This window comes from Hordeum vulgare, chromosome 2H (assembly GCF_904849725.1).
Source record: "Hordeum vulgare subsp. vulgare chromosome 2H, MorexV3_pseudomolecules_assembly, whole genome shotgun sequence".
NCBI classification, from domain to species: Eukaryota; Viridiplantae; Streptophyta; class Magnoliopsida; order Poales; family Poaceae; genus Hordeum; species Hordeum vulgare.
Genome location: NC_058519.1, coordinates 203,845,939 through 203,918,027, shown reverse-complemented (window position 1 = coordinate 203,918,027; position 72,089 = coordinate 203,845,939).

Genomic DNA, 72,089 nt, shown 5'->3' with positions numbered 1-72,089 from the left:
AATACAAGGAACAACACCAGAAGTCATGGCACAAATGATAACATCAAATCTCTCACAAGGTGGACCCACTTGCAATAGATTCCAAATAGGGAAGGTTTACATCTGGGGCACTACAGATGTGTATCTCCCCAACAAGCAAATCATACTTCATCTTGACACGAGGAATAGGGCATTCAAAGCTCCCAATAAGAATGGATGAAGTCTTTTCGATAGCATTGATGCAATGTACTCGATATTGTTTCTTGGGAAATTGCACCGTATGCTCATTACCGTTGACATGGAAAGTGACATTGCCTTTGTTGCAATCCATAACAGCCCCTGAGGTGTTTAAAAAGGGTCTTCCAAGGATGACAGCCATGGCATCGTCCTCGGGAATATCCAAGATAACAAAGTCTGTTAAGATAGTGGTGATAGCAACCACAACAGGCACATCCTCGCAAATGTCGATAGGGAAAGCAGTTGATTTGTCGGCCATTTGCAGAGAGATTTCAGTGGGTATCAACTTATCCAGTTCAAGTCTACGATAAATAGAGAGAGGCATAACACTAACACCGGCTCCAAGATCGCATAACGTAGTTCTAATGTAGTTGCCTTTAATGGAGCAAGGTATAGTGGGCACACCGGGATCACCTAGTTTCTTAGGAGTTCCACCCTTGAAGGTATAATTAGCGAGCATGGCGGAAATCTCAACCTCAGGTATCCTCCTCTTATTAGTCACAATATCCTTCATGTACTTAGCATACGGAGACATTTTGAGCATATATGTCAAACGCATTTGCAGAAAGACAGATCTGATCATTTCAACGAATCACTCAAAATCCTCATCATCCTTTTTCTTGGATGGTTTGGGAGGAAAGGGCATGGGTTTTTGAACCCATGGTTCCCTTTCTTTACCGTGCTTCCTAGCAGCAAAGTCATTCTTATCGTATATCTTAGTCTTAGGCTGTGGGTTATCAAGATCAACACTAGGTTCAATTTCCACATCCTTATCATTGCTAGGTTGAGCATCAACATGAACATCACTATTGATATTATCATTAGGTTCATGTTCATCACCAGATTGTGTTTCGGCATCAGAGATAAAGGCATCGTTTGGACTCTGAGGTGTAGCAGCAATAGGATTGCTAGCGTGCAGGTTCCTATCATCTTTCTTCTTCTTTCTAGGATGACTAGGTGCATCAGTACTAACTCCTTGAGAATCTTGTTCAATTCTCTTCGGATGACCCTCAGGATACAAGGGTTCCTGGGTCATTCTACCGCCTCTAGTGACGACTCTGGCGGAATTGTCATTCAACTCATTGAGCAAGTCTTTTTGAGCTTTAAGTACTTGTTCTACCTGAGTAGTGACCATAGAAGCACGTTTACTCAGAAGCTTGAGATCGTTGACGTTTCTATCCACACAAGCACTTAAATGACTAAGCATACGAGCATTATTTTCCAATTGTCTGCTAACATAATCATTGAAACTCTGTTGTTTGGCAACAAAGTTATCAAATTCATCCATGCATAAGCTAGCAGGTTTATCAAAAGGAATATCACTCTCATCAAACCTACGCATAGAATTTACTTCTACTACCTGTATCGGGTTATCGAGACCATGGATCTCTTTGATAGGTGGTAGATTTTTTACATCTTCAGATTTAATGCCTTTCTCTCGCATAGATTTCTTAGATTCTTGCATATCTTCGGCACTGAGGAATAGAATACCTCTTTTCTGCAAAGTTGGCTTAGGAGGTGGTTCGGGAATAGTCCAAGCATTCTCATTGCACAAGATATTATTCAATAGGATCTCAGCTTATTCTACAGTTCGTTCCCTAAAAACACAACTGGCACAACTATCTAGGTGGTCTTTGGAAGCATTGGTAAGTCCATTATAGAAGATATCAAGTATTTCATTCTTCTCAAGAGGGTGATCAGGCAAAGCATTCAGTAGCTGGATGAGCCTCCCCCAAGCTTGTGGGAGACTCTCTTCCTCAGCTTGAACAAAGTTGTATATTTCCTGCAAGGCAGCTTGCTTCTTATGGGTAGGGAAATATTACTCAGAGAAGTAGTAGACCATATCCTGGGAGCTACACACACAACCAGGAGCAAGAGAAGTGAACCAGATCTTAGCATCATCCTTTAGCGAGAAAGGAAACAGCTTGAGGATATAGTAGTGGCGGGTCTTTTCCTCACTAGTGAATAGGGTGGCTATATCGTGCAGTTTGGTAAGATGGGCTACAACCGTTTCAGACTCATAACCGTGAAAAGGATCAGATTCGACTAGAGTGATTAACTCAGGGTCAACAGACAATTCATAATCCTTATCGGTCACAAAGATAGGTGAAGTGGGAAACTTCGGGTTGTATTTCATCCTAGCGTTCAGAGATTTTTCTTTCCACTTGCGCAGTAATTTCTCAACATCATAGCTATCCTTACATGCAAGAAAATCCTCAGCTATCTCTCCCTCCATAACATAACGCGTATCAAGCATATCAGGCAATTCAGGCATAGGAGAGCTAGTTCTAGCAGGCAAAATAGCAGATCCTACTTCAATAGTATCAGCAGTTTCAGAAGTATCATCACATCTAGCAGCAACTCTAGCAATTTGTGCATCAAGGAATGCACCTAGTGGCAAAGGAGTATCAAGCATAGCATCACCAGGCATAGTATCAAGCATAGCATCATCAGGCATAGTATCAAGCATAGCATCATCAGGCATAGTATCAAGCATAGCATCATCAAGCATAGTATCAAGCATAGCATCATCAGGCATCATGGGCAGCAGAAGTAGCATCCTCAAGCACAGGCGACATATCAAGATTTCTAGCAGGAGGCGATGTCGCAAACTTACTCATAACTGAAGGTGAATCAAGTGCAAAACTAGATGGCAGTTCCTTACATGTCCTCGTAGTGGAAGGCAAGATTTCAGTTCTTGGATCTTTCAGATTCCTCATAGTGATCAGCGAACGTAAATCCCAAGTGACTCACAGAATATAGTTGTGCTTCCCCGGCAACGGCGCCAGAAAAAGCACGTTCACGGGAGAATATTCTTGACTTGGCTTCCTCGGCAACGGCGCTAGAAAAAGGTCTTGATAACCCACAAGTGTAGGGGATCGCAACAGTTTTCGAGGGTAGAGTATTCGACCCAAATTTGTTGATTCGCTCACAAGGGGAAGCTAACGAATATTCTCAAGTATTAGCAGCTGAGTTTATCAAATTCAACCACACCTGAAAGATTAGTGTCTACAACCAAAGTATCAGTAGCAAAGTAGTATGATAGCAATGGTGCCAGAAACAATCTGTTGACGGCAGACTATTCCTAACTGTTGTATCAATGGCGCCAGTAGGTTGCACGTAGGCGAGTAACTATTCTTCCCAGATGCTACTGCAACAAAAGACCTTCCAACGGCGCCAGAAACTCGTGCTCACGGGAGACTGTTCTTGATACTCCTCAGCAACGGCACCAGGAATCCTTCTGCTACAGCTACGCCTTTAGGGACCTCCTAGGCTAATATGAAAAGGATTTCCCCGCAGCCTTGGAGCCTTGCGTTGGTGTTCCCTCGAAGCGGAAAGGGTGATGTAGCACAGCAGCGGTAAGTATTTCCCTCAGTTTTGTGAACCAAGGTATCGATCCAGTGAAGGAGTATCACAAGTGCATGCACAAACACAAAGAGCTTGCTCCCAACGCTATGAAGGGGTTGTCAATCCCTTATAGATTGTTTGCCAAGTGAGAGCTAAACGCAACAAAGTAACAAAGCAAAGTAAAAGCAAAAGTGGAAATGATAGGTGTGAATAGACACGGGGGCCATAGTGTTCACTAGTGGCTTCTCTCATGAAAGCAAGTAGACGGTGGGTGAACGAATTACTATCGAGCAATTGATAGAACTGTGCAAAGTTGTGACGATATCTATGGCAATGATTATATATATAGGCATCACGTCCAAAACAAGTAGACCGATATTTTCTGCATCTACTACTATTACTCCACACGTTGACCGCTATCCAGCATGCATCTAGTGTATTAAGTCCAAAGGAACAGAGTAACACCTTAAGCAAGATGACATGATGTAGATGGACAATCTCATATCTACGACAAATCCCACCTTGTTACCCTTGATGGCAACTACACGATGTGTGCCTTGCTGCCCCTACTGTCACTGGGAAAGGTCACCACACGGTAAGAACCCAAAACCAAGCACTTCTCCCATTGCAAGAATCATAGATCTAGTTGGCCAAACAAAACCCAAGACTCGGAGAGACTTACAAGGATATCAAATCATGCATATAAGAAATCAGCAAAGACTCAAATATATATCATAGATAATCTGATCAAAAATCCACAATTCATCGAATCTCGACAAACACACCGCCAAAGAGGATTACATTAGATAGATCTCCATGAAGATCATGGAGAACTTTGTATTGAATATCCAAGAGAGAGAAGAAGCCATCTAGCTACTAACTACGGACCCGTAGGTCTGAAGTGAACTACTCATGAGTCATTGGAGGGGCGATGATGTTGATGAAGAAGCCCTCCAACTCCAAAGTCCCCTCTGACAGGGCACCGGGAAGGGTCTCCAGATGAGATCTCGCGGAAACGGAAGCTTGCGGCGACGGAAAGGTGTTTTCGTGGACGCCCTGATTTTTTATGGATTTTTAGGGGATTCATAGGCCAAAGGCCTAGGGCAGGGGGGCGCCAGGGAGTCCACAAGCTTGGTTGCCGAGGCCTCCCACTTGGCCACGGCAACAGGGCTTGTGGGCTCCCTGTGGGCCCACTTGCTTGGCCCTCAAGCCTCCCGATCTTCTTCCGTTCTGGAAAAAATCATTTTGGGGATTTTATTCCGTTTGGAATCCGTTCTAAAATCAGATCTGAAAAGAGTGAAAAACACAGAAAAAACAGGAACTGGTACTTGGCACTGAGTTAATAAGTTAGTCCCAGAAAAGATATAAAAGGTAAACAAAACATCCAAAGTTGAGAAGATAACAACATGAAACCATCAAAAATTATAGATACGTTTGAGACGTATCACCCGACAACAGTGTTGGAAAAGATCTTGCAACAAGTAATAGCGGAGTAGCAAGGAACAGCAGTAGCAGCAGTAGCAAAGTAACAGTAGTAGCAACAGTAGCAGCAAAGTGACAGCAGTAGCAACAGTAGCAGCAAAGTGGCCCAACCCCTGTTGTAGCAAGGGACAAGCCTAGACAAAGTAACGTAGCGAGGACCAGTAGTAAAAGACTCGTAGGGAGTGGATCGGTGATGGATGAGTATTACGGATATGATTCAACATGTAACAGCTATAACATGGAGAGATAAGTAACTAGCTCCCGTTCGTCAATCTAATATAGGCATGTATTCTGTATGTAGTCATACGTGCTTAGGGAAAAGAGCTTGCATGACATCTATTGTCCATCCCTCCCGTGGCAGCGGGGTCTTAATGGAAACTGTGGGATATTAAGGTTCTCCTTTTAATAAAGAATCGGACCAATGCATTAACACGCGGTGAATACATGAACTCCTCATACTATGGTCATCTCCGGGAGTGGTTCCGGATATTGTCACTCCGGGGTTGCCGGGTCATAACACATAGTAGGTGACTACAACTTGCAAGATAGGATCTAAAACACACATATATTGGCGACAACATAATAGATTCAGATCTGAAATCATGGCACTTGGGCCCTAGTGACAAGCATTAAGCCTAGCCAAGTATTAGCAACATCAATCTAGAACATAGTGGATACTAGGGATCAATCCCCGTCAAAACTAACTCGATTACATGGTAGATCTCATTCAACTCATCACCATCCAGCAAGCCTACGATGAGATTACTCACGAACGATGAAGAGCATCATGGAATTGTCGATGGAGAAAGGTTGATGATGACGATGGCGACGATTTCCCCTCTTCGGAGCCCGAAACGGACTCCAGATCTGCCCTCCAGATGAAGAACAGGATGTGGCGGCGCCTCCGTATCACAAAACGCGATGAAACCTTCTCTCTGATTTTTTTTCCGGGCGAGACGGCAGATATAGAGCTGAGTTTGGGGCGGTGGGGCCACGTGGGCCCCACAAGCCCTCAAGGCGCGCCCTAGGGGGTGGCCGCGGCCTCTAGGCTTGTGGCCCACCGACACGCCCCCTCCCGTGGATCTTTGCGCAGGTATTTTTCTTTTATTCCAGAAAAAAATCTCCGTAAATTTTCAGGACATTTCGAGAAATTTTATTTCTGCACAAAAACAACACCATGGCAATTCTGCAGAAAACAGCGTCAGTCCGGGTTAGTTCCATTCAAATCATGCAAATAAGAGTCCAAAACAAGGGCAAAAGAGTTGAGAAAAGTTGATACGACGGAGACGTATCAAACCGCCAGTAGGACCTCGAGCTCGTCGCCTCCGTTGTTTCGGTGGCCCCTGCCCAAGTTCCACCAAGACTCGAATGGACATTGGACTCAACAAGCTCTTCGCGAATAGTGTACGATTACCGTCGACAAGAATCGTGTACAACTACTTCCACTACGTCCACGATGACCTATGTTCACCTACACCGCGTCAACCCGAACCGCTCCGATATGCACGCGTCGAAGGTATACCATTGGAACGTTGTCGTGAACCGAGTGCATGTGATGTATGAGATGTAACCGTATGCTAGCGCCATATATGTTTGCCCGTTGCACGTTATCCCTCTTTCGTCGTGCCCTCGACACATGGGAACCCGGTAACCGGGGTCACCCCATCATTATGTGGCATGTCACGCACGCGCTCCCTATTCGTTGGCACCGGTATCTCCTCGAGTTTTCGAGATCGGAACGTTGCCGTGGCATCGTTTCCGTTTTGCCGCCATGGTTCCCTTTTGTTCTCCATGGCAACACATGCTTCATACTCTTCTTGCCAGTGTTGTTATGAACTTGCATGCATGTCACATTCATGGCATATTTTCCTGTGATGCATGTCTCTTGAAACGTAGCTCCGTTCTATGTTCCACGTGTTAACCGACTAGGATGACATGTAGAATCCCCGCTTCACCCCTTGTCATGTTAACAACATTTTAATATTGCCGTGTTCCTAAACGGGAGTGAACTAAACAATTAAATGTGGAGTTTCATCGATATGCAACTCGTTGCATATCGAGCTTCACTTAATGTGTAGTGTTTGTGGGAGGTGAATTGTCATGCCATGCCGTGCATATTTGATCTGATCATGCATCGTATTAGCTTGTGCTTCATGTCGTGCATTTGCCATGGTGATTATCTGTGTTGATGCTTGTTTCTGGTTTGCTCCGTCTCGATAGAGTTCCGCAAGCGTGCCGGAATGTGAGGACCCGTTCGACTACGTTGGTTCGCCGACTTCACGGAGTCATTCTTCTTCCAAGCGGGATCTCAGGCAAGATGACCTTTTCCCTAGATACCATTACTATCATTGCCATGCTAGTTTTTATTGATTCTATCGATTATGTCTTGTTGCCTACCACATGTTAAATATCAGCCTCTCAACAATGCCATGAAACCTTCACCTGTTCAGAACCTAGCAAACCATTGATTGGCTATGTTACCGCTTGCTTTTCCATGTGTTAGCGTTGCTAGTTGCAGGTGCAGTTGCTTCCATGTGATAACATGGGTTCCTTGTTATATCACCCTATTTAATGTTATTTAATTAAATGCACCTATATACTTGGTAAAATGTAGAAGGCTCGGCCTTTCTAGCTTGGTGTTTTGTTCCACCTTTGCCCCCTTAGTTTCGGCTATCGGTGTTAGGTTCCATAAATGAGCGCTCCTAACATGATCGGGGTTGTTATGGGGACCCCCTTGATAATTCATTTTAGATTAAAGCTGGTCTGGCAAGGCCCAACATTGGTTTTACATTTGTCTAATAACCTAATAAAATTGCATAGGACTCGCCGGCACCCGCGGATATTTAATCAACCCCCGGGCCAGTGCTCCTCATGAGTGTTGGCCCAAAACGGTCTGCCTGCGGGGCCATCGGGAGGAAACTCGAGGTTTGGCACCCGTAGCTAGTTCCATCCGTCGTGTCCTGAGAACGAGATACGCGGCTCCTATCGGGATCATCGACACGATGGGCGGCCTTGCTGGATTAGTTTTACCTTGGATGAAATATCTTGTGCATCGGGATTCCGGTGATGCTTTGGGTAATCTCAGAGTTGAGGTTTTCCAATAAGGAATCCGAAGAGATCGCGAGCTTCGTGATCGAGGATTTCTATGCGGCTTGTGGTAACTTGTGATGGACTAGTTGGAGCACCCCTGCAGGGTTAAATCTTTTCTGAAAGTCGTGCCCGCGGTTATGTAGTAACGTGGAAACTTTGTTTAACACTGGTTCTAGATAACTTGAAGTTAACTTAAATAAAACATGCCAACCGTGTGTGTAACCGTGACTATCTCTTTCATGAGTTCCTTCTCCGATCGAGGACACGGTGGGGTTATGTGTGACGTAAGTAGGTGTTCAGGATCATTCATTTGATCATCAGTAGTTCACGATCGTTATGCGTAGATCTTTCCCCTCTTATTTCTTGTACTCGTAAGTTTAGCCACCAAATATATGCTTAGCTGATGTTGCAACCTCACCACTTAACCATACCTCACCCATTAAGCTTTGCTAGTCTTGATACCTTTGGAAATGAGATTGCTGAGTCCCCTGTGGCTCACAGATTACTACAACACCAGTTGCAGGTACAGGTAAAGATTACTTGACGCGATCGCATTGATTGTTCATTTGGAGTTGCTTCTTCTTATTCTTCATCGATCTAGGATGGGTTCCACGCCGGCAGCCTAGGATAGCAAGGATGGACGTCGTTCTTATTTTCTCGTATGTTTTCGTCCGCAGTCCGACCCTGCTCTTAATCATGATGTTTATGTATTGTACTGATGTGACTCTGATGTAGCTTGTGGCGAGTGTAAGCCAATTCTATATATATATATATATATATATATATATATATCTTCTTTTCAGTACATGTACTTGTAACGATATCCTTTCTTGCGACACGACGAGATGCGCTTCTATCCCTGACAAGGCCCTTGTGCGAAATTGAGGACAGGGTTGCATCTTGGGCGTGACAACTTGGTAGTTGGTTGGTGCTATGAAAGTAGTCCCAAAGGTGATAGGTACCCAAAGAAGATACAAAAACTTCCATCTTCATGTGCGTTGAGTAGAAAGAGAAGTTTGATTCCTCTCACTTAGTTTTGAGACGTGGATTTGGTAATATTAAGAGTTATGTTAGTAGGGTGTTGTGAATCTAGAAATACTTGTGTTGAAGTTAGTGATTCCCATAACATGCACGTATGGTGAACCGCTATGTTAGGAAGTCGGGTCATAATTGATCTATTGATTGTCATCCTTTGTGTTGTGGTCAGGGTCGCGCGATGGTTAACACCTACCAACCCTTCCCCTAGGAGTATGCGTTTAGCACTTTGTTTTGATTACTAATAAAAACTTTCGCAACAAGTATGTGAGTTCTTCATGAATAATGTGAGTCCATGGTATAGATGCACTTTCACCTTCGACCATTGCTAGCTTCTCTAGTGCCGCGCAATTTTCGCCGGTGCACAAACCCACCATATGCCTTCCTCAAAACAGCCACCATACCTACCTACTATGGCGTTTTCATAGCCATTCCGAGATATATTGCCATGCAACTCCCACCGTTCCGTCTCATGACTTGTGTCGTCACTCTCATATTTCCATTGCATGATCGTAAGATAGCTAGCGAGATGTTTCAACGTCATACGCCAAGCTAGATCGTTGCACATACCGGTACACTGCCGAAGGCATTTCCTATAGAGTCATCATCGTTCTAAGCTTTGAGCTGTGAGTAAATAAAAGTGTGATGATCATCATTATTAGAGCATTGTCCCATGTGAGGAAATAAAAAAGAGGCCAAAGTTGCCCACACACAAAAAAGAGAAAAAAAGAGGCCCAAGAGCCCAAATAAAAAAAAGAGAAAAAGAGAGAAGGGACAATGCTACTATCTTTTTCCACACTTGTGCTTCATAATAGCACCATGTTCTTCATGATTGAGAGCCTCTTGCTTTGTCACCACCATATGCTAGTGGGAATTTTCATTATATAACTTGGCTTGTATATTCCAATGATGGGCTTCCTCAAATTGCCCTAGGTCTTCGTGAGCAAGCAAGTTGGATGCACACCCACTAGTTCTCCTTTTGAGCTTTCACATACTTATAGCTCTAGTGCATCCTTTGTATGGCAATCCCTACTCATTCACATTGATATATATTAATGGGCATCTCCATAGCTCTTTGATACACCGAGTCAATGTGACCATCTCCTCCTTTTTGTCTCACAACCACCACCACACTCTATTCCACCTATAGTGCTATATCCATGGCTCACGCTCATGTATTGCGTGATAGTTGTAAAAGGTTTGAGAAAGTAAGAGTGCGAAAACAATTACTTGGCCAATATCGGGGTTGTGCATGATTTAAATTAGTTGTGTGGGGATGATGGAGCATAGCCAGACTATATGATTTTGTAGGGATAACTTTCTTTGGCCTTGTTATTTCGAAATTTCATGATTACCTTGCTAGTTTGCTTGAAGTATTGTTTTCATGTCAATAGCAAACTATTGTTTTGAATCTTATGGATCTGAACATTCATGTCACATGAAAGAAGTTACAATGGACAATGATGACCCACAAGTATAGAGGATCAATCGTAGTCCTTTCGATAAGTAAGAGTGTCGAACCCAACGAGGAGCAGAAGGATCTAACAAGTGGTTTTCAGCAAGGTAAAATCTGCAGGCACTAAAATTGTCAGTAACAAGTGATTGTGTGGTGAGATGATTTTTAGCAAGCAACAAGTAACAAAAGTAGCAATGGTTCAGCAAAGTGGCCCAATCCCTTTTGTAGCAAGGGACAAGCCTGGACAAAGTCTTATAGGAGGAAAAACGCTCCCGAGGACACATGGGAATTTTTGTCATGCTAGTTTCATCATGTTCATATGATTCGCGTTCGTTACTTTGATAGTTTGATATGTGGGTGGACCGGCGCTTGGGTACTGCCCTTACTTGGACAAGCATCCCACTTATGATTAACCCCTCTCGCAAGCATCCGCAACTACGAAAGAAGAATTAAGACAAAGTCTAACCATAGCATTAAACTAGTGGATCCAAATCAGACCCTTACGAAGCAACGCATAAACTAGGGTTTAAGCTTCTGTCACTCTAGCAACCCATCATCTACTTACTACTTCCCAATGCCTTCCTCTAGTCCCAAATAATGGTGAAGTGTTATGTAATCGACATTCACATAACACCAGTAGAGGAAAAACAACATACAACATATCAAATGACCGAACGAATACCAAATTCACATGACTACTATTAACATGACTTATCCCATGTCCTCAGGAACAAAAGTAAATACTCACAAAGCATAAACATATTCATGACCAGAGAGGTAATGAGTAGCATCAAGGATCTGAACATAAACTCTTCCACCGAATAATCCAACTAGCATCAACTACAAAGAGTAATCAACACTACTAGCAACCTTACAAGTACCAATCGGAGTCGCGAGACGGAGATTGGTTACAAGTGATGAACTAGGGTTTGGAGATGAGATGGTGCTGATGAAGATGTTGATGGTGATGAGTCCCCTCCAATGAGAGGAGTGTTGGTGATGACGATGGCGACGATTTCCCCCTCCGGGAGGGAAGTTTCCTCGATAGGATCGTCTTGTTGGAGCTCTAGATTGGTTATGCTCAAGTTCTGCCTCGTGGTGGCGGCGAAACCACGAAAAAGCTCCTCCCTGATTTTCGTCCTAGACGAAACCCTTCATATAGCAAAAGAGGGGGCAGGTGGACTTGCAGGGTGCCCACAAGCCCTCATGGCGCGGCCTGGGGGGGTGGTCGCACCGTGCAAGCTTGTGGCAACGTGCACGCCCCCCTCTCGCACTTCTTCGGCCCAGTATTTTTGATAAATCGGAAAAAAAAATCCTCGTTGATTTTTACGCCGTTTGGAGTTGCGCAGAATAGGTATCTCAACTTTTCTCCACTTTCAGGCCAGAATTCCATTTGTCGGCATTCTCCCTCTTCATGTAAACCTTGCAAAATAAGAGAGAAAAGGCATAAGAATAGTACCATGAAGTGAAATAACAGCCAAAGAAGCGATAAATATCAACATGAAAACATGATGCAAAATGGACGTATCAACTCCCCCAAGCTTAGACCTCACTTGTCCTCAAGCAAAAGCCGAGCTCAATAAATATGTCCACATGTTTAGGAAAAGAGGTGTCGACAAAACAAGATACGAACATGCATGCATCATGATCAGAACAGCAATACCAACATATAATCTCTCATGCTAAAGTGATAATTCCTTCACAAAGTAAAGCATGGATCAAGAACCTTACCGATAAGTAACAACCGATAACCTTTAGTCATTGAAGCAAATGCAATTTATCACAACATCGGAAAGAGTCAAATAAGAGCTTGTAAAGCAAATCCACATACTCAATCATTCTTTCGTTCTCTACAATTCCTACAACTCACGTGGTACTCATGAGATCAAAGTTTCAGCTGGACACACAGAAAATAGGGGCTTACAGTTTTGCCTCCCAACTGCTTACCTCAAGGGTAATGTCAACAATAATAATTCATGAATACTTACCTCCAAGTTGACATATGAATATAGATCTTTCCCAAGCATATGACGGTAGCCAAGATAAAGGCGAAATAAGGAACTGATGAAGATCACCATGACTCTTTCAAGGGCAAAAAGTAAAGGACAAGATAGGCCCTTCGCAGAGGGAAGCAGAGGTTGTCATGCGCTTTTGAGGTTTGGATGTGTGTCCTTTAGTGCGGAGGAACTTCACTTTATATTGCCTCCTGTGATAAAGAACTTTATTATGCAGTCTGTCGCTTTTATGTCTTCCTCATCACAGGTTCGTATAAAGCTTATTTTCCACACACTAATAGATCATACATATTAGAGAGCAATTTTTATTGCTTGCACCAATGACAAGTTACTTGAGGGATCTTATTCAATCCATAGGTAGGTATGGTGGACACTCATGGCAAAACTGGTTTGAAGGTTTATGGATGCACAAGTAGTATCTCTACTTGGTGCGGGAGTTTTGGCTAATATGAAGTGGAAGCAATCGTCACATGCTAAGGGATCTCTAATCATATAACATTGTTCACAGCCAAGCAAACACAATTCATTATGTTGTCTTTCTTGTCCAACATCTACTTCTAGGCATGTAATAGTTTAGTGAGTGTTCACAATCATAGATGGTGTCAGAGATGATATTTTTATATGTGAACCTCTCCTTCTTTATTACTTCCTATTAATTGCAACCATGACCAAGGTCTACGTTTGCCTACCCTCAACAAGTTTCAATCCTCATTCTTTTCATATGTGAAGCCATCACTTCCCATAAGATCATTACATGATCATTCATGCTTTTGTTCTATTCTCACTCTTTTGATCATGGCAAGAGGCAAAGCCCTTCAACTAAGACACTCTTTATTATATGGCTCACGAGCAAGAATACATCGGGGGTGACACAAAGCAAAACTCAAGACTAAAACACTAAGACATTTAAACTACTAGAGAAAAAGAAAACTGAAAGGGAACAAACTAAAACAAAGGTAAAGGCAAAAGATGTGATGGTGATACGATACCGGGGCAACTCCCCCAAGCTTGGCACAAGCCAAGGGGATTGCCCATACCAATGCTCAGTTGTTTTCCTTTGGTGGTGATGATGGTGGAGTTGTTGCAATCTTTGACTCCAAGAGGGCCATTAATCTTTTATTTATACCTTGGAGATCTGCGATATGTTTTTCCAGCAAAATAACTTCACGAGTGAGACAAGTATTGCGAGCACGAGTTGTTTCACAAAACCTCAAGAGTTCAATCAAGGATGGAGATAGTAGGTGGAGGTAGGGTTGGAGGAAATCCACTTCTTCAACTTCTTCCTTATTGAGCACAGATTGCACCTCGTCCCATGTGTGATTCTTCTCCTCGGCTTTGCCCTTGGTTTCTTTAGGTAGCCTTTCCTTAGCCTCCATGACCTCCATCCTATTTAGATCAGCATGTACTTCTCCATAGACTTGACGGAGATTGTTCTGCCCCACAAATTCCTGGTATGACATCTTGCTCTAAATCTGTGGCAGAAAACAGGCTCGAAATGAAAAACAGAGGAAATCTGCGAGATGCAGGGGTCAGACCAAATGGAACTATATATAATGATTATTTTCCAGACCAGAAATAATACCCTGCACGAAAATGGAGTCCGGGAGGCACACGAGGTGGCCACAAGCCCTCACGGCGCGGCCAGGGGGTGGGCCCGTGCTGTGCAAGCTTGTTGCCTCCTCGCGCACTTTCCGGACTACTTGCATTTTTTGTATTTTTTTCAAATATTCCAAAACGGAGAAAATTTCCTACTGGCGAAGTTTTGGACTCTGTTTTCTTACCGAATCACATACTTCTTCGTTTTCGGAGTCTGAAACAGGCAGATAAATGTCCCTTAGGTATTCTTCCGGAGTTATGGTATTGATGATATTTCTTTCAGCATTTATGGGAGTACCTGAGATATAATGCTTGATTCTGTGCCCATTTACCACTCTCGGACAATTACCTTCCGTGTTGTTGATCTTGATAGCACCGGAACGATATACTTCCTCAACAACATAGGGACCTTCCCATTTAGAGAGAAGCTTGCTTGCAAAGAATCTTAAACGAGAGTTATATAGCAAGACATAATCACCTACATTGAACTCACGCTTTTGTATCCTCTTATCATGCCACCTCTTAACCTTCTCTTTGAACAGCTTGGCATTCTCATATGCCTGAGTTCTCCGCTCATCAAGCGAGCTAATATAAAATAACCTCTTCTCACCGGCAAGTTTGAAATCAAAGTTGAGCTCTTTGATTGCCCAATAAGCTTTATGCTCTAGCTCAAGAGGTAAGTGACATGCTTTCCCATACACCATTTTGTACGGAGACATGCCCATGGGATTCTTATAGGCAGTTCTATAAGCCCACAGTGCATCATCGAGCTTCTTAGACCAATTCTTTCTAGACCTGTTGACAGTCTTTTGCATAATCAGTTTAATCTCTCTATTACTTAGCTCTACTTGACCACTAGACTGAGGGTGATAGGGAGACGCAATTCTATGGTTGGCATCGTACTTAGCAAGCGTTTTACGGAAAGCACCATAAATGAAGTGTGAACCACCGTCGGTCATCAGATATCTAGGGACTCCAAATCTAGGGAAGATAACTTCTTTCAGCATCTTGATAGAGGTGTTGTGATCAGCACTACTAGTAGGGATAGCTTCTACCCACTTAGTGACGTAATCAACACCAACTAAGATGTGAGTATACCCGTTCGATTTTGGAAAAGGTCCCATATAATCAAATCCCTAGACATCAAATGGTTCAATGACAAGTGAATAGTTCATAGGCATTTCCTGACGTTTACCGATATTACCTATTCTTTGACATTCGTCACAAGACAAGACAAACTTACGGGCATCCTTGAAGAGACAGGGCCACTAGAAACCTGATTGCTATACCTTGTGTGCAGTTCTATCTCCCGCATGGTGTCCTCCGTAGGCCTCGGAGTGACACTTCTGTAGGATTTGTCCCTGTTCATGTTCAGGTACACAATGTCTAATAACACCATCTACTCCTTCCTTATAAATGTGAGGATCATCCCAAAAGTAATGTCTCAAGTCAAAGAAGAATTTCTTCTTTTGCTGGTATATGAAACTAGGTGGTATATATTTGGCAACAATATAGTTTGCATAATCAGCATACCACGATGCACTACGTGAAGCATTGATGACATTCAGTTGCTCATCGGGAAAGTAACATCAATAGGTTGTGGGTCATTAAGAACATTCTCCAACCTAGACAAGTTATCTGCTACGGGGTTATCAGCACCCTTCCTGTCGACAACATGCAAATCAAACTCTTGTAGCAGGAGAACCCATCTGATAAGTCTAGGTTTAGCGTCTTTCTTCTCCATGAGATACTTAATAGCAGCATGATCAGTGTAAATAGTGACTTTGGAATCAACTATGTAAGACCTGAACTTTTCACATGCAAACACGGCTGCTAAAAACTCCTTCTCCGTAGTAGCACAGTTTCTCTGGACACTGTCTAGAGTTTTACTAGCATAGTGAATGACATTCAACTTCTTATCTACTCTTTGCCCTAGAATAGCACCAACAGCATAATCAGTAGCATCACACATGATTTCCAAAGGCAAGTTCCAATGAGGTGGTTGAACAATAGGTGCAGTTATCAAAGCCCTCTTAAGTATTTCGAAGGCTTCCTCACAATCATCGTCAAAAACAAAAGGAATATCCTTTTGTAAGAGATTGGTAAGAGGTCTAGAAATCTTAGAGAAGTCTTTGATGAACCTTCTATAGAAACCAACATGACCAAGGAAACTTCTTATACCTTTGATATCTGTGGGGTATGGCATTTTCTCTATTGCATCAACCTTAGCCTTATCGACTTCAATACCTCTTTCAGAAATTTTATGTCCTAAGACGATGCCTTCATTAACCATAAAGTGGCACGTCTCCCAATTCAAGACAAGATTGATGTATTTACATCTCTGCAAGACTCGATCAAGGTTGCTGAGGCAATCATCAAAGGAAGACCCGTAAACGGAGAAGTCATCCATGAAAACCTTGACAATCTTTTCACAAAAGTCAGAGAATATAGCCATCATACATCTTTGAAAAGTGACAGGTGCATTACATAAGCCAAAAGGCATACGTCTATAAGCAAAGGTACCGAAAGGACAGGTGAAAGTGGTTTTCTCCTGATCAGATTGTCCAACTGGTATTTGGGAGAAACCAGAATAACCGTCTAGAAAGAAGAAGTGTGTGTGTTTGGACAGCCTTTCTAGAATTTGGTCGATAAAAGACAAAGGGTAATGATCTTTCCTAGTTGCTTTATTCAATTTCTAAAATCGATCACCATCCTATAGCCAGTAATAATCCTCTGTGGGATCAATTCATCCTTATCATTAGGGACAACGGTAATGCCTCCCTTCTTAGGGACGCAATGCACTGGATCACCCAATCGCTATGAGCAAGAGGATAAATGATACCTACTTCCAGGAGCTTTAGTATTTCTTTTCTTACTACTTCTTTCATCTTAGGATTTAATATGCTTTGATGATCAGCAACTCGTTTGAAATCAGGATCAGTTTTAATCTTGTGCTGGCATAGAGTAGGACTAATGCCCTTAAGATCATCAAGAGTATATCCAATAGCAGCACGGTGCTTCCTCAGAGTTTTTAGTAACTTCTTTTCTTCATGCTCTGAGAGGCTAGCACTAATAATAACAGGATATATCTCTTTTTCATCAAGATAGGCATACTTAAGAGTATCAGGCAAATGTTTAAGCTCAAACACAGGATCACCCTTTGGTGGGGGTGGATCCCCAAGCAGTTCAACAGGCAAGTTATTCTTAAGAATAGGATATTGTTCTAAGACAACTCTATCTATCTCATCCCTTTCATCCATATGCATATCATTTTCATGCTCAAGCAAGTATTGCTCTAAGGGATCAGTAGGAGGCACGGCAATAGAAGCTAATGCAATAGTTTCATCCCTACTAGGCAACTACTTTTCATGAGGTTGTCTACCAAACTTAGAGAAATTGAACTCATGTGACACACCGTCAAAGCCAACAGTGACAGTTTGCTTCTCATAATCAATATGAGCATTGACGGTATTGAGAAAGGTCTACCAAATATTATGGGACGGAAGCTATCTTGTGCGGTAGCAAGAACGAGGAAATCATCAGGATACCTCGTTTTACCACACAAGACTTCAACATCCCTAACAATTCCCACAGGGAAGATAGTATCTCTATTGGCAAGTTGAATAGTGACATCTATAGGTTCTATGTCTACAGGTGCAATCTCATATTTGATTTCATCATATAAGGATTGAGGTATTGCACTAACACTAGCACCCACGTCACATAAACCATGGTAACAATGATCTCCTATCTTAACAGAAACCACAGGCATGCCAACAATAGGCCTATGTTTGTCTCTAACGTGAGGTTTAGCAATTCTAGCAGCATCTTCATAGAAGTGAATATTATGTCCCTCAACTTCTTAAGACAGAAGATCTTTGATAATAGCAATGCTAGGTTCAACTCTAATTTGCTCAGGGGGTGTAGGTGTTCTAATATAGCCTCTACGTATCACAGTTGAAGCTTTAGAATGATCCTTTGTCCTAAGAGGGAAAGGTGGTTTCTGAATGTAAGCACTGGGAACAACAGGATCATTATAGGCGATGACTTTCTCTTCAACTGGAGTGGGTTTAACTACATTGACTTCTAAAGGAGGGTGATATTTAAACCACTTCTCTTTGGGGAGATCAATATGAGCAGCAAAGGATTCACACAATGAAGCTACTATCTCAGAGTCAAGTCCATACTTAGTGATAAAATCACTAAAGGTATTTGTCTCAACAAAGGATTTAACACAATCAAACGTGAAATTCATACCTGACTCCTTACCTTCTTCAAGCTCCCAATCTTCAGAGTTGCGTTTAATTCTTTCCAATAAATTCCATTTGAAGTCAATATCTCTCTTCATAAAAGAACCGGTACAAGAAGTGTCAAGCATGGTGCGATCATCATGACAAAGCCGAGCATAGAAGTTCTGAATGATAATTTCTCTCGAGAGCTCATGATTGGGGCATGAATATAGCATTGATTTAAGCCTCCCCCAAGCTTGAGCGATGCTTTCTCTGTCACGAGGCCAAAAATTGTAAGTATAATTCCGATCACGATGTACTAAATGCATAGGATAAAACTTTTGATGAAATTCCAATTTCAACCGATTGTAGTCCCAGGATCCAGTATCATCACATAGCCTATACCATGTCAACACCTTATCCTTCAAATATAAAGGAAAGACCTTATTATTGACCTCATCCTCGGGCACACGTGCAAGCTTAAATAAACCACAAACTTCATCTACATAGATTAGATGCAAGTCTGGATGTGATGTTCCATTTCCTATAAAAGGATTAGCCAGCAGTTTCTCAAGCATACCCGAAGGAAATTCAAAGCAAATATTTTCAGTAGGTGCAGCAGGTGGAGGAGAAACTATTTGTGCTTCCGTTCGAGGTGAAGATACCCCGAACAAGCCCCTCAAAGGATTAGTATCCATAGTGACAAGTGACAATAAATTTCAGCACACTATATGAATGTTTCCTTACCAAGTTCCACTTACCAAAGGCGCTTCACTCCCCGGCAACGGCGCCAGAAAATAGTCTTGATGACCCACTAGTATAGGGGATCAATCATAGTCCTTTCAATAAGTAAGAGTGTCGAACCCAACGACGAGCAGAAGGATCTGACAAGTGGTTTTCAGCAAGGTAAAATCTGCACGCAGTGAAATTGTCAATAACAAGTGATTGTGTGGTGAGATGATTTGTAGCAAGCAACAAGTAACAAAAGTAGCAACGGTGTAGCAAAGTGGCCCAATCCCTTTTGTAGCAAGGGACAAGCCTGGACAAAGTATTATAGGAGGAAAAACGCTCCCGGGGACACACGGGAATTTTTGTCATGCTAGTTTCATCATGTTCATATGATTTGAGTTCGTTACTTTGATAGTTTGATATGTGGGTGGACCGGCGCTTGGGTACTGCCCTTACTTGGACAAGCATCCCACTTATGATTAACCCCTCTCGCAAGCATCCGCAACTACGAAAGAAGAATTAAGACAAAGTCTAACCATAGCATTAAACTAGTGGATCCAAATCAGCCCCTTACGAAGTAACGCATAAACTAGGGTTTAAGCTTCTGTCACTCTAGCAACCCATCATCTACTTACTACTTCCCAATGCCTTCCTCTAGGCCCAAATAATGGGGAAATGTTATGTAGTCGATGTTCACATAACACCACTAGAGGAAAAACAACACACGGGAGAGATCCACGAAAATACTTTTCCGCCGCCGCAAGCTTCTCTCTCCAGAAGATCCCATCTAGGGCACGTTGTGGTGCCCTGCCGGAGGGGGGATTCGGATACGGAGGGCTTCTTCATCAACACCATGACCTCTCTGATGATGTGTGAGTAGTTCACCATAGACCTTCGGGTCCATAGCTAGTAGCTAGATGGCTTCTTCTCTCTCTTTGATCTTCAATACAAAGTTCTCCATGATCTTCGTGGAGATCTATCCGATGTAATCTTCTTTTGCGGTGTGTTTGTCGAGATCCGATGAATTGTGGATTTATGATCAGATTATCTATGAATCTTATTTGAGTTTCTTCTGATCTCTTATATGCATGATTTTATATCCTTGTAATTCTCTTTGAGTTGTGGGTTTTGTTTGGCCAACTTGATATATGATTCTTGCAATGGGAGAAGTGCTTGGTTTTGGGTTCATACCGTGCGGTGACCTCACCCAGTGACAGAAGGGGTAGCGAGGCACGCATCATGTTGTTGCCATCAAGGGTAAAAAGATGGGGTTTTCATCATTGGTTTGAGTTTATCCCTCTACATCATGTCATCTTTCTTAAGGCGTTACTCTGTTCGTCATGAACTCAATACACTAGATGCATGCTAGATAGCGGTCGATGTGTGGAGTAATAGTAGTAGATGCAGAAAGTATCGGTCTACTTGTCTCGGACGTGGTGCATATATGTATGATCACTGCCTTAGATATCGTCATGACTTTGCGCGGTTTTATCAATTGCTCGACAGTATTTTGTTCACCCACCGTAATATTTGCTATTTTGAGAGAAGCCTCTAGTGAACACTATGGCCCCTGGGTCTACTTCGCACCATATTTTCAGCCTTACTCTTTTACTTTGTTGCACTTTCTGCCTTCAGATCTCACTTTGCAATCAATCTTGAAGGGATTGACAACCCATTTATAGCGTTGGGTGCAAGCTCTTTTGTGTTTGCGCAGGTACTCTAGACTTGACGCGATTCTCCTACTGGATTGATACCTTGGTTCTCAAACTGAGGGAAATACTTACTGCTCCTGTGCTGCATCACCCTTTCCTCTTCAAGGGAAAAACCAACGCAAGCTCAAGAGGCAGCAGACGCCTACTGAGATCTCTTTGCAAATGGCTGACAAGTCAACTGCCTTACCTATCGGCATTTGCGAGGATGTGCCTCTTGTGGTTGCAAACGTCACTATCTTAAAAGACTTTGTTATCCTTGATATTCCTGAGGATGATGCTATGGTTGTCATCCTTGGAGGACCCCTTTTAAACACTATAGGGGCTGTTACTGATTGCAACAAAGGCAATGTCACTTTCCATGTTGATGGTAATGAGCATACGGTGCATTTTCCGAAGAAACAATATCGAGTTCATTGCATCAATGCTATTGTAAAATCTTCATCGATTATTGTTTGAAGCTTTGAATGCCCTATACCTAGTGTCAAAATGAAGTATGATTTAGTTGTTGGGGATATGCACATCCCCGTTGAGGTGACCTAGTGATTATTCGAAGGTTCTCCGGTTTTATGTGATTCGAAAAAAGTTTGTCAAGGAGACTTGATCAACCTCATTGACGGATTTATTTTGATGACCATGAGAGGAATGGATTTAGAAGTCACAACCTTCTGTCCTAACTTTTACTTTCTATTCTTATAGGAGAAAAATAATAAAGTTAGCACCATTTTTCCTGTTTTCTGCTTTTGACCGTTAGAGAAAAAGTGACCCGAAAATAAAGGTTCTCCAAATGCCCTGAAACTCCAGTATGTTTTTTCTGGAATATTTCAAAATTTCTGGGGCAGATAACCAGTCAGGGGGATGCACCATTGGGCCACAAGCCCAGGAGGAGTGGCCACCCCCTGGTCGCGCCTAGCAGCCTTGTGGGTCCCAGGTGGCCCCCCTCCACTTATTACTGCCCCCATCTCCTTCTTCTACCTCTAGAAAAAATCATCCCGTAGCTCAAACCCGTGTTCTTGCTCCTTTGGCTGCACTTTTTGATCTCCTTGAGTAAAGTACCATTCACCAAACTGTTTTGGGGAAATTGCTCCTTCGTATGTGACTCCTCCATTGGTCCAATTAGTTTTCGTTCCAGTGCTTTATCCTTTGCGTATTATCGCTGCCTTGGTGACTCCTACCTCCCTGACAACAGCACCAGAAATTGGCACGTTGACGGAGACTTGACTTGCGTTGGTTTTTCCCTTGAAGAGGAAAGGGTGATGCAGCCAGTAGGAGTAAGTATTTCCCTCAGTTTGAGAATCAAGGTATCAATCCAGTAGGAGTGTCGAGATGAGGCACCACAGCACCTGCGCAAAAACAAACGAGCTTGCACCCAACGCGATAAAGGGGTTGTCAATCCCTTCACGATTGTTTGCAAAGTGAGATCTGGTGAAGACAAAAAGGAAATAAGAGTGCGGCAAAGTACGTAGAACTCAAGATGTGAAATAGACACGGGGGCCATAGTGTTCACTAGAGGCTTCTCTCATGATAGCAAATATTACGGTGGGTGAACAAATTACTGTCGAACAATTGATAGAATCGCGCAAAGTCATGACGATATCTAAAGCAATGATCACATGTATAGGCATCACATCTGAATCAAGTAGACCGATACTGTCAGCATCTACTACTATTACTCCACACATCGACCGCTATCCAGCATGCATCTAGTGTATTAAGTCCATAACAAACGGAGTAACGCCTTAAGCAAGATACATGATGTAGAGGGATAAACTCATGCAATATGATATACACCCCATCTTTTTACCCTTGATGGCTACAACACGTACGTGCCTCGCCACCCCTTCTGTCACTTGGTGAGGTCACCGCACAGTATGAACCCAAAACCAAGCACTTCTCCCATTGCAAGAATCATAGATCAAGTTGGCCAGACAAAACCCAAAACTCGAAGATAATTACAAGGATACGAGATCATGCATATAAGAAATCAGAGATGACTCAAATAATATTCATAGATAATCTGATCGTAAATCCGCAATTCATCGGATCTCGACAAACACACCGCAAAAGAAGGTTACATCGGATAGATCTCCATGAAGATCATGGAGAACTTTGTATTGAAGATCCAAGAGAGAGAGAGAAGAAGCCATCTAGCTACTAGCTATGGACCCGAAGGTCTGTGGTGAAATACTCACACATCATCAGAGAGGCAATGGTGTTGATGAAGAACCCCTCCGTCTGTGAAACCCCCTCCGGCAGGGCACCGAAAAAGTCTCTAGATGAGATCTCACGGAAACGGAAGCTTGCGGCGGCGGAAAACTATTTTCGTGGCTCTCTCTGTTGGTTTCGGGAAATTAGGGAATTTATAGGCGGAAGAACTAGGGCAGGGGAGCCTCGGGGGGCCCACAGGCCTGCCAGGCGCGGCCACCCCCCTAGGGCGGGCCTGGTGGGCTTGTGGCCTCCCAGGTGGCCCCCTGCCTTGGTTCTCAAGTTCCTAGCGTCTCTTGTGCTCCGGAAAAATCATTCCAGAGGTTTTATTCCATTTGGACTCGTTTAAAATTCCTATCTGAAAAAGGCCAAAAACACGGAAAGAAACAGGAACTGGCACTGGGCACTGAGTCAATAAGTTAGTCCCAAAAATAATATAAAAAGGCATATAAATGCATATACGACATCCCAAGTTGATACTAAAATAGCATGGAACGATAAAAAATTATAGATACGTTGGAGACGTATCAAGCATCCCCAAGCTTAACTCATGCTCGTCCTCGAGTAGGGACGTGATAAAGACCAAATTTTTGATGTGGAATGCTACGTGTCATATTTGTTCATTGTAACTTCTCTAATGTGGCATGAAGGTTCAAATCCATAAGATTAAAAACAAAAGGTTTGATATTGACATGAAGACAATAATACTTCAAGCATACTAGCAAAGTAATCATGAACTTTCGAAATAGCAAGGCCAAAGAAAGTTATCCCTACAAAATCATATAGTCTGGCTATGCTCCATCATCATCACACAACGAATTTAAATCATGCACAACCCCGGTATTGGCCAAGTAATTGTTTTCGCATTCTTACTTCCTCAAACCTTTTCAACTCTCACGCAATACATGAGCGTGAGCCATGGATATAGCACTATAGGTGGAATAGAGTGTGGTGGTGGTTGCGAGGCAAAAAGGAAGGAGATGATGGTCACATTAACTCGGCGTATCAATGGGCTATGGAGATGCCCATAAATAGATATCAATGTGAATGAGTAGGGATTGCCATGCAATGGATGCACTAGAGCTATAAGTGTTTGAAAGGTCAAAAGGGAAACTAGTGGGTGTGCATCAAACTTGCTTGCTCACGAAGAGCTAGGGCAATTTTGAGGAAGCCCATTGACGTCAGCTATGCTTCCCCAGCAATGGCGCCAGAAAAGTGTTGATCCTGCAATCTCTAGTGTTAGCTAGACGAATGCTTATGACAACAAACCTTCTCCTGCAACGGCACCAGAAGAATGCTGAAAGCACTCCCCGGCAATGAGACTGGAAGAATGTTGTTGATGGCCCACCAGCGCGTGGGTTCGCAACAGTTTTCGAGGGTAGAGTATTCGACCCAAATTCGTTCATTCGCACGACGAGAGGTGAGAGAATACTCTCAGGTATTAGCAATTGAATTGTCAGATTCAACCACACCTGAAAGATTAGTATTTGCAAGCACAGTAGTAACAGCAAAGTAGCGAGTAACGGTAGTGTAACGAGTAATAGCAGTGGCGAGGAACAACAGTGGTGACAGCAGTAGCAAGTAGCAACAGTAGCAAGCGACAGTAGTAGCAACAGTAGCAGCAAAGCAAGACAAGTAACAGCAGTAGCAACAGTAGTAGCAGCAGCATTGCAAGACAAGTAGCAGCAGTAGCAACAGTAGGACAAACTCGTAGGCAATGGGTCGGTGATTTGTTTGGATAATATTCATCATGCAACAACTATAACACTGAGAGATATGTGGCTAGCTCCCGTTCGTCAATGTGATGTAGGCATGCATTCCGTGTGTCGTCATACGTGCTTAGGGAAAAGAACTTGCATGACATCTATTGTCCATCCCTCCCGTGGCAGCGGGGTCCAAAAGGAAACTACGGGATATTAAGGTTCTCCTTTTAATAAAGAACCGGACCAACGCATTAGCACTTGGTGAACACATGAACTCCTCAAACTATGGTCATCACCGGGAGTGGTTCCGGTTATTGTCACTCCAGGGTTGCCGGATCATAACACATAGTAGGTAACTACAACTTCCAAGATCGGATCTAAAACACACATATATTGGTGACAACATAATAATTTCAGATCTGAAATCATGACACTCGGGCCCTAGTGACAAGCATTAAGCATGGCAAAGTAGTAGCAACATCAATCTCAGAACATAGTGTATACTAGGGATCAATCCCCATCAAAACTAACTCGATTACATGATAGATCTCATCCTACTCATCACCACCCAGCGAGCCTACGAATAGATTACTCACGAACGACGAAGAGCTTCTTGGAATTGGAGAGGGAAGAAGGTTGATGATGACGATGGCGATGATTTCCCCTCTCCGGAGCCCAAGACGGACTCCAGATCTACCCTCTAGATGAAGAACAGGAGGTGATGGCGCCTCCGTATCAAAAACGCGACGAAAACTTCTCTTTTTATTTTTTTCTGGGACGAAAGGCAACTTATAGAGCTGGAATTGGGGGCGGCAGGTGCCTGTGGGCCCCACAAGCCTGCCCACCGCCACCAGGGGGTGGTGGCGGAGCAGGGGCTTGTGGCCCACTGGCCCACCCCCTGAGGTGGAACTTGGCGCAGATATTTTTGATATTTTCCAAAACTGCTCCCTGTAAATTTTCAGGACGTTTGGAGAACTTTGATTTCTGCACAAAAATAACACCAAGGCAATTCTGGTGAAAACAGCATCACTCCAGGTTAGTTCCATTCAAATCATGCAAATTATAGTCCAAAACAAGGGAAAAAGAGTTTGGAAAAGTAGATACGATGGAGACGTATCACCCACCATTGGAATATACAAGCCAAGTTATATAATGAAAATTCCCACTAGTATATGAAAGTGACAAACCAAGAGACTCTCTATCATGAAGAACATGGTGCTATTTTAAAGCACAAGTGTGGAAATGGATAGTAGCATTGTCCCTTCTCTCATTTTCTCTCATATTTTTTTATTTTGAGCTCTTTTGCCTCTTTTTGGGGGGGGGCTCTTTGGCCTCTCTTTTTTGGTGGGCCTCTTTGGCCTCTCTTTTTATTTCCTCACATGGGACAATGCTCTAATAATGATGATCATCACACTTTTATTTGCTTACAACTCAACACTTAGAACAATAATGACTCTATATGAATGCCTCCGTGCAATGATCTAGCGTAGCAATGATATCAAAAAACGGACAAGCCATGAAAACATCATGCTAGCTATGTTACGATCATGCAAAGCAATATGACAATGATGGCACAAGTCATGAGACGGAACGGTGAAAGTTGCATGGCAATATATCTCGGAATGGCTATGAAAATGCCATAATAGGTAGGTATGGTGGCTATTTTGAGGAAGGCATATGGTGGTTTTGTGCATCGGCGAAAGTTGCGCAGTACTAGAGAAGCTAGCAATGGTGGGAAGGTGAAAGTGCATATGATCCATGTACTCAAGATTAGTCATGAAGAACTCATATACTTGTTGCAAAAAAATTATTAGTAATCGAAACAAGGTGCTAAACGCATACTCCTAGGGGAAGGGTTGGTAGGTGTTAACCATCGCACGATCCCGACCGCAACACAAAGGATGACAATCAATAAATCAATTATGCTCCGACTTCCTAACATAGCGGTTCACCATATGTGCATGCTACGGGAATCACTAACCTCAACACAAGTATTTCTAGATTCACAACACCCTACTAACCTAACTCTAATATTACCAAATCCATGTCTCAAAACTAATTGTGAGGAATGGAACTTCTCTTACTAATTCATGCACTTGAATATGAGAGTTTTTATTATATCCTCTTTGGATGCCTATCATATTTAGGACTAATTTCATAGCACACGCCAATTACCAAGTTTCTCTAGAGAGAGTGCTCTCAAAAAGATATAAGTGAAGATCGAGAGTCTATATTTCTACAAAATATAACACAGTTGTGCTCTAAAAAGATCTAAGTGAAGCACTAGAGCAAAATCATCTAGCTCAAAAGATATAAGTGAAGCACATGTGAGCTAAATTGCCTAACTCAAAAGATATAAGTGAAGCTCAACGAGTATTCTAGCAAATTCACGATGACTGCATGTCCCTCTCAAAAGGTGTACAGCAAGGAAGATTTTGGCAAACTAAAAAGCAAAGTCTCCTATCATACAAGACGCTCCAAACAAAACACATATCATGTGGTGAATAAAAATATAGCTCCAAGTAATGTTACTAATGGATTGAAGACGAAAGAGGGGATGCCTTCCCGGGGCATCCCCAAGCTTGAGCATTTTGGTGTCCTTGAATTTGCTTGCGATGCCTTGGGCATCCCAAAGCTTAGGCTCTTTCCACTCTTTATTCCATTGTCCATAAGAACATCACCCAAAACTTGAAAACTTCACAACACAAAACTAAAACAGAAATTCGTGATATCATTAGCACAAGAAAACAAACTACCAACCCTTAAGGTACTATAGCAAACTTAAATTCTATTTAGATTGATGTTATGTTACTGTATTCTCACTTCTCCATGGTTCATACCCCCCGATACCAACCATAGTTTCATCAAAATAAGCAACCAACACAACAAAAACAGAATCTGTTAAAAACAGAACAGTCTGTGGCAATCTATATACTTCGTATACCTCTGTTATCTCAAATATTCTGAACAATTACGACAGTAAGGGAAATTTGCATATCGATTAGCAGCAAAACTAATAAACTCAAAAGCTCTTTCTGGATAGAAATGAAAAATAATTTCGTGAGCAGAAAGTTTCTGTCTTTTTCTAGCATGATCAAACAACTATCACCCAAACTATCATAAAGGCTTTACTTGGCACTAACGCTAATTAAAACACAAAAAACACAATCATAACAGAATTATGAAGGTGTGGAGAAAACAAAACAGAAAGCAAAAAGCAAAGAAATATTTATTCATTGAGTTGCCTCCCAACAAGCGCTATCGTTTAACACCCTTAGCTAGGCATAAGGCGGTAGACTCAAATATTGTCATCTTTGGTGCACAAACCATAAGTAGCTCTCATGATTGATTCATAAGGCATCCTTATTTTTTTTCTAGGAAAGTGTTCCATGCCCTTCTTCAATGGAAATTGAATTTTTATATTCCCTTCCTTCATATCGATATTAGCACCGATAGTCCTAAGGAAAGGTCTACCAAGAATAATGGGACATGTCGGATTGCATCAATATCAAGCACAATGAAATCTACGGGTACATAGTTCCTATTTGCAATAATAAGAACATCATTGATCCTTCCCATAGGTTTCTTAATAGTAGAATCCGCAAGATGCAAATTAAGAGAGCACTCATCAATCTCATTGAAACCTAGAACATCACATAAAGCTTTTGGAATTGTGGAAACACTAGCACACAAATCACACAAAGCAAGGCACTCATAGTTTTTTATATTGATTTTTATAGTAGGTTCCCACTCATCATAAATTTTTCTAGGAATAGAAACTTCCAACTCAAGTTTCTCTTCAAGAGATTTCATCATAGCATCAACAATATGCTTGGTAAAAACTTTGTTTTGGCTATAAGCATGTGGAGAGTTTAGCATGGATTGCATTAAGGAAATACATTCAATCAAAGAGCAACTATCATAATTGAATTCCTTGAAATCTAAAGTAGTAATTTCATCACTACTCAAAGTTTTGAGATCCTCTACTCCACTTTTGGTGCTTTTAGCATCAAGCACTACTGGAATTCAGAATTTTGTCGTCTGCCTTGCCTTTGCCGTCTGCTGACGCATGGCAAAGGTACTCTTTGCCGTCAGCTGTCACAGTGCTGACGGCAAAGTGGTGGATGATGGCAAAGATTTAATTTGTCGTCGGCCACCTCTTTGTCGTCCGCTAGTGGACGGCAAAGGAGAACTATGCGGACGGCAAAGGGTGGGCAGACGGCAAAGCCCACCCAAAACGGCCGAAACCCCACCCCCACCCACCCCGCCCCTTTGCCGTCTGCCTGGGACTCCTTTGTTGTCTGCCTGGGAGCACGGCGGACGGCAAAGGGGACGGGGGCCCACCAACTAACGGCTGCCCCCACCCGTCGGCCATCCCCTACCCGGCTTCGCTCCCACCTCGTCGCCCTCCTCCCGCACGCCTGCCCCTCCTCCATGCGCCCCCACCACCCTGCGCAGCCCCTCCTCCCTGCGCTGCCACCCCTCCTCCCTGCGCCGCCCCTCCCCCGCACCCTTCCCTCCCCCATGGCCACCCCTCCCTGCGCCGCTCGGCGCCCTGATACGTCTCCATCGTATCTACTTTTCCAAACTCTTTTGCCCTTGTTTTGGACTCTAATTTGCATGATTTGAATGGAACTAACCTGGACTGACGTTGTTTTCAGCAGAATTGCCTTGGTGTTGTTTTTGTGCAGAAATGAAAGTTCTCAGAACGTCCTAAAAATTTACAGAGAATATTTCTGGAAAATATGAAAAATACCTGCGCAAAGATCCACCGGAGGGGATGGGCCAGTGGGCCACAAGCCCTGTAGCCGCCACCCCCCTGGTGGCAACTAGCAAGCTTGTGGGGCCCACGTGGCTCTGCCGCCCCCAATCTCAGCTCTATAAATTCACTTTCGTCCCAGAAAAAATCAAGAGAGAAGATTTCGTCGCGTTTGCGATACGGAGGCGCCGCCACATCCTCTTCTTCATTTGGAGGGCAGATCTAGAGTCCGTTTTGGGCTCCGGAGAGGGGAAATCTTCGTCATCGTCATCATCAACCTTCTTCCCTCTCCAATTCCATGAAGCTCTTCATCGTTCGTGAGTAATCTATTCGTAGGCTCGCTGGGCGGTGATGAGTAGGATTAGATCTATCATGTAATCGAGTTAGTTTTGACAGGGATTGATCCCTAATATCCACTATGTTCTGAGATTGATGTTGCTACTACTTTGCCATGCTTAATGCTTATCACTAGGGCCCGAGTGCCATGATTTAAGATCTGAAATTATTATGTTGTCACCAATATATGTGTGTTTTAGATCCGATCTTGCAAGTTGTAGTAACCTACTATGTGTTATGACCCGGCAACCCCAGAGTGACAATAACCGGAACCACTCCCGGTGATGACCATAGTTTGAGTTCATGTGTTCACCAAGTGCTAATGCGTTGGTCCGGTTCTTTATTAAAAGGAGAACCTTAATATCCCGTAGTTTCCTTTTGGACCCCGCTGCCACGGGAGGGATGGACAATAGATGTCATGCAAGTTCTTTTCCCTAAGCATGTATGATGACACACGGAATGCATGCCTACATCACATTGACGAACGGGAGCTAGCCACATATCTCTCCGTGTTATAACTGTTGCATGATGAATATCATCCAAAAAAATCACCGACCCATTGCCTACGAGTTTGTCCCACTGCTGTTGTTACTTGTTTTGCTCTGCTGCTGTTACTATTGTTGATGTTGTTGTTACTTGCTACTGTTGCTACTTGCTGCTGATGTTACTTGCTACTGTTGCTACTTGCTACTGATGTCACTACTGCTGTTCCTTACCACTACCGCTACTCGTTACACTGCTGCTACCTGCTACAATTTTGGTTCGCTGGTCGTTGACAGGAAAAGACAATTTCCGTCAACGGGCAACTTCTGGTGCCATTGATACGATCGTTAGGAATAGTCTGCCGTCAACAGATCGTTTCTGACACAGTTGTTATCATACTACTTTGCTGCTGACACTTTGCTTGCAGATACTAATCTTTCAGGTGTGGTTGAATATGACACATTCAGCTGCTAATACTTGAGAGTATCCTCTCACCTCTTATCGGTGAATCAACAAATTGGGTTGAATACTCTACCCTCGAAAACTGCCTCGATCCCACGCGCTGGTGGGTTATTGCAAGACAATTTCTAATTGTTGAGCAATCGAGAACAACATTCGTCTAGCTATTGCCAGAGAGTGCTAGTCACGCCCCCTCCCCCAGGTCGGATCCACCCCTCCCTGCTTTTTTTGTATGATATTTTGCTTTGTGTGCCTGCAGTGTGTGCAATTATATATATTTGGAGAAACCCTTATGCTTTGATGGACTATCATTGAGATGTGATGCTAGATTAAGTAAACTGCTTTCTGTTCAAAAAGAATAATTATAGTATCAGTCATTTGTTATTAAGATCTGCACGTACATAGACTTTTGACGGAGACAATGAATAGGGGTGTCCACGAGGCAGTCCTCTAGCATTTTACATTAGCTGAATAGAGATGGTTCCATCTTTGTAGTGTTATCCATCACGAAATGTAGGAAAGTTCTAGGAGATGATATATTTTTCCCTTGTTTTACTTTTGTCTCCCATTTTCCCTCCAAATGTTTATGTAGCTTAACTATCTGAGTAATCCCTTCACCCACTGTTCCTGATCATAAAAAAGTGGTGTCATTAGAAAAGAAAAAAGGTTTAGGGTTGAGCACATTATTCTATCTTCGAACATCGACCCGGTACCCTCCCAAAAAAAAGATCAACCCGGTCTAGCTGATTCATGAGCACAGCGACGTGGGAAGCACTATGTTGTGGTGTGTGTGCTTCCACCGGACAAAACAATGAAAGTTTGAAACATCCCTGTCAACCATAATATTCTCAACAAAAATACTACTACTACTACTATACGGTGCCATGCGCCACTAGTGTGAGATTTCGTGGACCAGTAAACTCGTTATCGTTCAACCAAACGCTACCGAAAAGATCCACAGAAAAGTTGATTGAGCAGAAGGAAGAAAGTTGTGCTTGGCATCAATGAAGGAAATGAATCAGGGGACGTTGTGCGGAGTTGGCTGACCGTGATGTATAGCATGGAGGAGGCGACGATGGTGCGGTAGCGGCCGAGCCACGAGTCGGCGACGACGGCACCGAGCAGCGGCAGCATGGACGCGGCGCCGGACCAGGCGTTGACAGCGGCGGTCGTGCTCTCCCCGAGCGGGCCGGTCAGGTAGCTGATGAGGTTGGAGAAGATGATGTAGTACGCGAACCCCCGACGCCACTGACCCTCGACCCCCGACCCCCGACCCCCGACGCCACTCACCCTCGACCCCTGACCCCCGACCCCGACCCCCGACGCCACTGACCCCCAACTCCCGAGCCCCGACACCACATCGTCCTCTTGTTGACCAAAAAGACCCCAACCCCCGACGCCAGTGAGCCTCGACCCCTGACGACACTGACCCACATAGTTATGAGTTAGGTCACATAGTTATGTTAATTATAAAAACATCATATTTGTGTTGATCATGTGAATTTCAATGTGCAGTTGTTCGACGACCTCCACGTGCGTTGGACGAGCTCCGCCCTTGCGTTTGTTGGTGAGCACAAATGACTTCTCCTCCTACCCCCTTAATTTGCTCTGTCCTGGTCTTCGTGCCGATGAAACTTGTTAGCTATAGGTTTCTTCAATCATGAGTATGCGTCTCCCGTTCGAAAGGGCGACATCTATAAATATGCATTTCTTTGCATATTTATAACCTCCATCCTTTCGAATTGTCCAACATTATCCATGGACAGCCCGAGTATGTGTAGATTGGGTTCATTTTCCCGTATGTTGTGCTCTAGATCTGATGCATAATTTCGTCAGTGCCTCCCTGTTGTTCTCCGGGTACACATCCTCTCTGCTTATTGTCGAGACGTGTATCAGGAGAACAACGGGGAGGTGTTGCCGAAATTCTGCGTCGCATCTGGAGCAGAGCATGGGAAAACGAACCCAATCTACACATACTCGGGTGGGATTAGGACCTATCTTTACCTATTAGCGTGTAGGTTGCATGGACGTAATAAAACTGACAAACTTGATTAGCGTATGAATATAGATGATGAATTATATATTTATTTCTTGTGCGCCCATATGATGAGCTCCGGAACAACCTATAGTTAGCTAGGCTTCCACCTAAATGACATAATTAGCTTAGTTAGCTCCAAAATGACCTATTTAATAAAAAATGACCTAGAGTTAGCTAAGTTCTCTCCTAAATGACATAATAAGGCTTACGTAGCTCCAAGATGACCTATTCCCCCTAACTTAGGTATTAAATGGCCTATAATTAGCTTAGCTAGATCCAAAATGGCTTAATAAGCATAGTTTCCTCCGGAATGACATATTTTACCCAAGTTAGCTCCGAAATGACCTACAGTTAGCTAGGCTTCCACCTAAATGACATAATTAGCTTAGTTAGCTCCAAAATGGTCTATTTAATAAAACATGACCTATACTTAGCTAATTATCCTAGAAATGACATAATTAGCTCCAAAAAGGCATTCTTAGCTAATTTAGCCCGAAGAAGGGGACAAGAGGAGAAGAAAGAGGAAAAATGAAAAGAAGGAAGAAGAAGAAGAAGAAGAAGAAGAAGAAGAAGAAGAAGAGAAGAAGAAGAACAGAAGAAGAAGGATAAGAAGAAGGACAAGGAGGAGGAGAAGAAGGAGAAGGAGCTCCTCATTCTCCTTCTTCTTCCTCCTTCCTCCTTCTCCTTCTCCTTCTTCTTTTCTTCTTCTTCTCCTCTTCCTTCTCCTTCTCCTTCTTCTCCTCCTCCTCCTCCTCCTCCTTCTTTTACTTCATCTTCTCTTCTTGCTTCTTCTCTTTCTCTTCTTCTACGTAGCTTAGACTCATCCAAGAAAGACTAAATTGGCTAATTATCCTACAAAATGACATAATTAGCTTAGTTAGGTGAAAACATCATAAGAACCTTGGTTAACTCATTAAAATGACCAATTTAGCTAAAAATTGAAATAATAAGCTCAAAATGGCATAAGAACCTTGGTTAGCTCATGAATATTATATACTTAGCTTGGCTTCCACCAAAATGATATAATTAGCCAATTTAGCTCCAATATGGCTTAATAAGCATAGTTAGCTCCAAAATGACATATTTAACCCAAGTGAGCTCCTAAACGACCTGTAGTTAGCTAGGATTCCACGTAAATGACATAATTAGCTTAGTTAGCTCCAAAATGACCTATTTAATAAAACATGACCTATAGTTACCTAAGTTCTCTCCTAAATGACATAATAAGGCTTACGTAGCTCCAAGATGACCTATTCCCCCTAACTTAGGTATTAAATGGCCTATAATTAGCTTAGCTAGATCCAAAATGGCTTAATAAGCATAGTTTGCTCTGGAATGACATATTTTACCCAAGTTAGCTCCGAAATGACCTATAGTTAGCTAGGCTTCCACCTAAATGACATAGTTAGCTTAGTTAGCTCCAAAATGGTCTATTTAATAAAACATGACCTATACTTAGCTAATTATCCTCGAAAGGACATAATTAGCTCCAAAAAGGCATTCTTAGCTAATTTAGCCCGAAGAAGAGGACAAGAGGAGAAGAAAAAGGAAAAATGAAAAGATGGAAGAAGAAGAAGAAGAAGAAGAGAAGAAGAAGAAGAGAAGAAGAAGGATAAGAAGAAGGAGAAGAAGGAGAAGGAGCTCCTCCTTCTCCTTCTTCTTGCTCCTTCTTCCTCCTCCTTCTCCTTCTTCTTTTCTTCTTCTTCTCCTCTTCCTTCTCATTCTTCTCCTCCTCCTCCTCCTCCTCCTCTTTCTTCTTTTACTTCTTCTTGTCTTCTTGCTTCTTCTCTTTCTCTTCTTCTATGTAGCTTAGACTCATCCAAGAAAAACTAAATTGGCTAATTATCCTAAAAAATGACATAATTAGCTTAGTTAGGTGAAAACATCATAAGAATCTTGGTTAGCTCATTAAAATGACACATTTGTCTAAAAATGAAATAATAAGCTCAAAATGGCATAAGAACCTTGGTTAGCTCATGAATATTATATACTTAGCTTGGCTTCCACCTAAATGATATAATTAGCCAATTTAGCTCCAATATGGCTTAATAAGCATAGTTAGCTCCAAAATGACATATTTAACCCAAGTGAGCTCCGAAACGACCTATGGTTAGCTAGGATTCCACCTAAATGACATAATTAGCTTAGTTAGCTCCAAAATGACCTATTTAATAAAAAATGACCTATAGTTGGCTAAGTTCTCTCCTAAATGACATAATAAGGCTTGCATAGCTCCAAGATGACCTATTCCCCTAACTTAGGTATTAAATGGCCTATAATTAGCTTAGCTAGATCCAAAATGGCTTAATAAGCATAGTTTGCTCCAGAATGACATATTTTACCCAAGTTAGCTCCGAAATAACCTATAGTTAGGTAGGCTTCCACCTAAATGACACAATTAGCTTAGTTAGCTCCAAAATGGTCTATTTAATAAAACATGACCTATACTTAGCTAATTATCCTTGAAATGACGTAATTAGCTCCAGAAAGGCATTCTTAGCTAATTTAGCCCGAAGAAGGGGACAAGAGGAGTAGAAAGAGGAAAAATGAAAAGAAGGAAGAAGAAGAAGAAGAGAAGAAGAAGAAGGAGAGAAGAAGAAGGAGAAGAAGGAGGAGAAGAAGGAGAAGGAGGTCCTCCTTCTTCTTCTTCTTCTTCCTCCTTCTTCCTCCTTCTGCTTCTCCTTCTTCTTTTCTTCTTCTTCTCCTCTTCCTTCTCCTTCTCCTCCTCCTCCTCCTCATCCTCCTTCTTCTTTTACTTCTTCTTCTCTTCTTGCTTCTTCTCTTTCTCTTCTTCTACGTAGCTTAGACTCATCCAAGAAAGACTAAATTGGCTAATTATCCTACAAAATGACATAATTAGCTTAGTTAGGTGAAAACATCATAAGAACCTTGGTTAGCTCATTAAAATGACCAATTTAGCTAAAAATGAAATAATAAGCTCAAAATGGCATAAGAACCTTGGTTAGCTCATGAATATTATATACTTAGCTTGGCTTCCACCTAAATGATATAATTAGCCAATTTAGCTCCAATATGGCTTAATAAGCATAGTTAGCTCCAAAATGACATATTTAACCCAAGTGAGCTCGAAAACGACCTATAGTTAGCTAGGCTTCCACCTAAATGACATAGTTAGCTTAGTTAGCTCCAAAATGACCTATTTAATAAAAATGACCTATAGTTAGCTAATTTCTCTCCTAAATGACATAATAAGGCTTACGTAGCTCCAAGATGACCTATTCCCCCTAACTTAGGTATTAAATGGCCTATAATTAGCTTAGCTAGATCCAAAATGGCTTAATAAGCATAGTTTGCTCTGGAATGACATATTTTACCCAAGTAGATCCTAAATGACATATAGTTAGCTAGGCTTCCACCTAAATGACATAATTAGCTTAGTTAGCTCCAAAACGGTCTATTTAATAAATCATGACCTGTACTTAGCTAATTATCCTCGAAATGACATAATTAGCTCCAAAAAGGCATTCTTAGCTAATTTAGCCCGAAGAAGGGGACAAGAGGAGAAGAAAGAGGAAAAATGAAAAGAAGGAAGAAGAAGAAGAAGAGAAGAAGAAGTAGAAGGAGGAAGAAGAAGGAGAAGGAGAAGGAGGAGAGAAGCTCCTTCTCCTTCTTTTCCTCCTTCTTCTCCTTCTTCTTGTCCTTCTTCTTTTCTTTTTCTTCTCCTCTTCCTTCTCCTTCTCCTCCTCCTCCTCCTCCTCCTCCTTCTTCTTCTTCTTTTTTTTCTTCTCCTTCTTCTTCTCTTCTTGCTTATTTTCTTCTTACTTCTTCTCTTTCTTCTTCTACGTAGGTTATTTTCCCCAAAAAAGACATACTTAGCTAATTATCCTCCAAAATGATATAATTAGCATAGTTAGGTAAAAACATCATAATAACCTTGGTTAGCTGATTAAAATGACTAATTTAGCTCCAAAATGATATAATAAGGTCAAAATGGATTAATGATCATAGTTGGCTACAAAATGACATATTTCATCCAAGTTAGCTCTAGAATGACCTATACTTAGCTAAGTTCTCTCTTAAATGACATAATAAGGCTATGTAGCTCCAAGATGACCTATTCCACCTAACTTAGCTATTAAATGGCCTATACTTAGCTAATTTCTCTCCGAAATAACATATATACTTCTTCATCTATGATTATTCTTCTAACTTTCTTATTTGTCATTTTGCAGATTACATTCACTTCACGGGAAGCTTGGATTATATTGATGGAATGCTTGAAGATGATTTCTTGTACCATGGCTTCATGGAAGCTTGTATTGAAACTATTGTAGTATATGGATATATATGAAACTTTGTATGCATGTGGATGAAACTGGTGTAATATATGGTTTGGTATGGATGGAACTTGCATAATATGTATGTACTATGGATGAAACTTATTTTAATATGGTTATGAGTACAAAAACAAATTTATTTTTTTCAAATATATATATATATATATATATATCCTGATTATTGTGAAAAATGCTAGATATAATAAGAAATAAAATAAAAAGGGGCTCGTTCCCCCCTTTGTCGTCTGCCCCCACATGGCAAAGGGGGGGTGGGAGACGGCAAAGAGGGGAGAGAGGGGCTGGGTTCCCCCCTTTGCCGTCTGCCCCCACATGGCAAAGGGGGGATGGCAGACGGCAAAGAGGGGAGAGAGCGGGGCTTGGTTCCCCCCTTTGCCGTCTGCCCCCACATAGCAAAGGGGGATGGCAGACGGCAAAGAGGGGAGAGAGAGGGGTTGGGTTCCCCCCTTTGCCGTCTACCCCCACATGGCAAAGGGGGGTGGCAGATGGCAAAGAGGGGAGAGAGAGGGGCTTAGTTCACCCCTTTGCCGTCAGCCCCCTCATGGCAAAGGGGGGGCAGACGGCAAAGAGAGGAGGTCTGCCGTTAACACTTAACGGGACCGTTGGTGTATCTGTCGTCCCATTTAATTTGACGTCTGCCCCCTCATGGCAAAGATTCTTTGCCGTCCGCTTTGAAAAAGCAAACGGCAAAGAACCTCTTCACCGGATTTTTTTTGCCGTCTACTTTGCCGTCTGCTGACCGACGGCAAAGCCTTTGCCGTTCTGGTACCCCCCTTTGCCGTCAGCCATGGCAGACGGTAAAATTATAAATTCCAGTAGTGAAGATAAGTAGACTCCAAATCATGGGAGTGTTTTTCAACCAAAGTGGATTCACATCCAGCCCCATCATCATTAGGATTGACAATAGAAAACAAGGATTCAATAGGAGTCACACCAAGCACTTTAAGATCTTCGTGATTCTCATCACGAGAACATGCCTTTTTAAGCCATTCATGTCTAGCACGAATTTGGGCGGTTCTATCTCTACTCTCATTCATGGAAACACGCATAGCTTTCAAAGTTTCATCCATATTGATCTTGGGAGGAACACTTCTCAATTTTAAAGCATCAATATCAAGAGACATTCTATCAACGGTCCTAGCCAAGTCATCAATTTCAAGAAGCTTTTCTTCTATGGAAGCATTGAAAGTCTTTTGTGAGTTAATAAACTCCTTGATATTACTCTCAAGATGAGAGGGTAATTTATTATAATTTCCATGAGCATTGTTGTAGCAATTGCCAAAGTTATTAGAGGGATTACTAGGAAAAGGCCTAGGAAAGTTTCCTCTATAAGCATTGTTGTTTCCAAAATTATTCCTACCAACAAAGTTAACATCCAGACTTTCATTGCTATTCCCAATCAAGGAAGACAAAGGCATATCATTTGGATCTAGAAGAACACTCTTACTAGCAAACATCTTCATTAACTCGTCCATCTTAGCACTCAACGAGTTAATTTCTTCTATAGCATGCACTTTTTACTAGTAGGTGCCCTTTCGGTGTGCCATTGAGAGTAGTTTGTCATGATATTATCTACGAGTTTTGTAGCTTCTCCTAATGTGATTTCCATGAACATTCCACCGGAGGCGGAGTCCAAGATATTTCTAGAAGCAAAATTCAAACCAGCGTAGAAGATTTGTATAATCATCCAAAGACTCAAGCCATGAGCGGGATAATTTCTAATCATTAATTTCATTCTCTCCCAAGATTATGTAACATGTTCATGGTCAAGTTGCTTGAACTTCATGATATCATTACGGAAAGAGATGATCTTAGCTGGCGGAAATTACTTGGAGATAAAAGCATCTTTACACTTGTTCCAAGAATCAATACTATTTTGGGTAAAGATGAAAACCAAGTTTTTGCTCGATCTCACAATGAGAACGGAAATAGCTTTAGTTTGATAATATCATTATCCACATATTTCTTCTTTTGCATATCGCAAAGCTCAATGAAGGTATTAAGATGGGATGCGGCATCTTCACTAGGAAGGCTAGAAAATTGCTCTTTCATAACAAGATTCAACAAAGTAGCATTGATTTCATATGAATCCGCACTAGTGGCGGGAGCAATTGGAGTACTAAGAAAATCATTATTATTAGTATTCGAGAAGTCACACAACTTAGTGTTTTCAGCCATGGTGACTTAGCAGCAAACAAGCACACAAGCAGACGGAAAGCGAGCGGAAGAAGGGCGAACGGAAAAAGGCAAATTGGTGAAGTGGGGGAGAGGAAAACGAGAGGCAACTAGCAAACAAAGTAAATGCAAGAGATGAGTTTGCGATAGGAACCTGGATATGCTTCACTTGAACACTCCCCGGCAACGGCGCCAGAAATTCTTCTTGCTACCTCCTTGACAACAGCACCAGAAATTGGCACGTTGACGGAGACTTGACTTGCGTTGGTTTTTCCCTTGAAGAGGAAAGGGTGATGCAGCCAGTAGGAGTAAGTATTTCCCTCAGTTTGAGAACCAAGGTATCAGTCTAGTAGGAGTGTCGATATGAGGCACCATAGCACCTGCGCAAAAACAAACGAGCTTGCACCCAACGCGATAAAGGGGTTGTCAATCCCTTCACGATTGTTTGCAAAGTGAGATCTGGTGGAGACAAAAAGGAAATAAGAGTGCTGCAAAGTACGTAGAACTCAAGATGTGAAATAGACCCGGGGGCCATAGTGTTCACTAGAGGCTTCTCTCATGATAGCAAATATTACGGTGGGTGAACAAATTACTGTCGAGCAATTGATAGAATCGCACAAAGTCATGACGATATCTAAGGCAATGATCACATGTATAGGCATCACGTCTGAATCAAGTAGACCGATACTGTCACCATCTACTACTATTACTCCACACATCGACCGCTATCCAGCATGCATCTAGTGTATTAAGTCCATAACAAATGGAGTAACGCCTTAAGCAAGATACATGATGTAGAGGGATAAACTCATGCAATATGATATAAACCCCATCTTTTTACCGTTGATGGGAACAACACGATACGTGCCTCGCTACCCCTTCTGTCACTGGGTGAGGTCACCGCACGGTATGAACCCAAAACCAAGCACTTCTCCCATTGCAAGAATCATAGATCAAGTTGGCCAGACAAAACCCAAAACTCGAAGAGAATTACAAGGATACGAGATCATGCATATAAGAAATCAGAAATGACTCAAATAATATTCATAGATAATCTGATCATAAATCCATAATTAATCGGATCTTGACAAACACACCGCAAAAGAAGGTTACATCGGATAGATCTCCATGAAGATCATGGAGAATTTTGTATTGAAGATCCAAGAGAGAGAAGAAGCATCTAGATACTAGCTATGGACCCGAAGGTCTATGGTGTTGATGAAGAAGTCCTCCGTCTCCAAAACCCCCTCCGACAGGGCACCGGAAAGGTCTCCAAATGAGATCTCGTGGAAACGGAAGCTTGCGGAGGCGGAAAAGTATTTTCGTGGCTCTCTCTGTTGGTTTCGGGAAATTAGGGAATATATAGGCGGAATAAGTAGGGCAGGGGAGCCTCGGGGGGTCCACAAGCCTGCCAGGCGCGGCCACCCCCCTAGGGCGCGCCTGGTGGGCTTGTGGCCTCCCAGGTGGCCCCTGCCTTGGTTCTCAAGTTCCTCGCGTATCTTCTGCTCCAGAAAAAATCATTCCGGAGGTTTTATTCCGTTTGGACTCCGTTTAAAATTCCTATCTGAAAAAGGCCAAAAACACGGAAAGAAACAGGAACTGGCACTGGGCACTGAGTCAATAAGTTAGTCCCAAAAATAATATAAAAAGGCATATAAATGCATATAGGACATCCCAAGTTGATACTAAAATAGCATGGAACGATCAAAAATTATAGATACGTTGGAGACGTATCAGTGACCCTGTTCTTGAGCTTTGCATGCTAATTTTAGTTGGTCCCAAGTAGTTTTGATGCATGATATGGCCTCTAGGCACTGGTAGGAGTAGTTGCTATGAGTTTTGTTAGGCCTTGTTCACTTCCCTTTTGGGTCACCAAAAATTTCGGAATTATTTCAGAAAAGGGAAGATGTTCAGGAAAAACTATCATGGTGGTTCCTCAAGCAAAAGGGGTCCCTGTCTCGCGATTCGGGAGCCTGACCCTTATCAGCCAAGGAACGCACCAGTGCAACCATGTGAATGGCCTTCCGATGAATTCATGATCGATGCAGGTTTCAAGGACGAGTTTGATACATTGGTTCACAACGCCGGGCTCGAAGAATTCATCTCCAACAAATATGAACAATATACTATAATCACTGTCTCTTTTGTCCGTACATTCAAATTTTCTGCTCGCCGTGACCCATCCATACTCTTTGATCTCTATGACAAATCGTACACTATGGATTTAGAGGATTTTAATAGAATTTGCAATATACCTGATTGGGGTAGTCCCAATGATCCTCCTAAGTCCTCGGTTAGGGATTTTATGACTAGTATAATTGTTGGAGAGACTAGAGATATTACGCAGGCTACCATGGGGAGCATTCACTTTCCTGCCCTACATTATTTTGCCCTCTTCATAGGTAGATGCATTAACGGCAAGCATGAACATAGTCACCTCTGCGCACCTGATCTCAGTATTCTTAAGAGCACAGTAACGGGTGATAGAAGTTTCAACATGGGAGCTATAATTGCTAGGAAGCTGAATAACAATGCTAATGAGGGCGATTTCTTTGGTGGGATCTATGCCACTCGCATAGCAAATTTTCTTGGAATACCCATCCGCACAGGAGATCCCTCGCTCCATACAACTTTCCTTGATCGTGCAGCTTTGATTCGCTACCAGTTCCTTGAGAGGGATAATGAACCCCTCGTATACCGGTTAATATTTGACCGGCAGCGTGTTTTCCATATTACCCTTCCTGCTCCTGCCTTCTTTGACTTTCAGGTAAAACAAAGATATTACATAACCAAAGGAGAGGCACAGGAGTATGAGAGGGAGATGAAGGTTGCTCACCTCCGTGAGGCAGCTATTCAGGCGGTAGCTGCCGCATCCCAGTACAACCCCCATTATGATTTTGGTTATCACCCGGACCAGCCTTGGGAGTAGACCAACTTAGTCCAAAAGCCTAAGCTTGGGGGAGTACGTGTTTCTCACCGACTTTATATTCATGTTCACACTTTCACTTTGTTAGTCGGTGTTCACACTTTTCCATGCTAGTTTATTTCCTTTTTCTTGTTTTCTTTTCGTGTGTTTGTTTAAATTTGAGAAAACCCAAAAAGATTTTCCGTTCTTCTTTTGCTTGTTGGGAGCTTTCCCGTGTAAATAGTTTTCTTTTTCTTTGGGTCGAGGTAGAAGACCATGATTACAATGTTTAGTGGCTCTCGTATGCATTATTGTTTGTCTGTCAAAGAGTCTATATTACTTTGTCTTCTCCTTTGTGTTTGCTTGCATATTCCAGCTTAGTCCAATGCACGAACACTCTTATTATTATTCACTCCATTCGGTCATGCAAGTGAAAGGCAATAATGACGATATATGATGAAGTGATTGAGCCTGGAAAAGCTCGTATGAACTCGATCTATTTTGTTTTTGTAAATATGACTAGCTCATCGTTCCTAATTCAGCTTTAGTATGAGAGAAACATGTTTGCAATAACAACTTAGAGATCATAGTTTCTGATGCCATGCTTAATTAGCTAGGATCTTATAATGGTTTGTCTTGGATGTCAGCATGAATTTCGAAATGATTATGATGTAGTATGATAGGATGGTATCTTCCTTTTAATGATTCAAGTGGCTTGACTTGGCACATGTTCACGCATGTAGTTGAAACAAAATCAACATAGCCTCTACGATATTCATGTCCATGGTGATTTATATCCTACTCATGCTTGCACTCAACATTGGTTAATTTCAATGCATGTTGATGACTGTTGTCGCTCTCTAGTTGGTCGCTTCCCAGTATTTTGCTAGCCTTCACTTGTACTAAGCGGGAATACTGCTTGTGCATCCACTTCCATAAACCCAAAGTTGTTCCATATGAGTCCACCATACCTACCTATATGCGGTATCTACCTGCCGTTCCAAGTAAATTTGCATGTGCCACTCTCTAAATCTTCAAATAATAATCTGTTTTGTATGCCCGAACCGCTCATGTGGCGACAAGGGGCGGTCAGTATCTTCCATGCTAGGTGTGTTATCCTCGATATGTGTTTATTCACTATCACTCACGAAAAAGGGGCCGGTAATCGGAATGCCCAGTTCCATGCCCAAATCGAAAATATAATTGCAAACAAGACTTCCTTTGGATTGTTGTTGGTATGGACGGCACCCGAGGATTCGTCTAGTCCTGGAGTGTGATTGATCGGTGGTGGGGGAGTCAAAACTTTACTTTTCTGTTTGGGAACCATCTATAACTTGTGTAGCATGGAAGATAGTGAAAACTCTTGGTCATCGCATTGACAATGAATTCATACCACCCAAATTATTTATCTCTGTTTTAAAAGCTTGAGCTCTGGCACCTCTGCAAATCAATGCTTCCCTCTGCGAAGGGCCTATCTATTTACACTTCTGTTGAGTCATCTCCTTCTTATAAAAGGCACCAATTAGAGAGCACCTCCGTCATTTCTATGATTTGCTATTAATTGATATTGAGTATGACTGTGAGTGGATCTTCTTTGCCATGAATTACAATGTTCAGTCAGCCCTTGGTCTTTGAAGGTGAAAGGACGTGGATGTCGCCTAGAGGGGGGTGAATAGACGCTTTAAAATAATTAAGGTTTAGGCTTGAACAAATGCGGAATAAAACTAACGTTTAATATGTCAAGCACAAAACCTCAAACAACTAGGCTCACCTATGTGCACCAACAACTTATGCTAAGCAAGATAAACAACTAAGTGATAGCAAGATATATGACAATGAACAATATGGCTATCACAAAGTAAAGTGCATAAGTAAAGGGTTTGGGTAAGAGATAACCAAGGCACTGGGAGACGATGATGTATCCCGAAGTTCACACCCTTGCGGATGCTAATCTCCGTTGGAGCGGTGTGGAGGCACAATGCTCCCCAAGATGCCACTAAGGACACCGTAATCTCCTCACGCTCTCGTGCAATGCAAGATGCCGTGATTACACTAAGGGACCCTTGAGGGCGGTCACCAAACCCGTACAAATGGCAAACCTTGGGGCGGTCACCGAACCCGTACACGTGGCAACCCTTGGGGGCGGTTACCGGTACCCATACAAATTGCTCGGGGCAATCTCCACAACCTAATTGGAGACCCCGAGACTTGCCCGGATCTTCACACCACAATGATTGAGCTCCAAGACACCACCAAGCTTCTAGGACGCCAAAGCATCCATGAAGAACAATATCTAGGGTACTAAGTACCAAAGGTAATAAGCTTCTCAACTTCTCACTTCCACGTATCACCGTGGAGAACTCAAACTGATGCAACCAATGCAATGGCAAGAACACACGGAGTGGTCAAGTCCCTCACACTCAAATCCCTCCACAACAACGAAAGCTATGGAGAAATATGACAGGAAGAACAAGGAGCTCACAAAGAACTCCAAGATCTAGATCCAAGGGGTTCCCCTCACATAGAGGAGAAAGTGATTGGTGGAGATGTGGATCTAGATCTCCTCTCTCTTTTCCCTCAATAACAAGCAAGAATCATTGGAGGGATTGAGAGTAAGCAAGCTCTAAGAATGTCAACAATGGAGGTAGAACAAGAGCTCAACGGATGGATAAGACCAAGGGGGAAGAAGACCCCCTTTATATAGTGGGGGAAGGAATCAGACCGTTACCCCCACTTACAGCATGAGCCCAGCGGTACTACCGCTGGCTGCAGCGGTACTACCGCTGACCCTGCAGCGGTACTACCGCTGAGCCCATGGCAGCGCAAAGATACTACCAGGCCAACCACCGCCAAGAAAGTCTTCACAAAAAGGTCTGACGAAGTACAGCCGCAAAGATGACAGTACTAAAGTCCTGGAGCGGTACTACCGCTGACCAGGGGCGGTACTACTGCTGGGACAGCGGTACTACTGCTGGGACAGCGGTACTACCGCTAGCTCTAGCGGTACCACCGCTAGGGCCAGCGGTACTACCGCCAACTCTAGCGGTACTGCCGCTAGGGCCAGCGGTACTACCGCTCGCCACTGAAATAGCCATAACTTTCGCATACGAGCTCCGAATCGAGCAAACCCAAGCTTGTTGGATTCAAGACGACAAGAGCTATCCAAACAGCTCCTGGAAATCTTAAGACCATGCAGATATGAAAATGCCAATGATATAGAGATGTGAGTCCTCTATGAATGAAGAACCGGTAAAAACTCCAAACATCGAAAACATCATAGTAGATGCATATGGACTCCGTTTTCGATGAACTCGAGCTTGTCATGAAGATGACCATAAGCTCTAAAACTCACAAGGAGAAACACCAAACAAGAACCAAGAAGTATGATGCAAGGATGCAAATGGTTTGAGCTCTCAACGAACGATACGATCAAGCAACTCACTTGAGAGCCCCCCTTGACAGTACAACATTCTATCCTAAACAGAAAACCTATCAAGGGCAAACCTATACCTTGCACCTCGTCCTCTTGAGCTAGATGATGATGACCTTGGCTTCCTCAAGATGGACCACCTTTCTTGATTGCGTTGGCTTGATGAAGACTAGTTGATTGCTCCCCCATACTCACTATGGGTGAGCCACTCTTCAGAATATCTTCACAAGTCCATTGACACCACAATGGATGGCAAGCTTCAAGCATGATATCTTTGTGCTGATCCACTTGAACTTGCACACCGCAATCTTGATGACGATCACCACTTGACGTCATCCTTCATGGGTTGTATGAGATCTTCCTCTAGACGCAAGCCCATGGAAAAACACCTAACCCCTACATAGAACTCTCACGAAGACCATGGGTTAGTACACAAACACGTAATGGACAATGCTTACCATACCATGGGATCACTTGATCCCTCTCGGTACATCTTGTATGCTTTGTCTGTTGATCATCTTGATTTACTCTTTGTCTGAGATCTTGATCAACCTTGTGTCTCTATGACCATTCTTTGGATAATAACTTGAATACCATCTTGGTCATCATATAAACTCCTTGAACCCAACAAATGGACTTCAAGAAGTGCCTATGGACAAATCCTATAAATGTAACTTAAGGCAACCATTAGTCCATAGGAATTGTCATCAATTACCAAAACCACATATGGAGATATAGGCTCTAACAGAAGGTGCTCTGCATTTATGTTTTGCGGTCTCAGAAAAGGCTAGCGAGATACCATCTGTTCATATTGTATCATGATTGTTTTGATTGAAGTGTTGACTTTCGAAACTTATTATTATTGCTCGCTAGTTTATTATGCCATTGATATGAGTTTACCATGAGACCTGGATGTTATTGCTTATGTGGTTAGCTTATGATCTTGCTGAAAATATGAATATGAGTTAGACGTAATTACAACAACAAGATCAAACAGAGTTCGTAAAAGTTTTTCTTTTGTCTCTTTCAGTTTGTCAACTAAATTGCTTGAGGACAAGCAAGGCTTTAAGCTTGGGAGTTGATACGTCTCCATCGTATGTACTTTTCCAAACTCTTTTGCCCTTGTTTTGGACTCTAATTTGCATGATTTGATTGGAACTAACCCGGACTAACGCTGTTTTCACCAGAATTGCCATGGTGTTGTTTTTGTGCAGAAATAAAAGTTCTCGGAATGACCTACAAATTTACGAGGATTTTTTGTGAAATATATGAAAAATACTGGCGCAAGAATTACCCGAAGCCACGGAGCAGGGAGCCCACAAGCCTAGGAGGCGCCCCCCCTAGGGCGCGCCTAGGAGGCTTGTGAGCTCCTCGGGGCTCCGCAGTCTCCAACTCCGACTCTATTTAGTCCCTTTCATTCGGAAAAAAATCAGAGAGAAGAGTTCATCGCGTTTCACGATACGGAGTCGCCGCCACCACCTGTTCTTCCTCCGGAGGGCAGATCTCGAGGCCGTTCTGGGCTCCGGAGAGGGGAAATCGACGCCATCGTCATCATCAACCTTCCTCCATCGCCAATTCCATGATGGTCTTCACCGTTCGTGAGTAATTCCATCGTAGGCTTGTTGGACGGTGATGGGTTGGATGATATTTATCATGTAATCGAGTTAGTTTTGATGGGGTTTGATCCCTAGTATCCACTATGTTCTGAGATTGATGTTGCTACCACTTTGCTATGCTTAATGCTTGTCACTAGGGCCCGAGTGCCATGATTTCAGATCTGAACCTATTATGTTTTCATCAATATATGTGTGTTCTAGATCCTATCTTGCAAGTTGTAGTTACCTACTATGTGTTATGACCCGGCAACCCCGGAGTGACAATAGCCGGAACCACTCCCGCGGACGACCATAGTATGAGGAGTTCATGTATTCACTTTGTGCTAACGCTTTGTTCCGGTTCTCTATTAAAAGGAGACCTTAATATCCCTTAGTTTCCATTAGGACCCCGCTGCCACGGGAGGGATGGACAAAAGATGTCATGCAAGTTCTTTTCCATAAGCACGTATGACTATATACGGAATACATGCCTACATTATATTGACGAACTGGAGCTAGTTGCATATCACTCTCCGTTATAACTGTTGTATGATGAATGCCATCCGGCATAATTATCCATCACCGATCCAATGCCTGCAAGTTTTCCTACTGGTCCTTGCTAAGTTACTTTGTTGCTACTGTTGTCACACTTGCTACTGCTACGGTTGCCACTTCTACTATTACCGCTGCTACCGTTACTATCACACTACTTTGCTACTGATACTCTGTTGCAGATACTAAGTCTTTCAGGTGTGGTTGAATTGACAACTCAACTGCGAATACTCGAGAATATTCTTTGGCTCCCCTTGTGTCGAATCAATAAATTTGGGTTGAATACTCTACCCTCGAAAACTGTTGCGATCCCCTATACTTGTGGGTTATCAGTTACCATCAGGATTAGTTATGAACTTAAATAAATGTTATTTAGTGCATGTGTTAAGCATGAACATTATATCTGGATCTTGTTTATTGCGAGACGGTTACTCATTTAAATCAGAGATTAATGGTTGTTCTATTTTTATGAGTAATATCTTCTATGGTCATGCACCCAATTTGAGAGGATTGTTCATACTGAATCTTGATAGTAATGATACACATGTACATAACATTGAGACCAAAAGATGTAGGGTTAATAATGATAGCGTCATGTATTTATGGCACTGCCGCTTAGGTCATGTTGGTGTAAAACGCATGAAGAAACTCCATTCCGATGGGCTTTTGGAGTCAGTTGATTTTGAATCACTTGACACCTGCGAACCATGCCTCATGGGCAAGATGACTAAGACTCTGTTCTCCGGAACAATGGAGCGTGCAAGTGACTTGTTGGAGATTATACATACTGATGTATGTGGTCAGATGAGTGTGGAGGAACGCGGCGGATCTCGTTATTTCCTCACCTTCACTGACGATTTGAGTAGATATGGTTATATCTACTTAATGAAGCACAAGTCTGAAACGTTTGAAAACGTCAAGCAATTTCAGAGTGAAGTAGAAAATCATCGTAACAAGAAGATCAAGTTCCTACGTTCCGACCGTGGGGGGTGAGTATCTGAGTTTCGAGTTTGGTACTTACTTAAGACAATGTGGAATTGTTTCACAGTTGACACCGCCTGGAACACCACAGTGTAATGGTGTGTCTGAACGTCGTAACCGTACTTTATTAGATATGGTGCATTCTATGATGTCTCTTACCGATTTGCCATTATCATTTTGAGGCTATGCATTAGAGACAGCTGCATTCACTTTAAATAGGGCACCATAAAAATCCGTTGAGACGACACCATACGAGCTGTGGCATGGCAAGAAGCCAAAGTTGTCATTTCTCAAAGTTTGGGGATGCGATGCTTATGTCAAAAAGCTTCAGCCTGAAAAGCTGGAACCCAAAGCGGAAAAATGTGTCTTCATAGGATACCCAAAAGAGACAGTTGGGTATACCTTCTATCTCAAATCCGAAGGCAAAGTGTTTGTCGCAAAGAACGGAGCTTTTCTTGAGAAATAGTTTCTCTCGAAAGAGTTGAGTGTGAGGAAGATAGAACTTGATGAGTTTCAAGAACCTCTGCTTCAAAGTGACGCAGGGCAGAAAGAACTTTTTGTCGAGGCGACACCAGTTGAAGAGGAAGATAATGATGAAGATCATGAGTCTTCGGATCAAGTTGTTATCAAACCTCGTAGGTCGACAAGAGTACGTTCTGCTCCAGAGTGGTACGAAATCCTGTCTTATCTATATTGTTGTTGGACAACAATGAGCCTGCAACTTATGGAGAAGCAATGGTGGGCCCGGATTCCAACAAATGGTTAGAGGCCATGAAATTCGAGATAGGATCTATGTATGAAAACAAAGTATGGACTTTGGAAGTATTAGCTGTAGGCCGAAAGGCTATTCAGAACAAATGGATCTTTAAGAAGAAGACGGACGCGGACGGTAATGTGACCATGTATAAAGCTCGACTTGTGGCAAAGGGGTTTTCACAAGTTCAAGGAGTTGACTACGATGAGACTTTCTCACCTGTAGCGATGCTTAAGTCAGTTTGAATCATGTTAGCAATAGCTGCATGAGTCGACTATGATATATGGCAGATGGATGTCAAAACGGTGTTCCTTAATGGATTCCTTAAGGAAGAGTTGTATATGATGCAACCCGAAGGTTTTGTTGATCCAAAGAATGCTAACAAACTGTGCAAGCTCCACCGATCCATTTATGGACTGGTGCAAGCATCTCGGAGTTGGAACAAGCGCTTTGATGAGGTGATCAAAGCGTTTGGGTTTGTATAAGTTGTAGGAGAAGCTTGTATTTACAAGAAAGTGAGTGGGAGCTCTGTGGCATTTCTAATATTATAGGTGGATGACATATTGCTGATTGGAAACAACGTGGAGTTTTTGGAGACCATAAAGGATTACTTGAATAAAAGTTTCTCAATGAAGGTCCTGGGAGAAGCTACTTACATTCTAGGCATTAAGATCTATAGGGATAGATCAAGATGCCTGATAGGACTTTCACAAAGCACGTACCTTGATAAGATTTTGAAGAAGTTCAAAATGGAACAGTCCAAGAAAGGGTTCTTGCCAGTGTTACAAGGTACAAAGTTGAGTAAAACTCGGTGCCTAGCAACTGCGAAAGATAGAGAGTATATGAGTACCATCCCCTATGCTTCAGCCAAAGGTTCTATCATGTATGCAATGCTGTGCACTAGACCGGACGTAAGCCTCGCCATAAGTATGGCAGGCAGGTTCCAGAGTAATCCAGGAGTGGATCACTGGACGGCGGTCAAGAATATTCCGAAGTACCTGAAAAGGACTAAAGAAATGTTTCTCGTATATGGAGGTGACAAAGAGCTCGCCGTAAAGGGTTACGTCGATGCAAGCTTTGACACAGATCCGGACGACTCTAAGTCACAAACCGGATACGTATTTATTCTTAATGGGGGTGCAGTAAGCTGGTGCAGTTCCAAGCAAAGTGTTGTAGCTGATTCTACATGTGAAGCGGAGTACATGGCTCCCTCGGAGGCAACTAAGGAGGGTGTCTGGATGAAGCAGTTCATGACAGATCTTAGAGTTGTGCCGAGCGCACTAAATCCAATAACTCTGTTCTGTGACAACACTGGTGCCATTGCTTTAGCAAAGGAACCATGGTTTCACAAGAAAACCAGACACATTAAACGACGCTTAAACCTCATCCGCGACTACGTCGAGGAGGAGGACGTAAATATCCGCAAAGTGCACACGGATCTGAATGTGGCAGACCCGCTGACTAAACCTCTTCCACCGGCAAAGCATGATCAACACCAGAACTGTATGGGTGTTAGATTTATTACAATGTAATTCGCATGGCGATGTGAGGACTAGATTATAGACTCTAGTGCAAGTGGGAGACTATTGGAATTATGCCCTAGAGGCAATAATAAATGAGTTATTATTATAATTCCTATTTCAAGATAATAGTATATTATCCATGCTATAATTGTATTGAATGAAAACATAGATACATGTGTGGATACATAGACAAAACACTGTCCCTAACAAGCCTCTAGTTGGTTAGCTAGTTGATCAAGGATAGTCAAGGTTTTCTGACTATATGCAAGTGTTGTCCCTTGATAACTGGATCACATCATTAGGTGAACCATGTGATCGACTAGACCCAAACTTATGAACGTAGCATATTGATCGTGTCATTTTATTGCTACTGTTTTATGCGTGTCAAGTATTTATTCCTATGACCATGAGATTGATACGTCTCAAACGTATCTATAATTTTTGATGGTTTCATGTTGTTATCTTGTCATCTTTGGATGTTTTATGTACATTTAATATCTTTTTTGCGACTAACTTATTAATTCAGTGCCAAGTGCGAGTTCATGTTTTTCTGTGTTTTTGGCTCTTTTCAGATCTGATTTTGGAACGGAGTCCAAATGGAATAAAATCCACGAAATAAATTTTTCCCGAACGGAAGAAGATCAGGGGGCTTGAGGGCCAAGGCAGGAGAGCTACACGGGGCCCACAAGCCCTGCAGCCGCCACTAGGCGGGCGGCGGCTACCAGGCTTGTGGCCTCCCTGGCGCCCCCCTGACCTAGCTCCTTCGCCTATATATTCCCCAAAATACAGAAAAAAAATAGGGGAAACCACGAAAACACTTTTCTGCCGCCGCAAGCTTCCGTTTCTGCGAGATCTCATCTGGAGACCCTTCCCGGTGCCCTGCCGGAGGGGACTTCAGAGTTGGAGGGCTTCTTCATCAACATCATCGCCCCTCCAATGACTCGTGAGTAGTTCACTTCAGTCCTACGGGTCCCTAGTTAGTAGCTAGATGGCTTCTTCTCACTCTTGGATCTTCAATACAAAGTTCTCCATGATCTTCATGGAGATCTATCCGATGTAATCCTCTTTGGCGGTGTGTTTGTCGAGATCCGATGAATTGTGGATTTTTGATCAGATTATCTATGATATATATTTGAGTCTTTGCTGATTTCTTATATGCATGATTTGATATCCTTGTAAGTCTCTCCGAGTCTTGGGTTTTATTTGGCCAACTAGATCTATGATTCTTGCAATGGGAGAAGTGCTTGGTTTTGGGTTCATACCGTGTGGTGACATTTCCCAGTGACAGAAGGGGCAGCAAGGCACGCATCATGTTGTTGCCATCAAGGGTAACAAGATGGGCTTTTATCGTAGATATGAGATTGTCCATCTACATCATGTCATCTTGCTTAAGGTGTTACTCTGTTCTTTTGGACTTAATACACTAGATGCATGCTGGATAGCGGTCGACGTGTGGAGTAATAGTGGTACATGCAGAAAATATCGGTCTACTTGTTTTGGACGTGATGCCTAGAGATATAATCATTGCCATAGATGACGTCACGACTTTGCGCGGTTCTATCAATTGCTCGACAGTAATTTGTTCACCCACCGTCTACTTGCTTTCATGAGAGAAGCCACTAGTGAACACTACCGCCCTCGGGTCTATTCACACCTATCGTTTCCACTTTTGCTTTTACTTTGCTTTGTTACTTTGTTGCTTTCAGTTCTCACTTGGCAAACAATCTATAAGGGATTGACAACCCCTTCATAGCTTTGGGAGCAAGCTCTTTGTGATTGTGCAGGTACTTGTGATATTCCTTCACTCGATCGATTCCTTGGTTCTCAAAACTGAGGGAAATACTTACCGCCGCTATGCTACATCACCCTTTCCGCTTCAAGGGAACACCAACGCAAGGCTTCAAGGCCACGGGGGAAATCCTTTGCATATTTTCCTAGGAAGTCCCTAAAGGCGTAGCCGTAGCAGAAGGATTCCTGGTGCCTTTTCTGAGGAGTATCAGGACAAGAATAGTCTCCCGTCAACACGTGTTTCTGGCGCCGTTGGAAGGTCTTTTGTTGCAGTAGCAGAAGTATTTCTGGCGCCGTTACCAGGGAAGGAGAGATCTATCCAAGTAGGTCTCACAAACTCATCTCTTGCATTTACTTTTTTGCCAGTTGCCTCTCGTTTTCCTCTCCCCCACTTCACATTTGACGTTTTCATTTGCCTTTCTCCTTTGCCTTTTTCGTTTGCCTTTTTCCGTTCGCCTTTTTGTACGCCCTTTTTCTTGCTTGCTTTCTGTTCGCTTGTGTGCCATGTGTCTTCAATATGCTTGCATCTTCGCTTGCTGAAAATCTAGTGATATGGATCCTCATCCACTTGCTAATCTCTTTAAGAGATCCAATTATGTTGATCCAATTGCTAGTAAGTTGAGTGCACTTGACTTTCTCTATGGAGTTTTGATTGAGATGCGTGAATCTGAAAATTGTGAGAAAGAAATTTATGAAGTGATTCACGAGGGCTCCTTGGATGAAAAGCATGATTGCAATGGTTTCACTATAAATTCTATTAGTGACAATCATGCTAAAAATATGCAAAACCCTAAGCTTGGGGATGCTAGTTTTGCTATGACCACTACTTATGGCAATAATCATGATTGGGGTGATGATCTTTCTTATGATCTTGAAAATTTGTTTAAACCTCATGATGAATATGATATTTGCAATAATATTGAAAGTGGGTTTGGAGAAGTCATGACTCTAGTTGATGATAATCCCACTATTTTTGAAGAGCGTCAACTTTGCATGCATGTGGATCATGAAAAGAATATCCTATGTGATAGTTAGATTGTTGAATTCAAATATGATCCCACATTTAATTGCTATGAGAGAGGAAAATATTTTGGTAGAAACTTTCATGTTACCAAATTACCTCTCGTTATGTGGAGATTGCTATTGTCTCTTTCTTCTTCCTTGCATATGGCAACTGTTGGTTGTCTTGACAATCTATTTTCCTATAAAATGCCTATGCATAGGAAGTATGTTAGACTTAGATGTGATTTTCACATGCTATATGATGCTCTCGTTGTGCTTCAATTCTTGCCTTTTGTGTGAGCATCATTGATTTATCAATGCCTAGCTAAGGGCGTTAAACAATAGCGCTTGTTGGGAGGCAAACCAACGAATCTATCCTTTTTATTTCTGTTTTGTGTTTTCCACACTTTAATAATTCAGTTATGATTGTGTTTTTGTGTTTCTTTTTGCGTTTGTGCCAAGCAGAACCGTTATGATTAGTCTTGGGGATGATCGTTTGGTCATGCTGGAAAAGACAGAAACTTTCTGCTCACGAAAAGAATTTTCATTTTTTTATGTTAGAGCTTTTGAGTTGATTCTTTTTGCTGCTGATTGCTACGCAAATTCTTCAGACAGTCGTCATTGTTCAGAATTTTTGAAGTACCAGAAGTATACGAAGTATACATATTGCTACAGACTGGTCTGCTGTTAACAGATTCTGTTTTTGTTGAGTTGGTTGCTTATTTTGATGAAACTATGGATAGTATCGGGGGGTATTAGCCATGGAAGATTGAAAATACAGTAACCCAACATCAACATAAGTCGAATTTAAGTTTGATACAATACCTAAGGAAGTGGTGGTTTGCTTTCTTATACTAATGTTATCACGAGTTTCTGTTTAAGTTTCGTGTTGTGAAGTTTTCAAGTTTTGGGTGAAGTTCTGATGGACGAAAAGATAAAGAGTGGCAAGAGCTCAAGCTTGGGGATGCCCAAGGCACCCCAAGATGATTCAAGGATGCTGTAAAAGCCTAAGCTTGGGGATGCCCCGGGAAGGCATCCCCTCTTTTGTCTTCAATCCATCGGTAACGTTACTTGGGGCTATATTTTTATTCACCACATGGTATGTGTTTTGCTTGGAGCGTCTTGTATCATAGGAGTCTTTTATTTTTGTTGTGTCACAATCATCCTTGCTGCACACCTAGAGAGAGACATGCACTCACCGTGATTTTGTCGAGCTTCACTTATATCTTTTGAGCTAGTTGATTTTGCTCTATGTGCTTCACTTATATCTTTTAGAGCACAGTGGTGCGTGGCTTGGTAGTTGATCTATGCTTTGAAAGTAGTCTCAAAAGGGGTAGTTATCCAAAGGGATATGAAAACTTCCACCTTCATGTTCATTGAATAGTTAGAGAAGTTTGATTCATCTCAATTAGTTTTTGAGATGTGGTTGTGGTAATATTGAAGTTATGATAGTAAGGTGTTGTGGATCTAGAAATACTTGTGTTGAAGTTAGTGATTCCCATAGCATGCACGTATGGTGAGCCGCTATGTGATGAAGTATGAGCATGATTAGTCTATTGATTGCCATCCTTTGTGTGGCGGTTGGGATCGCGCGATGGTTTATACCTACCAATCCTTCCCCTAGGAGTATGCGTTGAATGCTTTGTTTCGATTACTACTAAAACTTTTGCAACAAGTATATGAGTTCTTCATGACTAATGTTGAGTCCATGGTTTAGATGCACTTTCACCTTCCACCATCACTATCTTCTTAGTGTCGTGCAACTTTCGCCGGTGCACAAAACCCACCATTAGCCTCCCTCAAAACAGCCACCATACCTACCTACTATGGCTTTTTCAAAGTCATTCCGAGATATATTGCCATGCAACTACCACCATGACATGTGCCACCACTTCTACATTGCCATTGCATGATCGTAAGATAGCTAGCATGGTGTTTCCATTAATGTCTATGCCATGCTAGATCATTGTCACGGTACACTACCGAAGGCATTCCATATAGAGTCATCGTTGCTCTAATTTTTGAGTTGAAAGTGTGATGATCATCATTGATGGAGCATTGTCCCATGTGAGGAAATAAAAGAGGCCAAAGATGCCCACCAAAATAAAAAAAAATAAAAAAAAAGAGGCCAAAGAGCCCACCAAAAAAATGATGAGAGAAAAAGAGAGAAGGGACAATGCTACTATCCTTCCACACTTGTGCTTATTAAGCACCATGATATTCATGATTGAGAGTCTCTCGTTTTGTCACCACCATATAGCTAGTGGGAAATTTTCATTACATAACTTGGTTTGTATATTCCAATGATAGGCTTCCTCAAATTTGCCTTAGGTCTTCGTGAGCAAGCAAGTTGGATGCACACCCACTAGTTTTCTTTAAGAGATTTCACATACTCTTAGCTCTAGTGCATCATTTGTATGGCAATCCCTACTCATTCACATTGATATCTATTGATGAGCATCTCCATAGCTCATTGATATGCCTAGTTAATGTGATCATCTTCTCCTTGTTTGTCTTGCAACCTCCACCACACTCCACACCACTTATAGTGCTAAAACCATGGCTCACGCTCATGTATTGCATGAGAGTTGAAAAGGTTTGAGAAAGTAAAGGTGTGAAAACAATTACTTGGCCAATACCGGGGTTCTTCATGATTTAAATTCGTTGTGCAATGATGATAGAGCATAGCCAGACTATATGCTCTTGTAGGGATAACTTTCTTTTGGCCTTGTTATTTTGAAAGTTCATGATTACCTTGCTATTTTGCTTGAAGTATTATTGTTTCCACGTCAATAGCAAGCTATTGTTTTGAATCTAATGGATCTGAACATTCACATCACATAAGAGGAGTTACAAAGGACATTTATGCTAGGTAGCATGAAAGCATCAAAAATTCATTCTTTATCACTTCCATACTCGAGGACGAGCATGAGTTAAGCTTGGGGATGCTTGATACGTCTCAAACGTATCTATAATTTTTGATGGTTTCATGGTGTTATCTTGTCATCTTTGGATGTTTTATGTACCTTTTATATCTTTTTTTGGGACTAACTTATTAATTCAGTGCCAAGTGCTAGTTCCTGTATTTTTTGTGTTTTTGGCTCTTTTCAGATCTGATTTCGGAACAGAGTCCAAATGGAATAAAATCCCCGAAATAAATTTTTCCCGAATGGAAGAAGATGAGGGGGCTTGAGGGTCAAGGCAGGAGAGCTACATGGGGCCCACAAGCCCTGTAGCCGCCACCGGGGGGGAGGCGGCTACCAGGCTTGTGGCCTCCCTGGCGCCCCCCTGACCTAGCTCCTTCACCTATATATTCCCTAAAATACAGAAAAAATAGGGGAATCCACGAAAACACTTTTCCGCCGCCGCAAGCTTCCGTTTCCACGAGATCTCATCTGGAGACCCTTCCCGGTGCCCTGCCGGAGGGGACTTTGGAGTTGGAGGGCTTCTACATCAACATCATCGCCCCTCCAATGACTCGTGAGTAGTTCACTTTAGACCTACGGGTCCGTAGTTAGTAGCTAGATGGCTTCTTCTCTATCTTGGATCTTCAATACAAAGTTCTCCATGATCTTCATGGAGATCTATCCGATGTACTCCTCTTTGGCGGTGTGTTTGTCGAGATCCGATGAATTGTGGATTTGTGATCAGATTATCTATGACATATATTTGAGTGTTTGTTGATTTATTATATGCATGATTTCATATCCTTGTAAGTCTCTCCGAGTCTTGGGTTTTGTTTGGCCAACTAGATCTATGATTCTTGCAATGGGAGAAGTGCTTGGTTTTGGGTTCATACCGTGTGGTGACCTTTCCCAGTGACAGAAGGGGCAGCAAGGCACGCATCGTGTTGTTGCCATCAAGGGTAACAATGTGGGCTTTTATCATAGATATGAGATTGTCCATCTACATAATGTCATCTTTCTTAAGGCGTTACTCTGTTCTTTTGGACTTAATACACTAGATGCTTGCTGGATAGCGGTCGAAGTGTGGATTAATAGTAGTAGATGCAGAAAGTATCGGTCTACTTGTTTTGGACGTGATGCCTATAGATATAATCATTGGCATAGATGACGTCATGACTTTGCGCGGTTCTATCAATTGCTCGACAGTAATTTGTTCACCCACCGTCTACTTGTTTTCATGAGAGAAGCCACTAGTGAACACTACGGCCCCGGGTCTATTCACACCTATCGTTTCGACTTTCGCTTTTACTTTGCTTTGTTATTTTGTTACTTTCAGTTCTCACTTGTCAAACAATCTATAAGGGATTGACAACCCCTTCGTAGAATTGGGAGCAAGCTCTTTGTGTTTGCGCAGGTACTTGTGATATTCCTTCACTCGATCGATACCTTGGTTCTCAAAACTGAGGGAAATACTTACCGCCACTGTGCTACATCACCCTTTCCGCTTCGAGGGAACACCAACGCAAGGCTCCAAGGCCACGGGGGAAATCCTTTGCATATTTTCCTAGGAAGTCCCTAAAGGCGTAGCCGTAGCAGAAGGATTCCTGGTGCCGTTGCTGAGGAGTATCAAGACAAGAATAGTCTCCCGTCAGCACGTGTTTCTGGCGCCGTTGGAAGGTCTTTTGTTGCAGTAGCAGATATCATATAACTTAGTGGCACCGGAGGAATACCTTGTGTGTGTCAAACGTCACAACGTAACTGGGTGACTATAAAGATGCTCTACAGGTATCTCCGAAGGTGTCCGTTGAGTTAGTATGGATCAAGACTGGGATTTGTCACTCCGTGTGATGGAGAGGTATCTCGGGGCCCACTCGGTAATACAACATCACACACAAGCCTTGCAAGCGATGTGACTTAGTGTAAGTTGTGGGATCTTTTATTACGAAACGAGAAAAGAGACTTGGCGGTAACGAGATTGAAATAGGTATACGTATACCGACGATCGAATCTCGGGCAAGTAACATACCAAAGGACAAAGGGAATGACATACATGATTATATGAATCCTTGGCAATGAGGTTCAACCGATAAGATCTTCGGAGAATATGTAGGATCCAATATGGGCATCCAGGTCCCGCTATTGGATATTGACCGAGGAGTCTCTCGGGTCATGTCTACATAGTTCTCGAACCAGCAGGGTCTACACACTTAAGGTTCGACGATGTTTTAGCGTAGTTGAGTTATATGGTTGGTTACCACATGTTGTTCAAAGTCCCGGATGAGATCCAGGACATCACGAGGGTTTCCGGAATGGTCCAGAAACGAAGATTGATATATAGGATGACTTCATTTGGTTACCGGAAGGTTTTCGGGCATTACCGGTAATGTACCGGGAGTGACGAATGGGTTCCAGATGTTTACCGGGAGGGGGACCACCCACCCGGGAGGGCCCAAGGACTTTAGAGGTGGCGCACCAAGCTGGTGGCGCCAGCCCAATTGTCCCTTGCGCAGGAAAAGAAAAAACCAAAAAAAGGGGAAAGGTGGGAAAAAAGGGAAGGACTCCTCCTTCCAATCCTAATTGGACTAGGATTGGAGGAGGACTCCTCCCCCTTGGCCGACACAGCCCTTGAGGGGCTTGGCCCTCAAGGCAAGGCCTCCCCCCTCTTCCTCCTATATATAGTGGAGTTTTGGGGCTGATTTGATACGAAATTTAGACAAGGCAGCCCGACCACAAAACACCATGGTTTTTCCTCTAGATCATATTTCTGCGGAGCTCGGACGGAGCCCTGCTAGAACATACCATCACCAACCTCCGGAGCGCTGTCACGCTGCCGGAGAACTCATCTAATTCTCCATCTATCTTGTTGGATCAAGAAGGCCGAGATCATCGTCGCGTTGTAGTGTGCTGAATGCAGAGGTGCCGTCCGTTCGGCACTAGATCGGATCGTGGGACGAAGAGTACGACTACGGTGATTTGAATCATGCAAGTTGTACCACTACATCGTCCGCGTTTCTTAACGCTTACCGATGTGCGATCTACAAGGGTACGTAGATCAGAATCTCCTCTCGTAGATGAACATCACCATGATAGGCATTGCGTGTGCGTAGGAATTTTTTTGTTTCCCATGCAACGTTCCCCAACAAAATCAACGGTAATATACAAATTGCTATTCAACTTTCTACAAGGACCACCTTCGTCGAATTCGATTCAACTAAAGTGGGAGAGACAGACACCCGCCATCCATCTTTATGCAACAAGTTGCATGTCAGTCGATGGTACCGGTCTCTCGTACGTGGACGAGTAAGGTTGATCCGAGCTGCTTCATCCCATAATACCGTTGAATCAAGAAAAGACTAAGGAAGGAAGCAATCTGAATATCAACGCTCACAAAATCCTTTGTGTTATACTCGTGATGTCATCTATGCAAAGACCTAGCTCATGATGCCACTCTTGGGGAACGTTGCATGGGAAACAAAAAATTTCCTACTGTGACAGCCCGATGCCGGCATTCCATAATATTCCCCCTTCTTTCCGTTTTCGTCGTGTGTCTATTTTCTTTTGTCGCATCATCATCGCATCATGCACGTCATCTCCATTGCATCGGCATCTCCGTTGCCGCCAGTTTTCAAAACTTGCATCCGTTAGTAGTTGCCGGTTCTCGTCGTTGTCCGCTCTCAGCCCGACCGCACACGCACGCGCCCGCGGCATCGTCAAATCCATGTTTTAAAAGTGTGTGTAAAACTTTCTCTGATCGGGTTGAAATTTGACGTGCGGTGTTATTGAAATTTAGGTAGGCCGCCTGTCAAGTTTCGTGCGATCGGAGTTCGTCTGGTACCCGAACGGTTGACCGTAGCGGCACCGGATTCGGTCTACCGTCGGACGTGTGCCGGTGTTTTAAAATTTGTTGCCGCGCCGCCCGTTCTCCCTCTCGTCTCCGGATATCCACTCTACACGTCCTCCTAACCATTCCCGTGTTCGGAATCGTCCGTATCCGACCGCACGGTTGGATCCGAAACGCAATTCCGGGTAACCTAACCCCCTCTTTTGTTATAAATATACCCCCGTGTATATTTTAGACAGCCACCCCAGCCCTTGCATCGATTTCCGTGCCAAACCCTAGCCTCCTCCCGCAGCCTCTCTCTCCCACCAACACCGCCGGCCCAGCTGGCCACGAGGCCGAGCTAGCCCACGCCAGGGTGGCTCCTCCACCAGCCTCCCCTCATGGGCCCAAAGCCCACAAGGTGAGCCTCCCCTGCTGCCTATCTAGCGCCCGTGTCATGTTTTTCTATTATTTCGCCAATGCCCTGTTTCGGCCTGCAGTAGTTTCGGCCCATTAGTTGATTTTTTTTAGGGTTGCGAATTATTTATTTTCAGGGTTTAGAATATATTAAAACGACCGTAACTTTTATTCCGTAAGTCGGATCGCGAGGAGTTGTATATGGTTTTCGTGTAGTTTCTCGTGTAGAATCCGTTTATATAACTTGCATAATTGTTTGACATAGTTTAACGTGCCAAACACCTAGTTTAGCGTGATGTCCCAATAGGGGAACGTCCCGTATTTATATTTCTTGCGATCCAGATTGCTCGTATGTCGTAGTAGAAATGCCCATGTTTTAGGAACCATTTTTCCACGTATTTTAGAGTAGTCTTTGGTATTTTTGCGCGTAGGGATTTGCCGCTAGATTATTTTCCCGTGTTTAGGTCTTTATTTCGCATTTATGCGTGACAATATTTTTGTATTGCAACCCCACATATTTTATATGTTTCCGGGGTAGAAAAATCCATTGGATTTTTCTGTGCAATTAGTTTTAGCTTTCGAGTAAGTTAGTTCGCGTGATATTTTGCTATGTTGCCCTCTTGTCATTTTTGTAGGATTTATTCCGTGCTTCGTTTGAAGGAGTTGTTTTGTTCCACCTTTGCCCCCTTAGTTTTCGGCTACCGGTGTTATGTTCCATAAATGAGCGCTCCTAACACGATCGGGGTTGCTATGGGGACCCCCTTGATAATTCGTTTTAGATTAAGACTGGTCTGGCAAGGCTCAACTTTGGTACTACATTTGCCTAATAACCTAATAATAATGCATAGGGACCCGCCGACACCCGAGGAAATTTAATCAATCCCCGGGCCATTGCTCCTCATGAGTGTTGGTCCAAACTGGCAGACTACAGGGCCACCGCGGGGCAACCCGAGGTTTGGTTTCTCCTAGTGTGACCCATCCGTCGTGTCCTGAGAACGAGATACGCGGCTCCTATCGGGTTCGTCGACACGTCGGGCAGCCTTGCTGGATTAGTTTTACCTTTGACGAAATATCATGTGCATCGGGATTCCGGTGATGCTTTGGGTATTCTCAGAGTTGAGGTTTTCCACTAGGGAATCCGACGAGATCGGGAGCTTCGTGATTGAGGATTTCTATGCGGCTTGTGGTAATTTGTGATGGACTAGTTGGAGCACCCCTACAGGGTTAAATCTTTTCGGAAAGCCGTGCCCGCGGTTATGTGGCAACGTGGAAACTTTGTTTAACACTAGTTCTAGATAACTTGAAGTTAACTTAATTAAAATATGCCAACTGTGTGCGTAACCGTGACTGTCTCTTTCGTGATTTCTTACTCCGATCGAGGACACGGTGGTGTTATGTCTGACGTAGGTAGGTGTTCAGGATCATTCATGTGATCCTTCGTAGCTCACGTCCGCTATGCGTAGATGTTCCCCCTCTTATTTCTTGTACTCGTAAGTTTAGCCACCAAATATATGCTTAGCCGCGGCTGCAACCTCACCACTTAACCATACCTCACCCATTAAGCTTTGCTAGTCTTGATACCTTTGGAAATGAGATTGTTGAGTCCCCTGTGGCTCACAGATTACTACAACACCAGTTGCAGGTACAGGTAAAGGTTACTCGACGCGAGCGCATTGATTGTTCATTTGGAGTTGCTTCTTCTTCTTCTTCGTTGTCGATCTAGGATGGGTTCCAGGCCGGCGGCCTAGGATAGCAAGGATGGACGTCGTTCTTATTTTCTCGTTTGTTTTCGTCCGTAGTCGGACCCTGCTCTTACTCTTGATGTTATGTAATGTACTGTTGTGACTCTGATGTAGCTTGTGGTGAGTGTAAGACAACTCTCTATGTATATCTCTTCTTTTCAGTACATGTACTTGTAATGATATGAATTCTTGCGACACGACGAGATGCGCTTCTATCCCTGACGAGGCCTTCGTGCCAAATTGAGGATAGGGTCGCATCTTGGGCGTGACAAGTTAGTACCAGAGCAGTACCGACCTAGGAGCCCCCTTGATTGATCGAACTTGGCCGAGTCGAGTCTAGTGAAAAACTATTTGAGTCTTAGTTATATATCGGAGAGTAGAATTCTTTTTTCTCCTCTTCTATGCTCTGGTGAGGAATCTTGACGTAATAATTTAATTCTACTCCTCTTCTCACTCAATTTTTTTTAGGATCACGCGGATATTCTTGGAATCTATATGATGCCGATGTGACGGAGTTCTGTCTTGGTGCCTCCTATCTGCTTTGAGTTTCACGGGAGTTGAGCTCCAGGGGATTCTTGAGCACATCGTTATCATTCAGATTTCTTAATATCTCAGTACGAAGGATGTTCGTAATTGCTTCAATACTAGTAGTGGCGAGATAACCCCGATGTCCCTAGTACTGGTGCAGATTGTTCGGGAGTACTGCCATTTTGTATCGTTGTGATCACGAGGGTCTGTTGTAGATGAAGGTCCGAGATTTTGGTTGTGTGTTGACGGATGTGATACACGTGACGGGCTAGTATAGGAGTTGTGTGATATTACTCCTTGTATCCGTGTACCAGATTGCATGACCAGATATTTCGGGAATTCTTAGGTGGGAATTCAAGTAGTTACTTATAGGACGATCTTCCAACAAATTCGTGTTGCTTCGATGTCAAGTGGTGATTTCAGATCTTTTTTAAGAGGTGTTCTCATATTTTTATGAGAGTATTAATTCTTTTGCTCAATCAATTGTCTTATCAATTCTTGTCTACCGGAGTTGTCATATCTATTCTTTTCCAACCGGTGTGCTTCTCTTCAAGTGAATTCCATCATCTCCTATTTTGCAAGATCATTCTCTGAATTCTTTCCGGAGTTGTTTCATCTAGCCCAAGTTGTCTTTGCTTTTCCCCACCCTCCCGCCCTTTTTCTCAGTGATTCAATTTTCATCCAAGAGTTTTCTTTTCATTGTGCTTCCGCTGTGTGTCCTTTCTCTCTTACCCGGTGATTCATTGTGAAGATTCTCAGGATATTCGTGTCATATTTGTTCATTCTTGTCATTCTTACCGGTGAATTTAATTCAGTATCCGTGTCATCATGTCCTTTTCATCCTTGTAATTCTTTTCTATATTGGAGATTCTTATGAGCCTATCTTGTTACTAATTCCTCTCTCCTTCTATCCGGAGTGTTAAAGATATTTCAGGTGTTCTGGTTTTCTTTTTACCGGTGCAATATCTCTCTTTCTAGCAATTTTTCTAACGGTGGTTTCTTTGAGTGGGCCCATAACCCACAGGTTTTTCCCAGGATCTGTTATAGCTCTGTAATTTCTCCCGGAGTTCATTAATTCTTTTCAACCATGACGTAAGTATGAATTTCATCAGTCATATCCCTTCTCCAAGGTCTATTCGAATTAATTCTCATATTTGGCTCAACCTTGCATTTTTCTTATTTCGGAGTGTCTCAGCTATTCGTGGTGTTGTTCCTCGTCATTATTCTCAGCTTGCAATCCGAAGGAGTGTTTCTCTCAATCTTGGTCCATTCTCTTCATGATTAATAGTTTCAGCCTTCTGGAATCATCTTGAATTATTCCCAATCATGAGTAATCTCTTTCTTGCTATCCGGTGCGTTTCTGAGTTGTTTTTATTTCTCGTTCCTCCGAAGGCCATCATTTTAGAAGATTCTTCGTTCTCAGCTTTCAGCTTTCATTCTCAATTCTTCTCCATTGTTGTCTCTTCTTTCGTCTCGCAATTATTCCGGTGCCTTGTTCAAGTTTTCTCTCAGGTGGCTTATGATCTCATCATTCTCATGTATCTCCATTAATTCTTGGTTTTCCCATTCAATTGTGAATTCTTACCGGTGCTTCCTTCAATTATGCCTCAAGTGGTGCTTATCTCTCTGCCTCTTCAAGACTCATTTCTAGAGGAATAAGTGTTACGCTAAATCCGTTGCTTGTCATCATTTAAACTTGATGAAGGATAAGCATAACATAATTCTTATTCTTGTTCTTCCTTCTTCCAAGAGATTTCAATTCTTCTTTCGGAGTGGCTCATGATATCGATTCTTTTCTCAGGTGCTTATCTTTCTTTTCCGGAGTTCCAAGTTCTTTTAAGTATCTCTTTGTGAGGCGTCATCTTAATTTTGGCAAGGTCATAATCTTATTATTTTCTACCTTCATATCGTTGCATCATTCATACGGAGGTCCTTCATGGCGGTTCATCATCATATCAATTCATTCTCAAAGTGTTCTTCAAGATTCTTGTTGGAGAACCTCAAGTATCCGTTCTCTTGCATTCCCAAGTGCATTTGTTCTTCCTTTATCCTTTGAGGTGTTATTATAGCCTTCTTCTTAGTGTAGGAGCCTCGAAGAGTTTTCCTTTCAAGAATGAGATAATTAAATCCACCAATTCTATGATCATGAGACATTTTCCAACCCATGATTTCTTCATTGAGCTATCTTGGTTTGGATTTCAACTAAAGCTTTTCCTATGGATTGTGCTATCTTGGTGCTTGTCATTAATCCGAGTTCTCAATGTATCCTTTTGGTGTAAGAAGTGTTCATATCTTGTTGCTTCCAGTCTATCCTTGTTTGTTTTAGTGGTTGGTTGTCACCTCATAAATGTTGTGATGATTTTCATAAGCCCACTACTATCTTGTTCTTTTCGTCGTTGTTTTTCCAACAACTCCGTCCAATTCTTCTTGCAAGGATGCTTGCCAAGTTCATTTGTGATGATAGTTGTCATTCTTTCTTCATTCTCTTCCTCCGTATGAGCTAGTTCCTATTCTATTGTTCCGGAGGCTTTGTGATGTTGCTCTTTTGGGTCAATCTTGTTGTTCTATCAAGATCATGGTGTTCCCTTGCTCTATTTACTTGTTTGTTGTGAATATTATCTAATTCTCTCTTCTTATCGAATTTTTTGTCCCATTTTCCTACCGAAGTGATGCCGAAATTTTCCGTGAATTATTGCTTGTTTCTCATATCATTCCTCATCTCTTTGCAACCTTCAAGGATCGTTGGTTTCACTCGTTTGTCAAAGAAGCGACTAAATTTTACCTCTTGTTCTTTCTCTTCCTCTCCCCCTTTCATTCTTGGATCTCGGGGCGAGATCCTCTTGTAGTGTAGGAGAGTTGTGACAGCCCGATGCCGGTGTTCTAGAAGATTCCCCCTTCTTTCTGTTTTCGTCGTGTGTCTATTTTCTTTTGTCGCATCATCATCGCATCATGCGCATCATCTGTATTGCATCAGCATCTCCGTTGCCGCCAGTTTTCAAAACTTGCATCCGTTAGTAGTTGCCTGTTCTCGTTGTTGTCCGTTCTGAGCCCGACCGCACACGCACGCGCCCGCGGCATCGTCAAATCCATGTTTTAAAAGTGTGCGTAAAACTTTCGCTGATGGGGTTGAAATTTGACGTGCGGTGTTATTTAAATTTAGGTAGGCCGCCTATCAAGTTTCGTCGCGATCGGAGTTCGTGTGGTACCCGAACGATCGACCGTAGCGGCACCGGATTCGGTCTACCATCGGACGTTTGTCGGTGTTTTAAAATTTGTTGCCACGCCGCCCGTTCTCCCTCTCGTCTCCACATATCCCCTCTACACGGCCTCGTTACCATTCCCGTGTTCGGAATCGTCTGAATCCGACCGCATGGTTGGATCCGGAACGCAATTCCGGGTAACCTAGCCCCCTCTTTTGTTATAAATAGACCCCCGTGTATATTTTAGACATCCACCCCAGCTGTTGCATCGATTTCCATGCCAAACCCTAGCCTCCTCCCGCAGCCTCTCTCTCCCACCAACACCGCCGATCCAGCTGGCCACGAGGCTGAGCCGGCCCACGCCAGGGTGGCTCCTCCACCAGCCTCCCCTCATGGGCCCGAAGGCCACAAGGTGAGCCTCCCCGTGCTGCCTATCTAGCGCTCGTGTCATGTTTTTCTATTATTTCGCTAATGCCGTGTTTCGGCCTGCAGTAGTTTCGGCCCATTAGTTGATTTTTTTAGGGTTGCGAATTATTTATTTTCATGGTTTAGAATATATTAAAACGACCGTAACTTTTATTCCATAAGTCGGATCGCGAAGAGTTGTATATGGTTTTCGTGTAGTTTCTCGTGTAGAATCCGTTTTTACAACTTGCATAATTATTTGACGTAGTTTAACATGCCAAACACCTAGTTTAGCGTGCTTTCCCAATAGGAGAACGTCCCATATTTATTTTTCTTGCGGTCCAGATTGCTCGTATGTCGTAGTAGAAATGCCCATGTTTTAGGAACCATTTTTTCACGTATTTTAGAGTAGTCTTTGGTATTTTTGCGCGTAGGGATTTGCCGCTAGATTATTTTTTCCGTGTTTAGGTCTTTATTTTGCATTTATGTGTGACAATATTTTTGTGTTGGAACCCCACATATTTTATATGTTTCCGGGGTAGAAAATTACTTTTAGCTTTCGAGTAAGTTAGTTCGCGCGATATTTTGCTATGTTGCCCTCTTGTCATTTTCGTAGGATTTATTCCGTGCTTCGTTTGAAGGAGTTGTCAACTAGAGAGTTGTTCTTGGATGTTTACTCTAGCCCATGGTATTTTTGGTTGCAATAGATATGCATGTTTAGGTGTGGTTTGCTTGCCCTCAAGTTGCTACAAATAGTGCTGATTTGGAGGTGATGAAATATTTCTAAGTCTGGAATCTGTTATATTTTGTTGTTGTTTTGTTTTGCTTCTATCTTGTGATTTGTAGCTCTTTTGAGGTTGGTCCAATGGAGTTAGTTGTAAACCTTGTGTTTCTCTAGCATGCTGTGAATTTACATGCCCTTTGGAGTCCTGTAGCTATTGGTTTTGCTGCTGTCAATATGGCTTCAGATCGAAAACTGCACTCTCATGAGGTGTAGTTTTCACTAAGTCTGAAATAGTGTGTGGGATGCCATTTTGTGACTTCTTCTCCTAGTGATCCATGATGCCATGCTAGTTGTTGTTAGTTGTTAGTTGTAGTGCTCCTTGCCCTCTTTCGTGACATGCCTTGGTCGAGTTTATCGGAGTTGTGTAGCTCGTAGTTGTGGGATGTAGGAAATGCTATGTGGCTGATTTTGGCAGATTGTAGTGATTTCTTGTTTTGCTCGTAGTTGTTGAACCGTAGCTCCGATTTGATCGTGTCCTACATGAAACTTTCTTAGAATCTCGTGTAGTTTCATTTTATCTTGCTGGTTGTATGTTTTGAAGTGCTCGTGACCGCCGTTGCACACATATTACATTCATGCCATCATATCTTGTGGTGTCCGTATCTTTTGATCCGTAGCTCCGTTGGAGATGTTCTCTATGTGTAGATTGCTTGAAATGACGCGTAGAATCACGTGAACCTATTTGTTTTGCTGTTTAACAACCAATTAAATGTGTTAGTTCAGATCTGGACAAAATTGTAAATTAACATGTGAGGTCGTTTTGAAGGTGCTATATGTCATTTTCGGCCTCATTTAAAATGCCTAGATAGGTAGTTTAATTACGCTTCACCTCTTGCCACGGTTAACCACATTTAATATTGCCTTGTACCTAATCGGGATAGAACTAAATAAATAAACGTGGAGTTTCGTCAATATGCAACTCGTTGCGCATTGAACTTCACTTAATGTGTAGTGTTTGTTTGTGTGAGTTGTCATGTGTGTATTGCATGCGTTCAGCTGCTCATGCATCATTTGTGTTGTGCATCGTGTGGTGTATATCGTGTGTTGATGCTTGTTTCCGTTTCCCTCCGTCTCGATAGAGTTCTGCAAACGTGTCAGATGTGAGGACCGTTCGACTACATCGGTTCGTCTGCTTCACGGAGTGATTCTTCTTCCAAGCGGGATCTCGGGCAAGATGACCATTTCCCCAGATACCATTACTATCATTGCCATGCTAGTTATTTCGATGCTATCGATTATGTCTCGTTGCCTACCACCTATTAAATATCAGCCTCTCAACATTGCCATGAAAACTTTCAACCTGTTCAACCTAGCAAACCACTGATTGGCTATGTTACTGCTTGCTTAACCCCGTGTTAGCGTTTCTAGTTGCAGGTGCAGTTGCTTCCATGTGATAACATGGGTTCCTTGTTATATCACCATATTAAATACTATTTAATTTTAATGCACCTATATACTTGGTAAAAGGTGGAAGGCTCGGCCTTTCTAGCCTGGTGTTTTGTTCCACCTTTGCCCCCTTAGTTTTCGGCTACCGGTGTTATGTTCCATAAATGAGCGCTCCTAACACGATCGGGGTTGTTATGGGGACCCCCTTGATAATTCGTTTTAGATTAAGACTGGTCTGTCAAGGCCCAACTTTGGTACTACATTTGCCTAATAACCTAATAATAATGCATAGGGACCCGCCGGCACCCGAGGAAATTTAATCAATCCCCGGGCCATTGCTCCTCATGAGTGTTGGTCCAAACTGGCAGACTACAGGGCCACCGCGGGGCAACCCGAGGTTTGGTTTCTCCTAGTGTGACCCATCTGCCGTGTCCTAAGAACGAGATACACGGCTCCTATCGGGTTCGTCGACACGTCGGGCGGCCTTGCTGGATTAGTTTTACCTTTGACGAAATATCATGTGCATCGGGATTCCGGTGATGCTTTGGGTATTCTCAGAGTTGAGGTTTTCCACTAGGGAATCCGACGAGATCGCGAGCTTCGTGATTGAGGATTTCTATGCGGCTTGTGGTAATTTGTGATGAACTAGTTGGAGCACCCCTGCAGGGTTAAATCTTTTCGGAAAGCCGTGCCCGCGGTTATGTGGCAATGTGGAAACTTTGTTTAACACTGGTTCTAGATAACTTGAAGTTAACTTAATTAAAATATGCCAACTGTGTGCGTAACCGTGACTGTCTCTTTCGTGAGTTCTTACTCCGATCGAGGACACGGTGGGGTTATGTCTGACGTAGGTAGGTGTTCAGGATCATTCATTTGATCCTTCGTAGCTCACGTCCGCTATGCGTAGATCTTCCCCCTCTTATTTCTTGTACTCGTAAGTTTAGCCACCAAATATATGCTTAGCCGCGGCTGCAACCTCACCACTTAACCATACCTCACCCATTAAGCTTTGCTAGTCTTGATACCTTTGGAAATGAGATTGCTGAGTCCCATGTGGCTCACTGATTACTACAACACCAGTTGCACCTACATGTAAAGGTTACTCGACGCGAGCGCGTTGATTGTTCATTTGGAGTTGCTTCTTCTTCTTCATCTTCTTCTTCTTCTTCGTTGATCTAGGATGGGTTCCAGGCCGGCAGCCTGTGATAGCAAGGATGGACGTCGTTCTTATTTTCTCGTTTGTTTTCGTCCGTAGTCAGACCCTGCTCTTACTCTTGATGTTATGTAATGTACTGTTGTGACTCTGATGTAGCTTGTGGCGAGTGTAAGCTAACTCTCTATGTATATCTCTTCTTTTCAGTACATGTACTTGTAACGATATCCATTCTTGCGACACGACGAGATGCGCTTCTATCCCTGACGAGGCCTTCGTGCCAAATTGAGGATAGGGTCGCATCTTGGGCGTGACACCTACGCTCACCAAGATCAATCTAGGAGATGAAATTCTACGAGAGGAGAGATTGCATCAACATACCCCTGTAGATTGCTAAGCGGAAGCGTTAAGAAACGCGGCTGATGTAGTCGAACGTCTTCGCAATCCAATCACAATCCGTCTCGATCTAGCACTGAACGAACGACACCTCTGCGTTTAGCACACGTACAACTCGATGACATCTCCACCTCCTTGATCCAGCAAGAGAGGGCAGAGAGGTAGCTGAGTTCTCCGGTAGCACGACGGTGTGGTGGCGGTGGTGCTGGAGTTGTCCCGACACGACTTCGTCAAGCGCTACCGCGACGATCTAGAGGAGAGACTAATCTATAGGGGGAGGGAGAGGCTGTCCGTGGCTTGGTGTGTTGCAGCCCTCCCTCCCGTCACATATATATAGGAGGAGGGGAGGAGGAGGAGGCGCCCTAGGGTTTCCCCCTAGGGGCGGCGGCCAAGGGGGATGCCTTGCTCCCCAAGGCAAGGGGGGCCTTAGGGCTTGACCCCCACCTCCAGCCGCATGGGCCTCGGTGGGAGGGGTGGCGAGCCCACCAGGGGCTGGTGCGCCTCCTCTCACAGACCATGGGGCCCTTCGGGGCAGGTGGACCCTCGGTACCCTTCCAGCACTTCGGTCACAAAATCGGTAAGTCCCGAAACTTTTCCGGAACTCGAATATCAAGTTCCCATGTATACATTTTTACCTCCGGACCATTCTGGAGCTCGTGTCATGTCCGGGATCTCATCCTGGATTCCGAACAACTTTCAGTCACCATCATACATAACTCATTAATACCAAATCGTCATCGAATGTTAAGTGTGCAGACCCTGCGGGTTCGAGAACTATGCATACATGACCGAGACATTCTTTGGTCAATAACCAATAGCGGGACCTAGACGCCCATATTGGCTCCTACATATTCTACGAAGATCTTTATCAGTCGAACCACGATGTCAAGGATTCAATCAATCCCGTCTACAATTCCCTTTGTCCATCGGTATGTTACTCGCTCGAGATTTGATCATCGGTATCTCCATACCTAGTTCAGTCTCTTTACCGAAAAATCTCTTTACTCGTTCCATAATACAAGATCCCACATACTTGACATGCAGAAAACAATAGCAATAAACCGACACGATCATATGCTATGTTCATAGTTTGGGTCTTGTCCATCACATCATTCTCCTAATGATGTGATCCCGTTATCAAATGAAAACTCATGTCTATGGCCAGGAAACCTTGGGCATCTTTGATCAACGAGCTAGTCCATTAGAGGCTCACTAGGGACACAGTGTTGTCTATGTACCCACACATGTATTTGAGTTTCCAATCAATACAATTCTAGCATGGATAATAAACAATTGTCATGAACAAGTAAATATGATAATAACCAATTTATTATTGCCTCTAGGGCATATTTCCAACACCCAACAACGGTGCCATAAAATAGTGTTGATGACCCACAAGTATAGGAGATCAATCATAGTCATTTTGATAAGCAAGAGTGTCGA